Source organism: Zingiber officinale, chromosome 1A, assembly GCF_018446385.1.
Source record: "Zingiber officinale cultivar Zhangliang chromosome 1A, Zo_v1.1, whole genome shotgun sequence".
In the NCBI taxonomy this organism is placed as follows: Eukaryota; Viridiplantae; Streptophyta; class Magnoliopsida; order Zingiberales; family Zingiberaceae; genus Zingiber; species Zingiber officinale.
The window spans coordinates 191,635,862-191,704,879 of NC_055987.1; the positions used below are offsets into that span (position 1 = coordinate 191,635,862).

Below are 69,018 nucleotides of genomic sequence, written 5' to 3' on the forward strand. Positions count from 1 at the left end.
TCTTCATAACCAAATTTCATTATTAAAGAAATACCAGAATCTGAGTTAAGGTATACCTCCATGTTTTGTTTCCAGATGGAAAACTCCCCCTCGAATGCAGGTGGGTAGTCGCTAGCTCCGGCCGTCGTTTTTGTTGCGTCAGACGGCGGTTAGTCCTTCTGAGGCGTACTCGGCTCTGATACCACTTGTTGGACCCGTTGGGCCGGTTAGAAGAGTTGGTAAATAACCTGTCAATTAAAAACAAACAACCCTTCCTCGAACGATTAAGCTAACACTTGTAAAATGAATTAAGCAGATAAATAAGAGCATAAAAGAAAAAACGAGGCACCAGATGTTTACTTGGTTACAACCGATGTGGTTGTTAATCCAAGGAAGATTAAGCTCAAAAACTCCTTCAGGCGGAGAAGCCTCTTACAGCGTTTAGGAACAGAAAATAGAAGCTTAACTACAACTAAAGCATACAAGTGTTTGGAAATAGAATGATCGTGATTATTGAAAAGCTTCTGGACCAAGGCTATATTTATAGCCTTGGTCGGGGCGCCTGGAAGGGTTCCGGGCGCCCTGGGGGGATAAAACTTTATCCCCCAACGTCCAAAACGCAAAAGAAGCGTTCTGGTCAAACTTCAGGTTCCGGGCGCCCCAGGCTGTTCCGGGCGCCCCGGGCTGCTCCGGGCGCCCCGGAGCCAAAAGTCAACCCAGTTGACTTTTGGTCCGTGCTCTCTTCTCCGGTTCAGCTCGCCTCTGGTCCGGGTCTTTCTGCTCCGGCTCCGCTTGCTTGGGTGATCTCTGACATCCGGAATAGGGCTCACCCGAACCCGTCTTCCGGTCTTCTCGAGCGTGCTTCCCTCCGGCTTCTCGTCCCTCGGAATTGCCGCGTGTCCCTTCTCGTCCACCAGCGTACTCATCCGCAGACTTCGTCCCTCGGTCGCACCCCGTGCCGACCTTCGCGCTAGCTGCGTCTCTTGCTCCCCGAGCAATCTTCCGCTCCGGCTTTCGTACCTCGGAACCACCGCACGCACTTCCTTCTCATCCGCCGGTGTACTCTTCCGCAGCACCTCGTCCCTCGGACGCACAGCGTGCCGTCCTTCTCGCTAGCTGCGTCTTCCGCTCGAGTACCTGTGCTCCTAAGCTCCTGCACACCTAGACACAAGGTTAGAAACAACGCAGGACCTAACTTAACTTGTTGATCACACCAAAACAACCTTGGGGTTCCAACAAGTCTATCATGAATAATCATACTTGGGAATTAGTAGACCTTCCTTCTGGTAATAAAACATTAAGTTGTAAGTGGATACTAAAACGTAAGTATAAAGCTGATGGATCAATTGACAAGTATAAGGCCAGACTTGTAGCCAAGGGGTACAAGCAAGAGGAAGACCTTAATTACTTCAATACATACTCACCGGTGACAAGGATTACGTCCATACGAGTGCTAATAGCCATTGCAGCACTGTATGACCTTGAAATACATCAAATGGATGTTAAGACTGCATTCTTAAATGGTGAATTGGAAGAAGAAATTTATATGGAGCAACCCGAAGGGTTCATGGCTCCTGGAAATGAGAAAAAGGTGTGTCGACTTTTTAAGTCGTTGTACGGACTTAAGCAAGCGCCTAAACAATGGCACGAAAAATTTGACAAAGTAATGCTGTCAAACGAATTCAGAATAAATGAATGTGACAAATGCATTTATGTCAAAAACACACCTGAAGGCTATGTAATTGTCTGTCTATACGTAGACGACATGCTAATAATGGGCAGTAATCATGATGTAATCATGACTACAAAGAAAATGTTGACCAGAAATTTTGATATGAAAGATATGGGTCAAGCAGATGTTATATTGGGAATTAAAATTCTCAGGACATCAGAAGGGATAGTTTTAACACAATCCCATTATGTAGAATCTGTATTGAAAAAATTCAATGCGTACGATCTCTCTACAATGAAAACACCTATGGATCTAAGTCAACACTTAGCGAAAAACCATGGTGAGACCATATCGCAGTTGGAATATTCTCGGATAATAGGCAGTTTGATGTATTTCACAAACTGCACACGTCCGGATATTGCTTGTACGGTCAACAAACTGAGTCGTTTTACGAGTAATCCAAACGACACCCATTGGAAAGCATTGATGCGAGTTCTCAGATATTTGAAATATACTATGAACTATGGATTACATTATGGAAAATATCCCGCTGTGTTGGAAGGATATTGTGATGCTAATTGGATATCAGATACAAAAGACTCCAAATCCACTAGTGGATATGCATTCACGATCGGTGGGGGAGCAGTATCTTGGAAATCCACTAAGCAGACTTGCATTGCTCGGTCAACTATGGAATCCGAGTTTATAGCACTAGACAAAGCAGCTGAGGAAGCTGAATGGCTGCGGAATTTCTTGGAAGATATTCCTAGCTGGGTGAAACCTGTGCCTGCCGTACTAATCCATTGTGATAGTCAATCGATTGGAAGGGCACAGAGTAATATGTATAATGGGAAGTCACGACATATACGTCGTAGACATAATACCATTAGGCAGTTGATCTCGAATAGAGTGATTGCAATCGACTATGTTAAGTCCAAAGATAATTTGGTAGATCCTCTAACGAAGGGGTTGAGTCGAGATCAAGTATACTGCTCATCAAGAGGAATGAGATTAAAAATCTACAACTAAAAACGACTGTAGCGGTAACCCAACCTTGTTGACTGGAGATCCCAAGATCTTGGTTCAATGGGACAACGAAGTTACAGAAGTTGTGGTCCAGCACATTAGATAGTTTATCTCTATCCCAATCCTAGGATGAATTTGTGCTGTCCTACCTCATGTAGTGAGGTTAAACTTATGCTTTTAGTGACTTCTATACCTGATAAGGTGGAGTATGGTAGGATACTCTTGATAGAAGTGTCACCTATGTGAGTGTGAAGACAGGCCGCTTCAATGAAACACTCATGAATCCAAGATGGTATCCATGGCCGAAACGGAACCAACCATGAGAACCTAAAGTAGGTGAGATAGATCTCTGTGTGGGTGTTATTGTCTCAGTATACACCAACAGCTGAGCAGTTCAAGACATCACGTTCACTGCGCAGCCTAGTATACTCGATAGCATTTCACTACGGAAGGTTCAAAGCCATAAGCTACCTCTCCCGATGCAGTGATTTATCGATTGGACTCTTGTAAAATGTCATCATGCATACACGCATTGCATTAATTTCCATTCATATGGGGGATTGTTGGATATTGGGACCTTAAATGGACCAAAACGATTTAGAGGAAGGAAGCCATCAATTGTTGAAAGTCGTAATTGACTTTAAAATTGAAATCTACGATTCGCGTAGATAGATTTAAACTATTAATTTGCTCAAAACTGATTAAGGGTGAATGAGAAATTAATGTTTAAAGTCAGCCCAAAATAACATTTATTATTCATTAATAAAGTGCATGGGAGAATATCCCCACATTGGAAATTCTCGATGTGTATTCTCTACTTATTAATGAAGATGTGTTAATGGAGTTAACACAAAAATAAAAGGACAGGTTACCCCTTAGCCCGCCACCCGCCACCCGCCACGTGCGCAATGGGCGCTTTGTAGGCGCACTTTGCACTTTGCACTTTGCACTTTGCACTTCGCGAGGAGCATTGATGAGCTTAAATTTATGCTCCAGGTGACATTGCAGTGCCTACGTGGCACTAGGGTGACGTGTCAGGGTCGTACCTGACGTGGCAGCACCTATGCGGCATCCTCGTGGGCAAAGGGAGATGACTGGACAGTTGACTTAGGGAATGGATGGCTACCATTGATCAACTTTGATCAAATAGGTATGATGGATCGCTTGTGATGCGGTCTAGAGCGTTGGATCTTCAAAGAGTAACGATCTGACGGCCTGAGATGAGACTTGATCTGAAGCATCGAATCAATGGATCCAGATCCGATGGCCGATGACAATAGGCGGGATCTGAGGGTCACAACTCCTCAGATCCGATGGATGAGATTGAAGTGAGCTTGGTGAAGGGTTACAACCCTGCAGAATGGATGATCTAGATCGATCCAGCCCAAGGAACACATCCACTCACCCAAAGGACAATCAACCTCTTCATTCAGTATAAATAGAACCCTCCAGATGATGGAAAACTCACTCAATCCTCTCTTCTCTTCCTCAAGCATTCATCTCATCTTGTGCATTCAAGAGTCCAAGAAGTCTACTAGAAGGTTCGCTGGTCTCGGAAGTCGGAGTGCTACGATTCCGAGACGTTCGTCGTCGTTGTATCTTGGGAACGAATTGCAACAATCCGTTAAGCACCGTAGCGAAGCAATATCGTTTACGGAGATAGTGTCGAACACTAGCCTCGACGATCAGTTTGCATACTCTAGAAGCTACCCGGGAATCAACAGACAAAATAAAAAAAAAAAACAGAGAGAACACCTTAGTGTCGTGTCCATCACTTCCAAAAACGAACAAAAAAAATGTAAATAGAGTTAGAAATAATAAGATGAGGTCTTTACTAAATTTTATTTTTTAAATTACTAAAACAAAAATGTGTGGCCCTACAACAGGTGGGGCCCTGTGCGATGATCCTACCTGCACCACCCTAGGGTCGGCTCTATAATCAGGAGATGTAAATCGACTTATAGACCAAAAGATCTCAGATTCACATAAAACTAGTTTCTATATGTCCGTCTATCTCTCTAAATTATATTCATGCCCTTAAATATTAATTTGACTCTATATTAAGAGCAATAATTTTTTAAACATGAATATTTTTAAAAATTTGAATTCGTGTTTAAAAAATTATTGGTATCAATAGATTGGGTCAAATTGATATTTAAGAGCATAGATATAATCAAGAAAACTAGCCGAATATATAGGATCTAATTTCATATTAATCAAGATCGTTCGATCTATTAATCAATTTTGGACAAAATTTACTGACGGATCAAATGATCTCGAATTGTTATGAATCTAGTTTTTATGTATTCTTCTATCTTTTCTAATTATATTCATAACCTTAAATACCAATTTGATCTACTATATTTAGAGCAATAATTTTTTAAACATATTCGTATTTAAAAAATTATCTCTCTTAATATATCGAGTCAGATTAAAATTTGAGAATAGAAATATAATCAGGAGAGATAATGAAACACATATAAATTAATTTTATATAAATCCGATGCGGTTTAGTTGATCAATCAATTTTATTTAAAATTGATTTTGAATAAAAATGAGAAATTGATTTACTTAAAATTTTAATATTTTTATATAATTCAAAATTAATTCGATTAATAAAAAAATTAATCAATTCATAGAGATAAAAGAAAAATAGTTAGTTGACTACAATATTTAGTAATTTTAAAATTGTACGTACGGCTTGGTCAAAAAGACCGTCGTGACAATTTCATCCGCCGCGTAATTATCTCCACGCGCAAATCGTGCCATGTTATTATTATTATTATTATTATTATTTATTATTATTATTATTATTTATTATTGTTTTAAGACGAAGGGTGTCCATCATTGCTACATCACGTATATAATAAATGCATTCATTGACTGACACCTGACTGGTTCTGAAGCTGCCACGCTTCCGCTTCCACTCTTCACATATTCTTTAATCCTTCCTACGCAAATGGAAAAAAAATATTATTATTATTATTTTTACTTTTGTTTCCATCCAAGTAAACATCTCAATTGCTTTTCCTACTATAAATTAAATTAATTAGGTATTTTTGAAATATAATTTAATTAAAATTATATGAGAATATATTTGTTTCATATTATGTTGTTATTCCGTTATTATGCAAATGGCCTATTAATTATGAGATATGTGTATATTAATATACTTAGGAAGAAAATCTTGTTCGTGTTTAATAAATGTCCGTGTCTTTTTTATTATTTGAATTGACTTCAGCTGACACCCTGTTCCGTTTCTTGTCAATTTTCATATAAAAACATTATTTATTATTTTATTTTATTTTAAAAGGAAAAAAAGAAACTCATTGAGCATGATAAATGTGAATATTAAATATCTCTGTTATTTAAGTTTTTCCTATAGATTGTCGACTGCGAGAGTAATTATAGGGGACCATTTTATGTTCCACTTGTCAAATATTGTTCAAATTTATGAATTTATAAAAATTTAAAATTGATGAATAAATTAAATTATTTCTTGTTTTATATTGAAATTACATTATCATAAAAAAATACACATAAAAATGGTGCATAAACATAAGTGAGGGCACCTCAAACAACAAGCATTTTGAGACCAAAATTGTGCATTCAATTTCATCTATTCAATTGTAGCAAATCGAGTGTGCTCATTTGACCTTGTATCGCGTATCGTATTCAAAGCGAAATCCTTGGATCGGACAAGCTAGTCGTCGGGATTTCGATCGCAATAGGGCAAGAGCAAGAGAAGCCAAGAAAATGACCCAAAGAAAGCTCATTTAGAACCCACATTTACTTGCCAAGATGTCTTTTTAGAAGCACATGACCCTATCCTGAGTTGCCTACTTTCCTTTCCACAAACTTCTTAAGATATCCATTTACCATTGTTCGATTGCTCGATTTGTAATTTTTAAAATCGAAACCAAACCGACACTCAGTCCTTGATGCAATCTCCTTGTTAGTGTGCCAACCATTCTTGTTTATCAGAGACTGGTTAAACAAAGATTGTTCTTGGAGAAATAAGAGACTAACCAACATCATTAATTGGGAGGTCCTCTCAATCCACAAAGTGGAGATCAAGAAGATCAACTTTGGCTTTCTCTTTAATTAATGGCAGACCTTGCTGATTCATGTGACACTGCAATCTGACTTTGCTCAAAGAAAGAAAGAAACAAAGAAAATCAAAAACAAAAACACAAGAGTAAATGAGTCAGAGAGGTAGACGATACTGGTAAATGAGTCCTTGATTATCCACAAGTCTTCTTATATATATGTGCACTTTACACTCTCTGTGATTGATCATACAGCAAGCTTGACAGCCATGGGAAGGTCTCTGTGCTGTGACAAGGTTGGCATCAAGAAGGGCCCTTGGACTCCTGAAGAAGACATCGTTCTGGTGTCCTACATCCAAAAGCATGGCCCTGGCAATTGGAGATCAGTTCCTACTAACACCGGTGCATCTTCGATTTCAATTGTGAATTGAATGCTTTTTGTTTTAGTTATTGTTCATGCACCTTTGTGAATTGTGATCTTGGGGTTTAGGCTTGATGAGATGCAGCAAGAGTTGCAGATTGAGGTGGACGAATTATCTCCGACCGGGAATTAAGCGCGGAAACTTCACCCCTCATGAAGAAGGATTGATCATTCATCTTCAGTCGATGCTTGGCAATAAGTAAGTAAATCCCTTTCTGTTAGTTTGAATTCATGTAGAGGTTCTGATTTATACTTGTTCAATGGCTATCTGTTACTGCAGATGGGCAGCCATAGCTTCGTATCTTCCTCAAAGAACCGACAACGATATCAAGAACTACTGGAACACGCACCTAAAGAAGAAGGTCGAGAAGAACCAAGTCGGAAATGCGTCCATAGCCTACAACATTGATGGAGCTAGAAATTCTCATGTGTCTATGCTCCCCATCTCAAACTGTGGCTCCTCGACTTATGCTTCAAACATGGAGAACATCTCGGGGCTTCTCCAGCGGTGGACGCGGTCCTCCCAAAAGAAGACCGATCCCGCACAAAATCAAGATTTGAAGTGCCATGGCTTCCAGGATGATCAAGGGAATTGCGATACCGTGTCTGATAGAGAAGTTGGAACATCGGTCCCGTTCGAGGTAGAATCCCCCTCAGAGGCCAGACTCTGTGGAGCTCAACACCATTCTCTTACAGTGCTAGAGAATTGGCTACTCGACGAGGCTGTAGGCATTGTAGATGTCACAGGTATATCGACCGGTCTTTGCCCCGATGGAGTGTACTAATTTGCCAATGATACAGAAGAAAGATCAAAGTGCTAGAAATGTCCAAGCTTTGATATTGCCTCAATGTGCTAGATAATCTCAAAACGAGTTGAATTATTCGGCTACTTTATGTAAGAATTAAGGCATGCATGTCATTCTTGAAAATGTTCATTGTCTGTTGAGGACTGAAATGGTGACTGCAAAGCTTACGACAATGTGATTAGATTGAGCAGTGGCATGGACCAATCTGCCCTAAACCAGAAGGGCACCATTAATGACCTTGAGCCCAGAAGGGGAAAACTGAAAGAAACTTTTCTTGAGAAATTTAATAGGACAGCTTGAATCACAGCCAAAAAAAAACTCATCATGTGAAAGCTTGTGGTCTTTTTCAGTAATTTAGGGGTATATTACACTCAGAAACTTGCTCCTTTGTTTTTCTTTCATAAATGCTTCAAATTTATTAAAAAATAATGGAGACAGAAATAAGCAATCAAAAGTCAGGACAGAGCATGTGCAACCAAGTTTCAAAAAGGAAGCTTTCTTAATTAAGTTTCAGCTATCTTATTCATTAAAACTTTTCCATGTTTCATTTTTTTTAAAAAAAAAATTATCAGATTTATAGAAGCTTAAGCTTTTAACCATCCATTTCAATGTCCAGACTTCATTTTCTGGCTGTGGTAATGTTATCAGACAGACCAATTAAAGATCAGTAAGTTCAGTAATATCTAGGAACATAAAAGCCTAGAGTTATTGCTGTTCCTATTGTTACTATACATTTTCTTTTTGTATTTATTTTGTGTACAGACAGTAATGTGGTATTATTCCTCACTCCTTGCTTGTTCCATTCCTAAATTTTGCCATGCTGCAGGGAAAGTTTATCTGCAGTTTTGCAAATGGAGATTCAGTTACAGCTCTGTTTCAAAGCAAAATTCAGGAGAGGATCTCAAATTCAAGGTTTAATTACCAACTGGATAATCTTACAAACATTGAGTTTGGTCTTATGTAAGCTTGCTCAATTCTAGCAAAATGTGAGATATTAAACTTTCTAGAATAAGTTTTGTATCTTCTTGAGCTTGAAATAAGTTGATCATTCTTCCACCAACCTTGTTTTCTGAAAAATCTGACTATTTATTTTAACACCTTCTGAAAACAAGTCTATTAACCATTAGCTGATGAACTAAATGATAACATCAGTTTCCTACAAAGCATGCAAAACACAAAAACACTCAGCAGCTTCGCCATCATCACCTCTGACAAACTAATCCACCAACAGAAGCTAAACAAAACAAACATTTAGGTTGCAGGACCAAGAATCTAAGGACACTTCGGGCCACCTCTCTTGGTTTTCCAGTTATTGTAGCAGGAACAAACCTGCTTGTTGCCATAAAACCCTGGAGGCACACACAGGCACTTCCTGCAACACTTTTGACAGAAGAACATGCATGGCTTGTGGTACTGCGTCTTGGAACACCTCCTTGTGCACTCCCCGGGGCATTCTATTCGATACCAATCATCCCCCACCCCCGAACGAATCAGTAAACAAATAACCGGAAAAACAAAACAAATCAAAGAAAACAACATCATGACGATCTTACGGTAGGTTGTCAAGCTTCCAGGGCCATATTTGCTCTGCAGATTGCTCCGGTACAGCCCATTCTGCAGTTTCTCCGACGTCAAAGGGAATGCACTTTTAGAAGGGTTGGCTCGAGAGGAGGGCGAAGAGATTAGGACAAGGAGCAGGAGGAGAAGTGAGAGCCTCGCCATTGAATTGGAGAAGACTAAAGTGGAAGGAAGGGGGTAGATGTACAACTACAAAAGAGAGGGAGATTGTTTGGAGTGGTCAAAGCGCACACTGCGCGAGGTGGTGTTTGAAGACGACTAGACGAGTGCGTTTTGGCGCGAAGAGGGAGGAGGGCGTGGCGGGCTGCGAGTGGAGGGAGGTCAATCTGACCAAGATTTTTTTCTTGTCGAATATTATGCATTATTTTAAAACATTAATTAAATAAAATATTTCTCCCTTGGGGAAAATGAATTACTAGTTTGTAGAATCCGGGCCGGTTTTTTTTAATGGGCTCCATTCCTGTTGATCTGATTCAGTCGGCCCATTTATGTGTGGTGGTGATTTCGACAGTAGACGAGCCCAACTGAGCGTAAGTTTAAGACTTTAAGATGGCCAAACTTATTCGATAAAATAATCGAATTAAATAAAAAAATACTTAAAATAAATTAAGTCATGATCATTTTAAAATAAATTAACTTAATCGAATATACGTATACATAATCCATTTTTGTTCTTTAAAATTCAAACAATACAAAAATGGCATTTTTAAAAATGATAAATTAGCGGGAAATAAAAAAAATATTCATTAGAAATTTTTAGCATTTGAAAGGTTTTTTAGGAATTAATTTAATAAATTTTAATTAAAAATGAACCAAATAACTTTTTAAATTAGTTATTGGTAAAAAGATAAAAAGAACATATAATTATTCTTATAGTTAAAAACCATCTTATTTTTAAAAATTATTAAAATAATATTATATTTTATAATTTAATATCTCAAATACCCTTGAATATTTTGGGATAAATTCTACGCTCCATTGAATTTAGTAAAATCACTTTATTGTATGTATTTTCAATTGATTTAAACTTTCTAAAAAAGCTAAGTATATAAATTATCTAGATAATTAATTTATTAAAATAACATAAAACAAATGCCAGTTTTAATTTGTTGGATACAAAATTGGTTATTTCATTTCATATTTTAAAATAAAAATATCTATTTATAAAATCAAATAAACACTTGTTTTCTTTTTTCCTTTTTTATAAACCCTTTCAGTTTAGTAACTGTAATTTCAAAAACGGACTTAATTAATTTCACTCAGTCAAACTGTTTAACCTAAACTAAACTAGTTAATTTTTTAAAAATACAATATTAATTCCCTCATAATTAAATGAATATTATATATATATATATATATATTTTTAAAAAAAAGGAAAATTAGAATTATTTAATATCTCAGATGTTCTGCTGTAGATGTTCTTAGTAACCTCGTTTCCAAATCTAATGGCCGTGTGAGGCGTGAGTGGAAACCCGAAGACGCCGCTCCACTCCACAGAGGACGCCTATACTTCCGTGAATCCAGCGAGAGCGAGCGAGCGAGCAATCCGACTTCCTCACCCTCCCCTGCCGATGCAAGCTTCAAATCTCCATCTTGTCGCATTCTCCCTACCCTCCCTTCGCCCCTTTCATGGTTGGTGCAGGATTGTTCTCTTTTTTTCGGCTCCCTTTGCCTTGATTTTTAGATCTGCAGCTGATTCCCTCTTGCTAGGTTTCTTTTGTTCTGATCGGGTCATCAAAATGGCGCCTTTTGGTTGAGAAGCGAAGCTCAGCGGGTGTGGGTTTTGGTACGTGGTTGGTTAACTGCTGGGTTTTTTCCCCTCTGATTTCGACATTTTATATAGGTCGCTTTCGCTTGATGTTCTTGGATTGAAAAAGTTCGACATTTGGAGATTGTATGGTGGTAGTTCTTGTTTGAGAAGCTAATTCTTCATCTCGAGCTTCTTGGTTCCTTGATTGTTGTGGTGGATTCTCTTTTGTCCTTAGGTTGATGCAAAAATTAGGAAATTTCCTGTGAGGTTCATTGAATCATTGGTGTAGGATGGCTAACAAAAACACGCAGCTGTATTGTCCTGGATGCCGGCATCCTTTCTTATTTTGTCTCAGCTTTGCCATAATACTGGTTCTTCCCTACCTATTTTTCTTGGATTATGCCGGTTCAAAAGAGAAGTTCTTTTCAATGATTGAGAATCGGAGAACCCCTTTGAATGACCGTGAGGATGAACCCACATTGTCGACAGAGTCAACTTTTCGAAATCAAAATGGACCAGCAGATGAGGATCTTGAGCGATGTAATCCGAGTAAAGCAATGTTGAAGGTTTTCATGTATGATATGCCTCCAGAGTTTCATTTTGGTCTTTTAGATTGGACAGGAGATGGAAAGAGTGTGTGGCCGAATATCCAGACCAAAATTCCAGAACATCCCGGCGGGTTGAATCTACAACACAGCATTGAGTACTGGCTGACATTAGATCTTCTCTCCTCAAGATTCCCTGACCGGAGTGCTCCCTGCACGGCTGTAAGGGTTGATGATTCTCGTGAAGCTGATGTTGTGTTTGTGCCTTTCTTTTCTTCTTTGAGCTACAACCGCCATTCTAAAGTTAAACCACCTGAAAAAATTAGTAGAAATAAAGTACTGCAGAAGAAGTTGGTGGAGTATTTGACAGATCAAGAAGAGTGGAAACGGTCAGGGGGGCGAGATCACATTATAATGGCACACCATCCCAATAGCATGTTAGATGCTCGAACGAAGTTGTGGCCTTGCATGTTCATTCTTGCAGATTTTGGGCGATATGCTCCCCATGTTGCTAATGTGGAGAAAGATGTAATTGCTCCCTACAAGCATATGATCAGGACATTCTTTAATGACTCATCTGAATTTGATACTCGGCCTACTTTGTTGTACTTTCAAGGAGCTATCTACAGGAAAGATGTAAGTTCTTTTCTATTAATGCTACTTAATAATTGTATTTTTTCTCTCCATATTTTTCATTCATCACTTTAAGTGGCACATTTTGATATACCAATTGGTTAACCAATGGCAAACATCTTCTTGATACTAATTACTACATATTTGTGTATGAATCAACACGAGAGGGACTAAATTCAAATAACATTTTTAATTTGAAAGTCAGAAATGAGTCTGCACTTGAGTCTAGGTAAGGCAGATAACTCTATTAAATAATTAGGAAAAGTAGTGACATATAGCACATTGAGATCATTTTAACTTTCCTAACTCTCTCGCCATTCTCAGTTCCCACTGAATTCAGTTGCTTGTTGAGTGGTCATCGAAGTCTAAGATTTTATTGGTTCATATCTGCACATTTGCAGTTACCATACTTATAAATTGGAATGTCAGACAAAAAGAATGATTACACTAGAGCAGTAACTTCACTTAATGTTATGAAATCCTTTTGCAGATTTGCCATCTCTATATAACTGAAACTCATATCAACTAAAGTGGATCGATCGCAAGTAAAACTCCAACTGATTGGCTAATGAAAATTATAAGGACTATAACTGCAAATTCAGCTACTTGTCAGCCCATGATAAAACATTGACCTTCCTGTGTTGAAATTTACTGACATCATCTTGATTTTTTTCTTGTTTTAAGTCAAGGATCAACTCTTTCCTTTCTAGATTAACATCATATGGATGTGCCTAGTGATCAACTTGTCAATCCTCACCATATGTGCGAATGCATATAATGAATGAGTGAATAACATTCTTACTAACATCGTTTCATGTCATTCCCACCATATTCTCGCTAAGGGTTTCTCTCTTCCCCCAAATGGTCTATTTCTGAGTTGTTTCTTGATCAATAGTTTTTTTTTTTTTTTTTTTTTTTGCATTGCATCTTTAACCCTGATTGTTTAAGTTGACCCAATCACTATAATTTCATTGTGTTCTACTATGTATCATTTTCTATTCATTTTGTGGATACATGTCTTTCTATTTGAAGTGACTCCACAAGAAATATTAGTTCATGGTACCTCTAATGAGCCATTTTACATATAATTATCAGATGTTTAGCTCTATAGTTGGATGATATGGTATTTTTGCATGGTTACTCTTAGTTAAAATCTCTTGCATTGCCTAGTTATTTTGATCATTGGGAAAGTTGTAGTTTTCCTCAAGTTATTATCGAAATGCATTTACCTCTATGCATTATTCATTAGATTTGTTGGCCAATACCACTATAAACTGCATGTTGATGTGGATATGTGTGGGTTCCCTCATGTTCTTATGAGTAAAGTGATACAGAACTTGCCATTACACTGGAATTTTGACCATCTTTATATCTTAGTTAAATGTGCATTAGGGGCAACTATATCAATATTCTTGAAAAGTATCACTCCTTATAATGGCATAGCCAGTATGCCCAAAAGAGAGATGCCCATGAATTATTTTGTTCTAACAGTAGCATGATTTGTTAATTCAAAATGAATTATTTTACTGATAAAAAATTATAGAGAATGAATTATGCGATTCTGGATGAATACCATAGAGAATGGGCTGACTCTTAGAACACTTGTTGTTTACTCGGATGGATGAATATAAGTAAAAAAGGAGAGGACAGAGAGGGAAAGGAATAGGGGAATTACATGAAAACATTCCATCCGTGTGGTTCCTTTTGTTCCTTTCCTACTCCAATCTTCTGTCCTATTCATTCACCCAGGAAAAACGCCCTAGAAGTTTGTTAAAGAGCATTAGCAGCTTCTATTTTACAGACTATGGCATTAAACTTATGTTATATGTATGCTTAATGAACATCTAGTTCTTTTGCATGTTTTTGGTAAATATATATGCACAGAGGTACGACTTGGACATGCTGCTATGGATTTAATGGAAACTATCATCAAACTACTAGCCATAGTTTAAAATCTCATGCCGAAACATTTCATTCACCGGCACCGACACAAGCATGCCTCTAGTGCCTATATGCCTCGAGGCCCTGTGGACGCGTCGTGTGACTCTAGGCAGGATAGCAGTTATTTTGCGGGTTGACGAGAAGAGGAAAGATTGAGGAGGACGAGAAGAGCAACCTCTAAGAAGAAAACTTTTTATTAAAATTCGGGGTTCATCCCTCAACATCTAAACATAACTCTTATATAGACCACAACCTAAGACTCAAATAATGAAAGAAAATACAATTAAAAGATCTTAATTCCAATCTTGTAAAGAAAGAATAAAGACAAATCCTCTCTAAAAAAATACCAAAAATATGAAAATTAACCTAAATACCCAAAAAATAAAAATTATCAAAAAATAGCAAAAAGGCCCTGAAAAGGGTTTAAACGGTGGAATTTAGGGCTGAAAATTTGACGGTTACGGTTTCACCAAAAACAAATGTAGGTTTTCGAATTATGCATGTGTGACGACAAATAGAGCTTGATTCCGAGTACTGAGTCAAAAGTTATGTTTGTTTGAAGTTTGAAGGCTCATATTTGACTTCAACATGAGTTGGGCCTGCATCATTGTGCTGCTGGCGATGCATTCAATGGCATCTGACGACATGTTCGGAGGCGTCGCTCAGGCCTAGTGACGCGTCCGGAGGCATCGCGCAAGCCAGCAATGCATTTGAAGGCGTCGCCTTGGCCTAGCAATGCGTCCGGACGCGTCACGTGGGCTAGAATAGGGCAGGGGAAGGTTTTAATTTAATTAAATAACTTATCTTAATAGTTTATTTTTATTTTTTAAAAATATTTAGATTAATTTTTTTATTTTTAGTTAATATATTTTATATTTACTTAGACGACTAATAAATGCTTCAGTTAGGCGATGTGAAACTATGATAAACATGCATATCAAACGAGGAAGAGGATGACCAAAAAAGACTTGGTTAGCAACAATAAAACAAGATAAAATTTATTTAAATATAGATGATGATATAATAGGAGATAGGGCTCAATGGCGTAAAAGGATTCATACAGCCGACCCCACCTAGTGGGAAAAGACTTGGTTGTTGTTGTTTGTTGTTGTTGATATTTAAAAAATACCGAAATTATGTCGGCACGACATGATACAGTACTGAAATTGTATCGTTCCGGTACAAGATCGAAATCCTAGCACGACTCGAGATTTGAAATCATGCTACTCACCCTACATCAAATTAGCTATGTGATGGTTGGTAGGATAAATTAATACCAATGATGGTTGGTCTATAGTATGGTGTATAGCTTGTGAGAGCGTGCCCAGTTGGCCTAGAGGATGACAGATTTGCTATAATGAAGCAGGGATCAAATCTCGGCAAGTGCGCATACCCTCTAGGAAAAATTCCTTCCACCCCTTAGCCACTTGCCGGTCGACTATAAACTGACCCCGTGATTACTTTCCTTCACATAACTTGGGTCATTCCTACTTACATGGTTTAGTAGGATTAGTATAATGTTATCTTTATCTCTTGTAGTGTATTTAAAGGGTCGATGGTGTAAGTGTTTGGCGTTCAAGAAAAATAAAAACAGTATTTTCAAGTCTCTCCCCTCTTCTAATATGCTTCTTCACGGTTCGATCATCGAGGTCTTCCTTCTGGGTGGCTTCGTTTTTTCGTTACATGGTATCAGAGCCAGGTTGCATTCGTGAAGAAGGTATCGTTTTTTTTTAATATGAAAGGTGGTGGTCGTATTGCGGGACTTGGTATGATGCTCTTGAATCAGTCCAACTATCGGATTTGGAAAACTTGTATGGAATCGTATCTCTAACGAAAAAACGAAGATAACATTATACTAATCCCACTAAACCATGTAAGTAGGAATGACACGTACCACTAACCATGTAAATAGGAATGACTCGTACCACTAACCATGTAAATAGGGATGACTCATACTACTAACTTGATCTTAAGAAATAAAGAAATCTTATCACCACGAATGCAGAGAAGACGTGGCCAACATCACTTTAATTTGTAATACTCCCCCTTAAATTGATGTCTTCCAAATCAGCCCAAGTTTAGAACGTAGGTCTTCGAATGGACCCTTTGAAAGGGGCTTTGTAAAAATGTCAACGATGTTATCTTCACTTCGAACAACAACCATGTCGAAAATCCCGCTAAGCACTTTTTCACGGATGAAGTGATGCTCAAGTTCAATATGTTTCGTCCTTGCGTGGAAGACGGGATTTGATGTAAGCTTGATCGCACTTAAGTTATCTCCATGAATAGGAACCGATCCATCAATGGGTTCTTGGAGATCTTCAAAAAGTCTACGAAGCCAAACACATTCTTGAGCGGCATGGGCCGAAGCTTTATACTCGGCTTCGGTGGTGGACAGTGACACCGAACTTTGCTTTTTGCTGCACCATGAAATACCTGTTTTTCCGCATAAAAAAACGAATCCGGATGTTGATCTTCGATCATCTAAATCTCCACCAAAATCAGCATCCACAAATCCTTCCAAAGAGAATTTTGCACCCTTCTTGTAAAATTAGCTCATGTCAAGAGTGGAATTAACGTACTTCAATATATTCTTTGCCTCCTCGAGGTGTGGCTTCCTCGGTGCTTGCATATATCGGCTAACAACGCCAACACAGAAGGCAATATCCGGTCTTGTTATTGTCAAATAAATCAGGCTTCCCACAAGGGCACGATAGAGATGGAGATCCGATAGTTGTGTTCCTTCGTCACGACGAAGCTTCGTACCTACATCGAGTGGCGTTGACCGCTTCTTCCCGTTTATCATTCCGAACTTCTCAACGAGCTTCTTGGCGTAGCTGGATTGAGACACAAAAACCCCATCATCCAAATTTTCAATTTGTATTCCGAGAAAGTTACTCACCTCGCCTAGCTTCTTCATGTCAAAACGCAAGGATAGTTCTTCTTGAAGTCGAGCAACTTCTGAATGATTGCTGCCCGTTAATATAATATCATCGACGTATAGTAGAACAACCACAAAAAATCCTTGGCTTTTCTTGACGAACATACTTGAATCCGAGTCGGATACCACATAACCACAAAATTGTAAAAATTCTGCAATTTTTCCGAACCAGGCTCGCGGGGCTTGCTTTAATCCATAAAGTGCCTTCTTCAGCTTGCATGCAAAATCCGGATGACTTTCGGATTCAAATCCGATTGGCTGCTCCATATATATATGTCTATCAAGCTCTTCATATAAGAATGCATTTTTGACATCTAGTTGCCATAGTTTCCACCCGAAATTAGCTGCTAAGGCAAGAATGGTGCGTACCGAAGTCATTTTCGCTACTGGACTAAAGGTTTCCTCGTAATCTTCTCCATATTTTTGTGAGAATCCCCGAGCGACCAGCCTTGCTTTGAACAGATCTATGCTCCCGTCAGCCTTCCTTTTAATGCGAAAGACCCATTTACATGAAACCGGCTGCACTCCGGGAGGCTTCGGAACTAAGTCCCATGTTTCATTTTTCAGCAATGCATCCATTTCTTCCTTCATGACAACCTTCCACTCCTTTACTCCTTTGGCTTCTTCATATGAAGAGGGTTCTTCGTCATCAATTTGATTAGCAAGAAAGCATGAAAAGGTAGTGACGAAATTTTCATCTCTATAACGAGGAGGTCGATCAACATTTCTTCTTGGCCGTTGATTTTTTTGAACATTCTCGCCTTGGTCCACACTCCCCCTTTCTTCTTGAGTTTCTAGAGAAGAATTTTCTGGAAAGCGAGACAGCGGCAAGGTAACCATGTCATTCTCTTCTCTAGGTGGCTCTTCAAAGTGATAGGAGGAAATCTCGTCGAAGATGACGTTGCGAGACACAACACATTTATTTGTTGTAGGATCCAAACATCTCCAACCCTTTCTTCGTTCATCGTAGCCGACGAAAACGCATTTAACTGCTTTTGCATCCAACTTACTCCTTTGAGAATCCTGCAAATGAACATAGCAAAGAGATCCAAATACTCGAAAATGCTTCACGTTTGGTTTAACACCATACAACAATTTGTATGGTGCCTTGTTATTTGTCGAACTAAGGGGCGTCCGATTGATCACATGGGCTGCACAATTCATTCCCTCCGCCCACAGCTCATTGGGCAATTTCTTCGCGTGCAACCAACTCTTACAAGTCTCCACAAGATGTCTGATTTTTCTCTCCGCAACTCCGTTTTGTTGTGGTGTATTCGGACATGACAACTCCCTTTTAATACCATTATCTCGGCAGAAGGAGAGAAATTCATTTGAACCAAACTTGCCTCCATTGTCTGTCCGCAACGTCTTAATTTTTCTGCCTAATTCCCCTTCGACGATTTTCTCGAAGTCAAGAAAAATAGAGAATGTCTCTGACTTATGCTTCACAAAATAAACCCACGTGAACCGAGAATAATCATCTACGAACAACAACATATAATTACCTTCAGAGTAGGATGTAGTTTTTGTTGGACCCATCAAGTCACTATGGATCCGTTCTAAAGGAGTCGTGCATCGAGAGGTTGAGTTCTCAAAAGGAAGTCGATGTGACTTTCCGAATTGGCACCCTTCACAAACTCCTTCATTGTCAATCTTCATGGAATCAGGCAACCCTTCCACCACCTTCTTTTGGATAATGACCCTCATTTTTGTCATATTTATATGACCAAGTCTCGCATGCCACAAGGAAGACGTATCATTGCTCCTCATCTTCTCGATATAAGAATTTGACGCCGACAAGACAAATAAATATTTCACCCTCGTACCTGTATGAACAACATCGGCCTTGATTTCCTTGACGTTCCGAAGAAACTTCACATCTCGCGGCCCGAAGAGCACGAAATTTCCAGCATCCACCGCGTTTGCGACGGAGAAGAGGTTCTTTTGTATCTCTGGTACATGATACACACTATTGAGAGTGATTGATTCCCCATGGTCATTATCGACGACAACAGGGCCTTCCTTTCGAAATTTATGAAGATTATTATCTGCGGTCAGGATCCCACTCCTGCCGTCGTGTGTCCAAGAACGCGAGAGGATGGACTCATCTCCGGTAATGTGGTGACCGCATCCGGAATCCACGATCCACTCTTTGTTGGTAGAAATTTTCTCGTTTAAACTTCCTTCAGCCATCAAGCAAGGCACCCACTGTGAGTCTTCGATGATTGAGTCAGCGAGAAAACAATGAATCCAATCTTCTTCCTTTTGTTCTTCTCGTTTCTCCGCAACGTCCGCATAATTCCCTGACTTCAACTTAACTCGACAATTCCTCTTGATATGGCCGAGTTTGCCGCAACGATAATACTTGAAACTTTTCTTCAGTAACTTCGAAGATTCTCTTTCCGGTTTACTTTCATCTTTCATCGAGTCACCTTTCTTTGTGAACAAGGCATTGCTTGATTCTTCCTTGATGCGCGTTCCGGCCATTTGTCTAGCCAACAACTCTTGCAAGGAGAGAAGGTTCTCAAACTCTTTAAGCGATGATTGTTGAGCCCACCCTTGAATTGAGGTGACAAATGGAGTGTACTCCGGCCGAAGTCCACAAATGATATACCGCTTCAACCGAGCATTCGAGATCTTTTCTTCGGGATTTAGAAGAGAGATTTCCGAACACAAGTTCTTCACTTTCAGAAAAAATTCTGAACATGACATTCCATCTTGCTTTGCAACCGCCAACTCATTCTCGAGTAATTATAGTCGAGCTTCATTCTTCTTGTTGAACAAACGATTAAGCGTATCCCAAATCTCTCGAGCCGACGCACATCCCATTATATGCTCGAAGATCTCATGTGAAATAGACCTCTTTAAAACAAACTCTGCCTTCGCATCACGTTGCTTCCAATTCTTGAGCGCTTCCGCATTAGCCTTAAGAAATAAAGAAATCTTATCACCACGAATGCAGAGAAGACGTGGCCAACATCACTTTAATTTGTAACAGGGACGGGGTGTGAAGGATACCTAGGGTGAGCGTAATTACTTTTTTTACTACAATGGCTTGTGGGAGGCATGGGGCCTCAGGGTATGCCATGACTGTCGTCACTCTTCCTGTTGTTGCTTTCATCCATATGTGCCAACTTCTTGAAATTAGGTTTTTCGTCTTTTTTTTTTTTTGGTTTGAGAAGTTCAGGTTTTTCTTTGAAATAACGGGTTTTACTTTCTTGAGGTACATTCGAACTGAGTAACTACTATTGCCACAGTTAACATTAGATCTGGTTCCAGAGTGATGCATTAATAATGAGATACTTGTATTCTATTAAGAATGGACCGAACCTTGTTTATCAACCGATGACTAAAATCATCATCCTGCCCATATATTTCTGTTCTGTTTCTTTCCAGATCTATCAATGAAATTTTCTCTTAGTTTTTTTTACATTGACATTCTCTGATTCCTCATATACCCCTTTGTACCGTCGTCGGATACCATGCTCAAGCACCACCGTCTCTGTTGATTATATGTAAAAACCTCTATAAATACCCACATTGGACACTTGGATGCACACCCCTATCTAATACTTAATTACACTTTGAACACTTTGATCCATGCCCATATCCAATACTACTAAGTTATTCACGAGTTCGAATAACATAGATGACACTCAACCAAGACCTGTTTGTTTCAATCACCTCTTGGTCATGTTGAACAGAAAATTTACTACTATACATTTTAAGTTTGGCAGTAGAACCATGAAATTATAAAATCGTACTGCATTCAAGTTGATTCTTTTATTGAACATAGTTTCTGAAATTATTTGATAATTTCTCTTTGCGGTTTGATTTAAAGGGAGGCTCAGTTCGACAAGAGCTATTCTATCTTTTAAGAGATGAGGAAGATGTGCATTTTTCATTTGGAAGCATCAGTAAGAATGGGATCAGTGAAGCTAGTCGAGGAATGCACGCATCGAAGTTCTGTCTGAATGTCGCCGGAGACACTCCATCTTCCAACAGACTATTTGATGCCATAGCAAGCCACTGCGTCCCCGTCATCATCAGCGATGAGATTGAGCTTCCGTATGAAGACGTCCTCGACTATTCCAGTTTCTGCATATTTGTGCGCACTTCTGATGCCGTCAAGAAAGGGTTTCTCATCAAGTTGATCAGAGGAATAAGCCGAGAGGTCTGGACCCAAATGTGGCAAAGGTTGAAGGCAGTCGAAGGCTATTTCGAGTTCCAGTACCCTTCTAAGAAAGATGATGCAGTTCAAATGATATGGCAGGCAGTGGCCAGAAAAGTGCCAGCAATTCGGCTCAAGCTGCACAGAGCAAGGCGGTTCGCGCGGTTCAACACAGAAGATCAAATTAGAAGCTTTAAAAGCTTTAAAAGTGTGTCATTGAGGAGCCATCACCCCCGAATTCATTAAACAGTTTCGTGAAGATTTTTACAGCAACTTCTTTGTTTTCTTTGTGGAGTGTCAAGGAATTGGAGGATGAAATGATGGGATTCTACATTTTGGTATTGAGAATAAGTGTTGTTTTAGTAATGAACGCTAGTGGAGTAATACGATCCAGTATCGTTGGTCCTACGATAAACGATAAAGTATAAGTAAATCATCGAGCATATTTCACATAGCTTCTTCTTGATGGTATAAAAAGGAAAAAATTATATATATAAAAAATAATATTTCATTAGTTTGATAAAATAAATCTAGCAAAAACATTTTTAATAAAATAAAATATATTCTTATTCATAACTTTTGGCAATCTATTTTGCTCCCCTTAGAATTTAAAATGTTATAATTTACCTTCCTAATTTATGGACACTTTTAATTTTCAACACTAAATTTATATATTATCATTTAAATAAATATTATATTTAATCTCAAAATTAAAAGAAGGATTTTTTTAAGGCCATAAAAAAAGAGCAACCCCCAGAAGGACTATTAAAAGATTACAGCATTGTTGCTTTTCTGTTGGCCGTCCAAATCACGTTACCAGATCGAGATGTCGCTGTTGGACGGCTGAGATTGATCTCCTATCCGTCGTCTTTAGTCGTCGTTGCTTCCTCGATCGATAGATCGAACTCCTCTAACCTCTTCCTGGTCTCGCGTTCTGGCAAGGCGATCAATCGCGATCGGTTCTTTCTTCAGGTGAGATCTCTACCGAATCCTCTCTCTCTCTCTCTCTCGTCTCTGGTCTTGTTTCAGCTCCTTGATTGCTGGATTGATCTCCTTCCGGTGGCCTCCTTAACCTGTTTTCGAACCCTAACCTGTTGTTTTCCTATTTCTGAATTGAATTCTCCTGATGTAACATATAATTGTTGGATTTGCTTTTTATAATCCCTTTCCGATTCAATCTATTGGTCTCAGTAGGTTTTAGTCTATGGTTTCTATGGATTCATCTTCTGATATTTCTCGTATGGTGCTTTGCAGTGGGAAATGGGGATAATTAAGGACGTCCTGCTGCTGCTGATGTTGCTCGTAACTCCGATTCCAGATGTGTTCGGGATCCCTGTCACGGCGCCTGCCTTTATGTGGTCGCCTCAACATTACGGGTATCTAATTCACTCATTGAACAAATATCTTGCTAATTGTGCTTGTTTTTCCAATTACGCTCATGATTGCTAACTGAATAGTTTCTGTTTGAATCATGCTTCGATTTAAGCTAAGTCATGAAAGTTTTCATTTTATTTTGTTCTGTTCTTGTTCATAAAGGAGTTGATTTCAATGTCGATAGCGATTGTTCTCACAACTGACAGAATTTTAACATTAAGATCTCAATATCAGAAAAACACGCATCTCTTGATGGCTACTACATTTTCACAGTTCATGGCACCTTTTTGTCTCAACCTTAGTCGTATTGATATCACTAAAAACTTACTGTTTGAAAGTAACATAGAAGTTCAGGTGAAAAGAAAGTATACTTATTCAAATTTAGATTGTGTCATTTGATTAATTTTTTTATAATATTCTCACTAAACCAGAAAAGGCTAAGTGATCATTTATAGAACTACCGGTATGAGAGCATACAGTTTCTCAGTAGTCAGTATAAGACTTATGAACAGTGTGGATAGAGTTAATATAGAGAATCTTATCTATATATCGATGACTTAAGGCAGTGCAATTCAACTACTTGTGTCACTACTACAATTTGTACTGCAAGGTGTCTTTCTTTTCATGTTTTGAAGGAAAATTATTTCTTCTGTTTTCCTTGTTGTGATGCAACTTTTTGAATTTGGAACTCCTCGCCTACTTATTATGCAGATCATCAAATGTTGACAAGAAAGAACTTGTTGTCTACCAAACAATCACCCCTAGGGATTTAGCTAGTTTGGTTTTGTCTGAAGGAGGTTGGTCAGACTTGGTGGTGAGCTATCCACTTAATTATAAACTATATATTCTAATGCACTTTTGTTATTCGAACCATTTACCATTTAAGCCAATATTGACTCAGGAATATCTCTCTGTAGTGCTCTAGGGAAGACGCTGACGAGAATATTGATGTAGCTATCCTTTTTATTGGAAGAAAGGTAATAAAGTTGGAAAGTTTTGCACTTGCCAGTTTATCGATAAGCACAGTTTTGTTGAGATGTGGACCATCCTTTGAAATTGATACTCTTTGAAATTGATACTAAGTATTTAATTGAAATCTATTGGCTTCTCTATAGCAAGTGGAGAATGAGGTATGCAACTTATTTATTTGATCGAAGGATTTGTCTATCATTCTGGGTGGAACATGTTATCTTTATATGGAAGTTGAAGCATTAGATAATGTTTTCTGTAATAAATTTCAAATCACTGTATTTTGGTTTTGTTTCCCCACTTGATATGTTTATGATACATCTGAGTATTTCAAATTTCAAAATCTTGATCATGCATCTCTATTTTGGCTAATGTCCATGTACCTACCGCCTTGTTCTTTAGTTGCAATCATCAGATGTCTCTAGTGCTAAAGTGCAAGACCCTTCTTTGATTGAGATGCTCAAGGTAGGTTTTTTTTGTGTGTGTGTGTTCTTTGTCTGTGCACTCTGATCAATGTTTTTGTTAGATTATGCTATATGAATTTATTTTTCTGCGTTGTTGCACAGTTCACATTCACAACGTCAAATGTCTCCATGGCATTCCCATATGTTACCATTGATGAACTGGAGACATTGGAAGACTCTTTGGTAAAAGGTTTTACAGAAAATTGTGGACAAGGATCAGGAATGAATCGTATTGCTTACTTGAACACTTGTTCCATTAATGGAGAAAATGGTAGGAAACTTGAAGGCTTGCATTCACTTGAGGTAAACTAGTTTGATTGTTTCTAACTTGTTGCTTATGCATAACTCTTTGACCTAATATGATTAAAGTATTAAATGTGGTAGGGCTTTTTGGATTCAAGGACGAGTGGGAAGACTGATTTGATTGTTTTGTGCCATGGAAGTTCTGAAGAGTCAGATAGCACTCACTCAGAAGGTTTATATGTTTCTAAAAGATGTAGTTTGGTCATTTCCCACAGTAAATCTTATGGTTCCTGGGTGGATCAGTAATTTGATTTTGTTTTGTTGATATCTGCAGGGGAGGTTCTGTCGGACGTAGTTGATTTACTAAAGGAGTCTGGTGCCAAGTACACATTTCTTTATGCTTCTAGACCTCACGGGATTCAGTATCCGACTCGTTTGGCAGTGAGGTATCTTGCAGAAGGCACCGGCAATGCCTCTGCAAACTCAACTTGTGATGGAATCTGCCAATTGAAGTCATCACTCCTTGAAGGAGTTTTTGTTGTAAGCTTTTCATCTCTGTGCTTCTCAACCTGCATAAATCCTTATTTTCATGCTTTTGGTCAAAATCTTCATTTTGTAATTCAAAATGCATTGCAGTTTACTTTATTTTAAATACTTACAGTTGCATAATTATATGCAATTTAATGGCAATAATGGGATTATTGTGGATTCCTGTCATATTCAGAATTTGCATATGATAACTTACTTTAATGCTTCTTCGCTACAACCTGCATCAGCAAGGCACTAATTAGGTCATAGTATTTATTTAGTCCAAAAAATTCCTAATTACATTTCTTTTGTTGTTTTGTTTTTCTCTTTTTTCAGGCAATCGTTCTACTCATAATATTGATATCGGGTCTATGTTGCATGGCTGGAATTGACACACCCACAAGATTTGAGACTCCCCAAGAATCTTGAGATGGTATATTAAAGAATTTTGTGTGAACCTAATCCACTAAGTTCTCATCTTTGCCAGATTTTATGGGTATATTTGTTTTATTTGTTTTGCCCATCAATAATACACTACGAGTAGTTTGTGTACATGACCAAGGAATTTGTTCTTAAAAACTTTGACCTCTCACAGGCCAAAGTTACACCTTTCATTCATGTTGTATTATCAGTTTGTATTGCTTCAAGAATTTTTCCTCTCTTCTTGAGTTGGAATGTATTTACTTAAATGGATAATAAACAAGGAGAGACAGCAAACAGAAATTGAACAAAACAAATTTGCAGCCGAGTAACTGTAATTCATTGTAATTTTATCATCTTTTTTCTCTTTTCGCCTCTTGTATATATCTGTCTACCCTATTAGACTAAGTCTTAGGTTTCTCGAACTTTGAGACTTATGAACGGAATGTTTAAGTTGCATTGTTAAAAGTTTCTAGTTTTCATTTGTTCACTAATAGATCAATGGGTTTTAGCTACTTTTATTAGATGTGTATAAACTTTAGAAAGAAATTAAGGTTACATAGAGTATTTAAACTACAACAAGAGTGAACCTGGACATGAAGATTAGCATTTTAGGGTGAATTGATTAGTAGAAATAAGAATTAAATGTGACGAATCCAAATATATAAATGAGTGAAGAAATGAATTGATCTAGTAAATTAACTTTAAAAGTAATTTTAAATTCTTAATATGTTTGAATTTTCCAAATCCCTTTTTTTCTGATTAGGACTTGGATGCTTTCTTTGTCCTATTATTACTCATCTGTCTGCAGAACTCGTCCATGTTCAAACATTTCAGCTTTGATCTCTCGACATTTTGTTTGTTTTTTTCTGTGCGTCAAACTGACAGCAAAAAGATTTGATCACTTATCCATTCGGAGAAATTTATCCATTTCATCAGATAAGCATCCTTTTCAGGATGGCAGTGACACAGCATTTGATCGACTAAATTACGTTGAGATAGATGCCAATCAAGCAGAAGTAGGTGAGTTGATAACCTCAAACCCTTGTCACCATGACATAATCAACTCATTATCATTTTAGCAACACGTATATCTGAATCTGAAGTAATTAAAATAACCTGTGTTGCCCACCAACACCAATGTCATTATGTCAAGTCCAGTTAAGCTCCTTGATTCCTTCCTGTCTGCTGTTCACTGCTTTGTATGATGCTACTAATTCAATGCCATTATTCTGAATGATTTCACAGTTTGGTTAGATAATCTTCAACAGAGAACCAGACATTCAACTCATTATACTGGATTGTGTAATCTACAAAGCCAAGTCCTAGTTTTTTGAACAAATTCTTGGAAGGTTTTGTGGTGTCTACTTCGGTTTTTTTCATTATTAAGATATCTATAGGTTTTCAACTTTTTGGAACAGGAGAGAGAATCGAGTTACAGGCACGAGTTTTTAAGTTGGATATTGATAGTTCATCAAGTGAGGACTCGATAGTAGTGACTGGGGATTGAAGAAGGTTTGGTTCGTGAAGCTGGAAATTTTGGGTGCAAAGTTGACTCTTTTTGCCGGCGATGCTTCGCCCCCGCCGCCGCCGCCGCCGCCGCTGCCGCAGCCGAATTCGAAACATCCATGGCGCTTCAGGCTGTGCTCTGTTTTGAAACCCGGGGAAGGCGGTTGAGGGAGATGCTGCGGAACCAGGTAGCTGCTGCTGCCGCCGCCATGAAGGAAGGACTGGTTGGGATTCGAGTTGTTGTCCAAGGAGGAAGATGCGTGATCGAGCAGGCGCGAGAGGGCGGAGTAGTCGGCGGCCTCTAGTAGCTCCGAGAAGGAGTAGGATTTCGGAAGACTGAGGAAGGTTTCGTCCTCCACGCCGGAGTCTTCCTTGTCGGCGTCCGTGGCGGATTGGTGGTGGCCTCCCTTCTTGTAAATCCGGCAGAGGACCCAATCGTCCAGCTGAGATAAGAATCGACGCCGTCAAAAAAAAGATGCAATTATTAACCAAAGAAAATCGATCTGCACGCAGATCGAAATTAGATGGATCGGTACCCTCATGGAGGAATCCCTGGTGAGTTTCTTGGGCGTGTAGTCGTGGCTGTTCCTGGCGTGCTCCGCCTCGGTGAGGCGGTACTCGTGCATGATCCACTCGGTCTTGACGCCTCGAGGCGGCCGACCGCGGTAGAACACGAGCGCCTTCTTCACGCCAATGCTTCCGCCTTCCTCGCCGCGAAGCCTCCCCTTGCCGGAAAATATGGGCTTGTCGGTGCCGGTGGCCTTCCAGTACCCCGACGCCGCCGATCGGTTGGGGCGGAAGCCGTTGGGGTACTTCCGGTCGCGGGGGCTGAAGAAGTACCACTCTCGATCGCCGAACGCTGCCATGGCTGCACCAAGAGAGAGAAACACACAAAAAAGGAGGCGATATGTGATCTAGAGTATCGATTTAAGGTTTACGGACGGCGTTTGAAGGATATAGAGAGAGAGAGACGAACCGGGGAGGTTCCAGGGATCGAACTTGTATATGTCGACGTCAGCGATGATTGAGGCAGGGCAGGGGATGGAGGCGGCGCGGTTCTTGAGGTAGTGGAGGATGAGCTCCTCATCGGTTGGGTGGAAACGGAAGCCCGGCGGCAGCGACATTGGACCGGCGGCAGTCGACATGCTTCGACGCCGACTACGATCGAATCCGATCGATCGGCAATTGCAGGAGCGACTCCCTCGTTATCGGTACCGTGGGAACTCGAAGAAGAGGAACTGAAATTTTTGGAATGCGTGGAAGTGGGCGTGGTTATAACAACGCGAGGGTGTTTGGACGTTTTTGTCGTCTAGCGATCGGATTATCGCCCGAAATACTTAATATCAATATTTTAATTTGAAATGCTTTAGAATTATCAAAATATGTTAATATTTAACAAGAAAATTATGTGATAGTTAGCAATTTTATTTTAATGAGCTTGCATGCCAAGTCAACGTTATTGCTTGTGAGCTAAAATGACTAAAATTTTCAAATTTAGTATTTTGAAAATCTTAAATAAAAGCTTTTAGGTTGAACTCAAATTTCTCTTGATTGAACTTTAATTATTATTATTATTTTAAAAAGTCATATATACAAATTTGAGAGGTTATAAGTGAAAGAAACTCAAGTTACATACAATCGTCTAATAAATAAAAAAAAAAAAGAATATTTATTCACTCAATTCATTGTCAATTTACCATTGAAAATCTTACCCTCGTTGTGACATTGCGTAAAAGAAAGAATTACATGATGTTCCAAGACCAATGGGCGATGTTTGCCAACCAATGAGAGCACGATACATGTACCACTCGATGCCTTTGAGGGAAACCATAATTAGAGAGAACAAAGGTCTATTAATCATCCACCATTAAGCTAAACTCTTTCCTTAATTTGGTGGGATTAATGGACAGCACATAGGTTGATAGAACGGATTTTGGATTAGTGGTTGTCACTAGTTCTAAACAGGGAAACGAAAAAGATGGAGAAAGGAGATGTGGAAAGCCACCATTTTTGCTTTTAGGTTAAAAAATAAACAGAAGAAAAAAGAACAAGAGCGGTATAACATGCTTATACCATGCCATGTCAATGCATGAGAGAGCTGTATAAGTTGATTAAAGATTGATTTAACCATGTATTTAAATAGCAAAAAAAAGACAAAAAATAACATCGTACTAAATAGCAAAAAAAAGACAAAAAAAATAACATCGTACACGCATGGATTAGAAGTTATTAAAATGGATCCATTTTTATTAATAAAATTTAAGAGACTAATTATATTGCATATATATTTCTCTGGGTATGTGGATTGAAACGAAGGCACTTGTCACGTATGGATTCGATCTGACCTTCATGTTGTTTAAGTGGGATTGGATTGGAGGAACTGATGAAAGTACAACATGTTAAGGAAGCTTAAAGCGCGACAATGACCCTTAAAAAGCAAAAAAGAAAGATGAAGACGAAAATTCAAAAAGATTGAGGAAAATTTCTCACTTTCGAATTTTGTGTTGTTAATTAAGAAGAAAAAAATAGATGGAATGGAGATTATACATAAAAGGTAATTAATTGATAACTTGATATAGATAAAAAAAGAAATTATTTCTCACCAATTTATATTTTACCTCGTCTAATATCAAACTTCAAACATACCTCTAATATATATGTTTAAGAAAAAAATAAATAGATAATGATATAGAAAACAACACTACAAAAGAACACGTTTATAAAATGTTTGTAATAGTCAAACTCTAGCTAAGAATTGATAAAAAGTTTGATATTTGATATTTATGATGATAATACAATTAGTATCCACACTTTTCAATGTCTATCCTCGTTAAGTGTTGCTTTCAAATACTCATGGCCAGAATGCGTCCACACATGGAAATTAAAGTTTCTTGAATTATTGCAATCTACATCTGCAACTTTTTGACTTAGAATTTGCGTCGTAATCCAATTATTATTATTATTATTATTATTATTATTATTATTATATATATATATATATATGCAAAAAAATCAAAAACTACAAAATGCTTGATGAATATTAAGTAAGCAAAACCTACAAGTAACGTTTTCTATGAAAGTCATGGTCAAATAGGATGAACCAACTTTGTGGTTTAAAAGACACAAGTTGGAAAATAAACATGCAAAAAAACCTAAAGCATAAGTGAAGAAAAGTCCAACACTACACAAGTACAAAAGTCGACGAAGGTACAAAGTTCCTTTTACGTGGCGTAATTACTTTGACTTTTCCTTATGATTTCATTTTAGATTGAGTACAAAGTCAAAGCAAGTAGCTTTCCTCGTGTGGTGTGTTACGTTATGAGACTCATAATTCCTAGTCGCACTATTCACATCTTGGAAGAATTTATACTTGAGAGAGTAAAATAGTTGGGTGTAGGCAATGCAAAAGTCAAGAGGAGAAGCGTTGACTAAGAATAGAACGAAAGTGAAGTTACTTTCAAACATCGGAATAACAAATATACACTGGGAAAAGTTAATCACATCTTTACTATTTCTCCTTTTCATCTGTCTTAAAGTTCTAAATTTACATATAATAAATGGTGAAAATGAAATTTTTAAATATTTCAGTTCAACTTTATCCTTTCAGATCTATCATAATAATAAGAACTTAGATTGACTAAATCGGATGAAACTAAAACTGATGTTAATCAAATTGGGCTGATCAATAAAATAGTGGAAATGGGCCAACGGCCCAAACTAAGCCCAATTGCAAGCTATTTTCTAAAGAAGGAAACAACTAGCAAAGCAAAAAAAAAAAAAAATCAAATAGTTTTATGATTTTTTTTTTTGACAGAAGAAAAGAGAGGAAAATTTCTTAAAAATCAGTTTCCTATAAAAAAAATGATTGTAAACCAATTAAATCACTTAATTCTGGGGTGAAAAAAAAAATGAAAAACACAATTCGTGACAGCTATTGTTGATTTGTTTTTAGGTAGGTAAAATCGATGAAATCTAACAATAAAGTCAGATAAAGGCAGCAAATAATTGATCTCAAAAATTGTGATAAATGTGTGAAGCTCAATAGTTGAAAATGAGTGTGCTATTGGTTTCTACCCTAAATTGTCCTCTACTTTACCTTTGTCAAAGCCATCATAATATTTTTTGGAGCATAAAAATAAATTCTTCAAACAAATTTTAAGATCGCTACACACTATCAAACACGCAATGCATCTGACATTTAAAGGCTGAAAATCTTTCCAATCCAAGTAAAAATTATTATAAACTCAACTAAAAACACAATACTTGAGATAAAAGGACATAATTGCAGTAGGTATGCTGTTTAAGAAAGTGGACCATGAATTACAAAAAAAAAACAATAGCCCATAAATGAGAGTGAACTAAAAGTATAATATTATATCAAAATCGAAGAACCATATATGACTTAGATAAAAATAAAGCAAATTAAAATTGTGAAATGAGTGATTTTTCAATAATCAATGTAAAATATTGACTTATTTTTGCACCAAACAGTGTATGGTCACTAAAAAATGTGAACAATCATTTCCGAATAAAGAATGCTTCGCATGGCACAAAATGTAATTTTAATGGTCAGAAAACGAGGAAAGTGAAATTTACTCATCGTTTTTCCGTATCGCATTGAAATCGATCTCGATCCCTTCAAGGACAAGAAAGATTCGCACTGTTTTAAACGAGCAACGCAAAGCGAAGAGGACCACATGCATTGCACGGCGTGGAGTGTTCTTATTGCATCAGCGTGATCCTCAGCCCTCGTCGCATTCAGGTTCAATGCACGATTCGCATTACTTGTCGTCCCGTGGTCTCCCAAATATAATTAATGCTGATACCCCATTAATTATAATTATTGTAGAAGCATGTAATAATCCAGCAAATATAAATGCATTAAAGAAAAATAAGGGCGATAATCAAAATGTCAAAAATGCAAGAGGCAATGAATCGTAAAAAACAGAATTAATTACCTCAACATACAGGCGCATAGGCATCTCTCTGCGAAGACCACGCTTTCTCGGATATGAAACGCGTAAAGAAAGCTTCCTTGAATGAAGGGTGGGCCCCGCCTTTGTGTATATATAGGAGGAAAGAATCTTCGATTTGTGATTTGGACGGGGTGGGACTAAAAATGGCGGTGGAGCAGAGACGAAAAAGACGGGACGCCGAAGCGGAGCTTAACCTGCCGCCGGGCTTCAGATTCCACCCCACCGACGACGAGCTCATCCTCCACTACCTATGCCTCAAGGTCGCCTCGAAGCGCCTGCCAGTCCCCATCATCGCCGAGGTCGACCTCTACAAGTTCGACCCCTGGGAACTACCAGGTGCTCATCAAATGCATCTGATCAAGATTCGATTTTTAGTTCGTTCCAACTTACCAATTACTCGGCATTTTGCGTTGCAGAAATGGCGTTGTTCGGGGAGAAGGAGTGGTACTTCTTCACTCCACGCGATCGGAAGTACCCAAACGGCTCGCGGCCGAACCGGGCCGCCGGGAAGGGATACTGGAAGGCCACCGGCGCTGACAAGCCGATCTCCAAGAAGGGGTGCTGCCGGACTGTGGGGATCAAGAAAGCTCTCGTCTTTTACTCCGGCAAGGCGCCGCGCGGCGTCAAAACTGACTGGATCATGCACGAGTACAGACTGGCCGACGCGGATCGCAGCCCCAAAAACGGAAGCCTCAAGGTATAGAAATTCACACCTTGCTTCAAAGAAAAAAGTGTTTTTTACATGTTAAATTCACGCTTTTGTTAAAAAAAAAGTGATTTTTTTTGTCATGTTTCTGTCGATGAACGCAGTTGGATGCCTGGGTTCTTTGCCGGTTGTACAACAAGAAGAATACCCGGGGGAAGATGCTGCAGCCGCCGGAGGAGACGTCGGCCGTGGACTCTGTGGACAGGACGCCGGAATCCGAAGTGGATAACGACGCCCTGTTGCCGGATGTTAATGGCCTGGCGTTTCCATCCGTTGCTTCGCAAGCTTTTGCTCCCCCTGTGATCGAGAAGAGTTTGGTGAAGGAAGAAGACAGTCGATGGTTCATGGACTTGGAGCTGGACGATTTGCAGTGTTCCTGCATGCGTTTTGGAGCATCGCCTGTTTTAGATTTAACCAGCCAAGATTACTACTTCCAATTCAATGCAACAACTCCAGTTCCGATCGCAGCCAAAACATTGCAATTCTGATTTGTGAAGAACAGGATAGTGCAGAGAATTATAGATCAAAGATCTAAACAGGGTTTTCTTCTTCAGTCACTTTTTCTTTGTTTTTTTTCCCCCCGCCTATTTAACGCATCATATAAAAACATTTGTCAAAATTAGTATTGAAGCCTTGTTTTCTCTCGAATAAAATTAATCTAATCGTATTTATCTTTCTTGCAAAGCCAATCCAATTTATCAATTTGCTCGTTGCGCTGAGCTATTTCATTTAATAAAAAAAGTAAAACTTTTATTAACAAAACTGATTTTTTTTTAAAAAAATATGACAGGCAACCATCGTTTCAAATAACTTTGTATTATTTAAAAATTATTTAATTTTTCAAACCAACGTTGGGCTTCCCAAGGCATATATTATCATTTATCCAAGCCCAACGTTGGTTTGACAAAGATCAGAGTTGGCCTCTTTTATTTGATGTTGGCAGCTACGACATGACCGATCGCACGAGGACGGATCTCCTGACCAATAAATTATAGATATGAGGATGGTTTACTCTATAGGTGATTAATTTTGATAACTTCTATAGAGTCATCAAAATTAATTAATTATAATAAATAGATCATTGACGCATATCTTATTTGAGTTATGAGAAATAAGATAAATCATGGTCAATTTATATAGCCAACCACATATAATTAGATGGTAGGAGTAATTTTTACGGCTATGTCTTGTTATAATAAATGTATTATTTCTTAATCAATTAGATACTCAAAAAGGAGCCATATAAAAGATAGGTTAAAGCAGGAAAGAACGGCTGACATGGAGGTCAAAATAAAAATAGTTAAAGCTTAGGTCCCTCGGTCGGGCATAGTGGGTCGAACAGGCTACACGGTCGGTCGGACATGGCTGTTTGGACTGCCGACCGCGGAGAGCCTGTGACAATGATCAGAGACAAGGCGTAAATCCCTCAGACCCTCATCACGGTCGGACGCTATGACTGGTCGTATGAAAGGTAGTTCCGGCAATAGAAAAAGTCGAATAAAGGAAGATAGTTATGTTAAGTATGACTAAGCGGAGACATCCTTGCCGAGCGGTCTTCGGTCGTTCTATAGTGGGACCCACCTATGTATCACATCATACTCTTTTAGAGGCTTGTGCCACTAACAACGGAGCATGTCCAATAGCCAGACTGTCCTTTAGAAGCTTCCAGCTAATCACATAAGAGATTTATGTACTCACTTAAGAAACGGTGTTAGGGACACTTTTTAACTTGTCTTTTCTTACGATGCTTTGGAAAATATACATATGCTTTGAAATCCGCGTGCATAAACATTACAGTGATACTATAAAAAGGGGGTTCCCATCTATAGGAGGAGGTATGTACAACTTTGTTATTCTACATTCTCTAGCTATAATTTTTTACTATTCTCCATTAAGCGAAGGACTGACTTGAGCATCTAAGGGCCAACTCCGGAAACCCCTTCCTGGCCCAGCACTAACGCACTTTGTCTTGCAGGACCATGTGAAGTCTTCATCCAGTCAACCGCAGAGCCACATCTCCAACTAACCATTTTCTCCGCTTTTGGGCAAGATTATTTTTGGCGTCGTCTGTGAGAACTTGACCTGTAGCCAAAATGTTACAATGGAAGACGCTGAATGACTCACTACTGTGACATTAACTCAAGAAGATTTGGAGATGCTAACAAACATCTGAGCTACAAAGATGATGCAGCAACAGCAAGAAGCGGCAGATGACTACTGCGTATCGAACGACCCGGCAATATCAGCGATGGATCAAAAAGTTTACCCAAGAGCTCGAGCGGAAGACCCCGCGCGGTCGAAATTCAAACAACAGGCTAACGGTGTTCCTCCAGCACTTTGCAAGTAACCGTCGCTATCAGAAGATGAACGTCAACTTGTTTGCAGCCAAACAAAGGTCCAAGGAAGCATTGCGGGCCTATATTAAGAGATTCGACTAAGTGGTCATGGAAGTCTCGTCAGCTACTCCAAAAATCTTGGTAAGTTCTTTTTCCCAAGGACTTACAGATGACGACTTTATTCGCTCGCCCATCCGGAAGCCCTCGAGAGATTTCAACCACCTGCTCGGATGGGCTACTAAATGCATCAACGTCGAGGAGAACCAAGTAGCTCAGCTCAGAAGAAGGATGTGATCCCCGAGCTAGTTGTTGTCCCAGAGCGCCGACTGACCTACACCCACTAGCTGCCAAAGGGACCCCGAGCAGACCCAATGCAGCAACACCAAGAGCCCCAAACCCATGCAACCTAGCATGTGGAGGCCGAGCGGATGAAATTCACTGAGTCCCGACCGTGGACACCGCTATTCTGCAGCTACCACCGCTCGACGACTCATAACACTAGAGATTGTTATCATCTCAAGTTAAAGCCATGCTGACCGATTCCTCCAAGATTCCGCTGCCGATCCCCATATCCTAATCGGCACCATAACCGCCAAGCGGGAGGACAACAAAGGAGGGTAGGCCAGAGATTGAACAACACCGACAGCAACCCCAGCGAGGAGAATATAAAAGGCCAGCTCGGGCATCTGTCGAGTGGTCACTCCCGTCAACTCGGGAGGAAGAGAACTGTAGCAATGTTGCTCGTAGCAACATTAGCATAATCGCAGGAGGCCCAACTGGCGACGATTCTAACCGAGCTCAAAAGTCGCATGCTCGGCGATTGAAAATACACGATGTTGGATACAATAAAGAAAGGGTAGAAGGGCCGGAAATTAGTTTGGTCCACAAGATCAAGAGGGAGTAAAAGCCCCTCATGATGATGCCTTGATCATCCGAACGGTAATAGCTAACTATAATATGTTGGTGCAGCGGGGTCGGCAAGAGGGGAGTGAATTGCCTGCAATCAAAGAGTATACCCTCCTCAAAGAACTTTAACTCAAAATTAAAGCAACAAGAGTATTATAAATTAAATAACAGAAACAAAAAGAGAGACGACTCAGCTATTTGACTTGGTTACAACCGAGACGGTTGGAAAGCGCACTAGAAACGTCTCCTTCTTTGAAGGCGAAAAAAACTTTTACACTTTGAGAGCACATAAGTTGCTAAGAATGAAAGTACAGAGTTTCTTTTCGTTGTTTCTGAATAGCTGTTTGAGACCCCTTTATATAGGGGTTCCAAGACTTATCCAGTTCATCTGATCTTCGGGATCAGGATTTGACTCGAGAGGGATCGGTCGACCAATCCCCGGGTTCGGTCGACCGAACCTGGTGAACTTTCTCAGCTTTTCGTCTGGATGCAGGCTCTGTGGATCGAGCTTAGGTTCGGTCAACCGATCCTTGTGTTCGGTCGACCGATCAGCCAACGGTCACTACTCGATCTGACCCGATCAAATCGCTCGACCAAGTCTCTGATTATCTTTGGTTCGGTCGACCGATCAAAAGGTTCGGTCGACCGATCACTTCACCAACGGCTGGCTGCTTGTCGTGGCTTATGACGTGTCACCAACAGTTGGCTTTCTAATGATAGGGGTTCGATCGACCGATAAGGGCATTCGGTCGACCGAACACTTGTCAAGTTAACGTCCCGGTTGACTTGTTCTGGTTCTGCTTACTTGGTTGATTTCGACCATCCGGAATAGGGCTCATCCAAACCCAGTTCCCGGCCTTTTCCTCGAGTAATCTTCCATCCCGGCTTTACGTCCCTCGAACGTCGCATATGTTCTTCTCACCCACCGGTGTACTCTTCTGCAGCTCTCTCGTCCTTCGGACGCACCGAGCCCGTCGGCTCCCTTCCGGTGTCGTCCTTCTCGCTAGTCACGTCTTCCGCTCGACTTCCTGCGCTCCTAAGCTCCTGCACACTTAGACACAGGGATCATACAAACAGGACCTAACCTAAACATAGTTGATCACATCAAAACAATCACGGGGTCCAACATAATATTCATCGCACTTTTGTAAATACAGGCAGCTTGGTAAATATTATATTTAAAGTTTGATCAACTACAAATCGATAGAAGCGAGTTGCGGCTTATCACAACGTCCTTATATGGATTCATTAGCAATGAAGTGTTGTCGATCGACTAGGCTCGATTGACCATATCGCTCGGAGTGGAGCCGCTCAAGAGGACGAGCACGATGAATTTCATTATAGTGGATGCTCCATCCGCTTATAATATTATTTTGGGACGACCGACACTAAACAAGTTTTGAGCGGTCGTCTCAATATTTTTCCAGAAGATTAAGTTTCCTGTAGATAACTTGGTCGGTGAAGTTAAGGGCGACCAGCTAGCAGCTCGCTGGTTCTATGTAGAGATGGTAAAAATTGAGTTGCAAACCGCTCGGAAGGCTCAACAATTGAAGGTAAATATGATTCTGAAAGAGCCTCCTACGCTAGTCTATGAAGAAAAAAGAAGTTTGAGTGCATCCCACCCGATCGGAGGTCATGCAACTGATTTAATATGGAGAAAAAGGTAGGCCTGGTTGTCCGTCTCGGGAAAAATCATGATGAATTTACATGGGCAACTCACGAGTTCCTGGATATCACACTGGCCATAGCGTAGCATGAATTGCATGTTCGACCAAAAGTCAAGCTATTGAAGCAAAAGAAAAGAAATTTTAGCTCGAAGTAGAATCAGATCATCCGAGCAGAGATGGAGAAGCTACTGGAGGCTGAGTGCATTCGCAAAGTACAATTTCTGAACTGGCTAGCCAATGTGGTGTTGGTCTCCAAATCGGGTAATAAATAGTGCGGTTGCATCAAATTCTGAGATCTGAACAAAACCTGCCAAAGGACTACTACTCGTTGCCACACATCGATCAGATGGTGAACTCCACATAGCTGCGAGCTGATTTGTATGTTGGATGCATACCAGGACTACCATCAAGTTTCGCTCGCTAAGGAAGATCAAAAAAATGTTAGCTTCATCAGGATCGATGGAACCTTCTGCTACAACGTGATGTTGTTCGGGCTGAAAAATGTTGTAGCCACTTATCAGAGGTTAATGAATAAAGTGGTCCGGTGTCCGATTAGTCGAAATATGGAGGTATACATCGACGACATATTGATAAAATCCCTCTAAGATACTAACTTATGTGCAGATATAGAAGAGACCTGTCAAACCCATAGGAAGTATGGAGTCAAGTTCAACCCCAACAAATGTCTGTTCGGAGCAAAGAGTGGACGATTCCTTGATTACATCGTTATCGAGTAGGGAATCAAAGCAAATCTAAGCAAAGTGAAGGCACTCCAAGACATGCCCCCTCTGCGAAATTTAAAGGAAGTTCTGTGGCTGACCGGACGGATAAGCCTTATCAAGATTCATCTTCAAGTCGTCTGATTTGAGCCACCCATTCTATAATGTTCTTCATTGAGCTACCAAATTTCAGTATGACGCAGAATACGATAAGGGTCTGGAAGTGCTCAAAAGTTATTTAACCTTTTTACCTGTACTCATAAAATCCATCACCGACGAGCCGCTCTGGATGTACATGTCATCCATAGAGTAAGTAGTTGGATCGACGTTGATGCGGCAAAACGACGCTGAACAACAGCTAGTGTACTTTTTGAGTCACTTATTGAAAGACGCTAAATGATGTTACACCTATCTTGAGAAACTGGTGTACGAGCTGGTCCTCACCGCTCGGAGGTTATGCCCATATTTTTTATCGCATCCTATAATTGCGTTAACTAACACCATATTAGGGAGAGTCCTCCTCGACCCAGAGGTGTCCGGACGGCTAATCAACTAGACCACGAAATTGAGCGAGTTTGATATATAGTATCAGCTCATATCGGCATTCAAGGCACAAGCCTTAGCTGATTTTATGATTGAAGTATAGAATGTTGAGCTAGAGACAACTTGGAGGATATATATGGATGGGTCATCCACGGATAACAGAGTGGGCGTACTTTTGATATCACCATGTAAAGACAGAATGTAGTTGTCCGTTCGGACTCCCGAGCTACAAACAATGAGGGAAAGTACGAAGCATTGATCATCGGTTTATAAGCAACTAAGTATGTGGGAGCCACTCGGGTCCTTATCCATTCAAATTCTCAATTGGCAGCCCTATAACTCTCTAGCACTTTCGAGATAAATAATGTCAGATTCAAATTATATGTTGAGACTTTCGAGAAGCTAAAGGCGGAATTCCAATAGGTGATTATGCAAAATATCCCCCGAGTAGACAATCAATATGCGGACAAGCTGGCCAAGTTAGCAGTGGTGCCGGTTGAGAAAAGAAATGAGTCTGATCCGGTGCATCTCTATGACGAGGAAAATCCTGAGTGGCGCCATATGAAATTAGACTGAATAGACGAAATCATAGATAAAGCAGTTGTTTGGCTAATTACATATCGATAGAGGATGAAGTAGAACTACAATAGAAGGATAATCTCGAGATCCTTCTAGGTCGACGATTTAGTCTAAAAAAGAATAAAGTCGGTCGGCGCCATTAGCAAGTTAGAATCCCCAGAAGCTCAATTCGGGATCTTATTATTTACAAGATAAAAATGGGAGGAACTCGAAATGGCCTTGGAGTGTAAACCATTTACATCCCTACCGGGTCAGGTAGTAAGTTTATGATTGAATTCATGTAAATTATAAAAATATTTGCTACATGAATGCAGAAAATTTTGAAGGAAAAATTAATGTGTGAGACTCTTGAGCCGTTCGACCAAATTATAAACGAGCAAAGTCCTCGCGCTAAGTGTTAAAGACTCTCAACCTGTTCTGACGAATTATAAGTGAGTTGAGCTCTTACATCTCTGGACTCTTGGGTCGTTCAACCAAGTTATAAGTGAGCAAAGCTCTTGCGCTAAGTGTCAAAGACTCTCGACCCGTTCGGGTGAGTTATAAGTGAGCCGAGCTCTCACGCCTCCCGACTCTTGTGAAGTTCAGCCAAGTTATAAGCAAGCAAAGCCCTCACGCTAAGTGCCAAAGACTCTCGACCCATTTGGACGAATTGTAAGTGAGCCGAGCTTTCACGCTTCCATACTTTTGAGCCGTTCGACCAAGTTATAAGCAAGCAAAGCCCTCGCTCTAAGTGCCAAAGATTCTTGACCCGTTTGGGAGAGTTATAAGTGAGCTGAGCTCTCACACCTCAAGACTAAGTCATTCGACCAAATTATAAGCAAACAAATCCCCCGCGCTAAGTGTCAAAGAATCTTAACCCATTCGGGTGAGTTATAAGTGAGCTGAGCTCTCACGCCTCCAGACTCTTAAGCCGTTTGGCCAAGTTATAAGTGAATCAAACCCTCGCGCTATGTGTCAAAGACTCTCGACCCATTTTGGCGAGTTATAAGTGAGCTGAGCTCTCATGCCTCCAGATTCTTGAGTCGTTTAGTCAAGTTATATGTGAGCAAAGCCTCGCGCTAAGTGTTAAAGACTCTCGACCATTCAGGTGAGTTATAAGTGAATTGAGCTCTCACACCTCTAGACTCTTGAGACATTCGACCAAGTTATAAGCGAGCAAAGCCCTTACGCTTAGTGTTAAAGACTCGACTATTCAGGCAAGTTATAAGTGAGTTTAGCTCTCATGCCTCCAGACTCTTGAGCCGTTTGAACAAAGCCCTCGCGTCTAAGTATCCTGGAGTGTTGATCTGTTAGGCAAAGTTTCGAGCAAGCTTAGCTCTCGCGCTCTGCGTGACACTCATGTTAAGAAAGTTTTGAGGACGAACCCTAGCATCGTCGGTCAGAGAAAAGGCATTTTCTTGACAAACGACAGGATCATTGAACGTCATAGTCGAGCGACAACTTTAAACCCTAAAACACCTGATCGGGACAAAAGAATTGCAGAACATACTAACCTCCAGTTAGTCGGACATGCAGCCTCCTTCGACTAGACTTAAAGGGGAGGCTTGTGATACGGTGATGAAAAGGGGTCCCACAGAAGATGGGTCAAAGTAGGAAAGAACAATTGACGTGGAGATCAAAGTAAAAATAGTCAAAACTCAGGTCCCCCCGCTAGGTGTAGTGGGTCGAACGGGCTACACTGTCGGTCGGACATGGCTGTTTGGATGACCGACCGCGGGAAGCTTGTGACGGTGGTCAGAGACAAGGCGTAAATTTCTCGGACCCTCATATCGATCGGACACCATGTCAGGTCGGATGAATGACAACCCTCCAACAACAGAAAGATCGAATAAAGGAAGATAGTTTAGTTCAGTATGATCGAGCGGGGACGTCCTTGCTGAGCGGCCTCTGGTCGGCGTCCGATTGGCCTACAGTGGGATCCACCTGCGTATCTCATCATACCCTTTTGGAGGCTTGTGTCACTGATAATGAAGCATGTCTAGTAGTTAAACTGTCCTTTAGAAGTTTCCAGTCTGTCACATCAGGGATTTGTGTGCTCGTTTAAGGAAATGTGTCAGAGACACTTTTTGAATTATCTTCTCCTATGATGCTTTGAAAAATATGCATATACTTTGAAATACGTGCATAAACACTACAGTGATGCTATCAAAGAGGGTTCCCATCTATAGATGGATGTATGTGCAACTTTGTTATTCTATATGTTTAGCTGTAGCTTTCTACTATTCTCCATTAAGCGAAGGACTAACTTGAGCGTCGGATGACCAACACCGAGAATCTTTTCCCAGTCCGGCACTAATGCTCTTTGTCTTATAAAATCTTCATCTAGTCAATCACAGATATATCTCCAGCCAATCATCTTTTCTATTTTCAGATAGAATCATACCCCATAAAGATACATTCAGGCCTATCTTAACAGGTGAATTCGATTGTATTGGCCGCCTATGTTTGGCTCAAACAGGATTAGTTTAATAACTAGCTAGAGCAAAGATGATCTAGCTCATTCTAAATAGTTTATTATTATCGATCCTACTATCATAAATCACAACTCACAAGGTATTTATCATAGTACAATAATCATTCATACGAAGGAAGTCATTTATTTAATAAGATATTTTACACCATTAAAAATTAACCCTGACCTATTTAATAGGGATACAGTTCGCTTACTGTTTTTTTACGAGTGATTTTAAATTTTATTAATCACTAAGCATTGATATGCATGGCTTGAAATGTATAATTTTCTAGATGTAATATTATAACAATTTATTCGAAGGACTAGATGAGTTTATCGAGTTGAAAGAGTCCTGTGGGCCACTCCAGTTGAATAGGTTTGATGATTTGATCAGTCTAAAAGTGCAACACAGTTTGAATCTTCAAATGAGCTAATTAGTAGGTTGGTAAATGGATTAATCTTTATGGTATTCAAATTTATTTAATAAAATAATTGAGTTAAGTCAAATTTAAAATAAATTAAGTTGTTAAAATAGTTATTTAAACTTGATTTGATTTTTCTACTTAATTTAAACTTAACTTAAATTTAATTTGTTTAGATATAAAATTTATTTGATTATTTAAAATTTTTTAAGATTATTTAATTTTTTTTAGATTATTTGACTAATTATTAAATTTGATAATATAAATTTATATTTTTATTTTAAAAATTATTTTATTTATTTATCATGTCGATATAGATTTTTTTATTTATGAATATTAACGAATATATACATACGAATATAAATAAATTCTTACAAAATCAAATATTAAATTTATTGATGAATATTAGATTCAACTATAACCCTGCTAACTAGTCAAAAAGGGTCTAAATCATCCCAGATTTGATTAGACAGAACAGGTATTGAACTAATCAAGATGAACAAGCGACACGGTTAGGAATGATCAGGTTAGTTGATCGAGCTAGATTAGCCAATAGTTCTTTCTCAGATAAAATATACACTACATACTGAAGCAAAACAGCAAAACTTATGCCATCTATTCTGCAAGCAAAAACAGTTCATTGATATGAAATCAATCAGAAACAGTTTTTTTTTTCCTTTTTCTGAAAATTATGTCCTGCATAATCTCTAGAAAGCTCAAGCAACTAGATGACCATCAAACATGTTTATCGCCCATCAATTAATCGATTGTAGAACTAGTTGGTTTCAGTAGTCTTGTGGTCAATGACGCTTCCCTTTGGGTTTTGTGAGCGCCATACTGAGCACCATACCCGAAAGCTTGTCTACTTCATACAAAAGACCAGCCGAGAACAAGAAGCTGCAAGACATGGAAACACAATTAAGCAAAGTAATAAAAACATGCCTCAAAAGAGAGTGTTCGACAACAGAAAAGGGTGGCTCAATGGAAAAGTCTAATCGATAAATGTTCAAACTGCACTTCACTGACACGCATATACCAATCTTCATAAGGCAACAAACTGGCACTGAAATACCTGAGAACTAATGTCTACATTGATTATGTTACGCCTTCCATTGTGGATGGACTCAATCAAGAGGTATGTATATATGCTTCCTCTCTTGACTATGCACAATCTAAAAGATAGTGACCACCGTCCTATCACCTATGGTAATTATAACATATGGATTTCAACCAACTAGAGTGCATGCATCGACCTTTAGACAACAACAGACGTCCATCATAATCTGCATATGACTGCCATAAGACTCGTATACATTATGCTACTAGAACAATCCTTGGGAACAACATTACACATATCTGGCCATCTAGCAGAAGGAAATTTGCTACCAACAAGGAGTAAAAATAGCAGTTTCTGTCCATATATAATAGATGACAACTGTAGTTTTTTCACAAAAATGTATCATTAGTCTTAAATAAGTACCATGTGGTGATGCAAACACGATGAACTGTAGCAGCAGCGACAAGAGCAACAATTTCCGCCAATATGACTGCAAATATAAATGTGTCATTAAACCCAAAAAAGGAAGTTCAGGTAAAAGAACAGAAAACAGTTATTGAGCTCACCAGCACCCCATCCTGTCCTTGTTCCGGTTGATTCTTGATAGTTGCCAATGACCTGCGAAAACACAATTAAAGTCTTACTCCAAAAAGATGCTAGTTTTTTATTATAGCATACATGATACCACCCAATCTACAGAATTTTACCAATGAACATTATGCTAGAAGCTTAGCGACGGAAAGTAAAGCATACCATGTTAAATCTAGTGACATTCTTCATCATATAATTGTGACTTCTCTTATATGTATGAACCTACAACACTAATCATTAAACCAAAAATTTTACTAAGATTTTTTAGTTGAGAGTAATTGATGCATCTTCTTCGCAATGACATAGGCAAAATTAAGTTCCTAAAATACTCATTTAAACATATAATGGCTGTCAGTGCTTAGCAGATGATTTAATCTATCAATTCCTATAATAATTAATAAACACTGGATTAGTCAGAAAATTCAATCGGGTACTATTCTATGAGGTATAATATCAGAAATGGAATAGCTAGAAATAGTTTTAGGAACATGGAACAGATATTTTTCAATGTAAATTGGTTTGCCCTACAACAAAGTACTAAAAAACCTACAATGTCGACTAACAGGTATCAATAATCTCCAAGCCTATTATGAATTAATCTGCCACATGATTGAGAAATCAGCATGATCATGAACACCATTACCATTGATTTATATAGTATAAAACAAAGCCAAATTTTTTTTAAAGCAAAATAGCAACTCACCGTTAACATTAAAAGAAACAAAAGGGAACAAACAAAACCCCCAAGAATCGTCAACAACTCAGAAGATGCCAATTTCTCTCTGTACATTTCAAGAAGCGAGAGAATGATGGCAAATGAAAGCAACGAGTAGATCATAGATCTTCCAGTGGTGGCCATGGAGTCAATCTATCAAGAACAAGTTAAATGAGAACGGCACATAACAAACATATTACGTATAAAAAAAAATGCATGAAGAACGCTAATAACATCTAAAAGAGAATATCAGAATTATCTGTGTCAATATGATATCCAGGGGCAGGAAACATGTCAAGTTGTCAACAATGTTTAATTTTGAAGAAAGAAGAAAGGTCAGCATTCCAAGATCGTTTTTTTTTGCAAATCATAATCTTTCTGATCTCTCAAGGACTTTATGGCATTAAAGAGTTTAACTTCAAAACGAAACATGTCAAGTTCGTCTTTTTGTTACTGAGATCAGTAAACGCAAGCCCCTTAGACGTTAATTTAGCATTGAACATCCTATTAGTTAATCCAATCCAAAAATTTCGTAGTGGCTTAGAAGAAAAAAAGCGGATAGATAAAGCGATCCAACAACTAGGTGGACACACCAAACGCATCAAAAATGGATTTTCACAGGAAACTCTGATCTACTAGCAGAAAACGACAACGGGATCAGATCCGAAGCTGAGGAACAAACACGAGGAAAAGAAGCGCCGGAAGAACGCAGGACAAAAACTCACCGAACCTTTGCTATTTTCGCTTGTCGCGATGGACGCCGAAGGAACCAAAGAAGCAGCAGCCGTGAAGCTTGATGAAGGACGGAGTTAGGGATTTTACATGAAAATCAAAATCAGATCGGATCGGGTTCTTATCCAATGAGGCCCGTTGGCTGCACCTGACACTGGATCGTAGGCAGATCATAATTGGGCCGAAACAGCCCAACAGGGCCATTGCTTTTTCACCAGAGAAATTATCATTTATTTAACATATATATATATATATATATATATATATATATATATATATATAATTTTATTATTTTAAAGTTCTAAAAATCTTATGCAACATACAAATAATATATTATTTTTAACAATTAAGCTATTATCTTATTATTAATATTATTTAAATCAAATAACTAATATAGTAATATTTTATTATTTTAAAATTGGAAGGAAATATTTGTGTGATGATGTTATATAACATGTTAATTAATAATTCATTCATTATAAAACTTAAAAGTGTGTGAATATATTTACTAAGCTTTCAAATTCGTGCTCGATTTATTATATTAAAAGTTCACAATTATCCCTAATCCTGTCTGGATGATGAAAGTAGGATCCTTGGCGTTAGTTCTCCCAGACTCAAAGTTTGAATCAGGAAAAGAGAATAAGTAATTAATAAATAGATAAATCTTATATTTTCTTATACCTGACGTACCCTTTTATATATTTTTTTTATCGTTCAGCTGTTATTATTTAATGATATTAATTACTAGAGGGAAATTTCTTTGTCTTGACTTTCATACATTAATGATAGATGAAATACTCTTTTTTATATTGACTTCTTCATCTTACTATCTTACTATTTTATTAAAAATCTTCCCCCTTTACTGATTAACTTTGGTGAAGCCTAAAATGAATTTACGTTAATATACTTTTCTCTATTCACACTAAAAATAATTCCAAGTTTATTAGTAATTCCACAAGCGAAACAATCAGTAATCTAGAGTTCGAGACTCAGCTGCGGTGTATTATTATGAATGTTTCTCATCATTAATTTTCTCTGGTTGTTTTATATAAAAAAATATAGTTTTCTTTAGTCTCACATCTTAGAATTGGTAACATTATGATCAAAGAATATTCTATAAATATTTTAGACTGACAATGTTAAAAAATATGCTTTTCTTAGTTTTTTTACTAAGATAAGTATAATATTAAATTAAATTAATTTTTTTCATAGAGAAACTCTGGGTCTAGCGTCACCCTTGCATTATTGCACTATTACATGGTTCTGACAAATCTTACCCAAATAATTAATTCTTGATTCTGAATGTAAGGGTAACACTCAAAAATCTAAACAATTCGGATTTTCAAAGACCCAAATAATTCAGATTTTCAAAAGTTAGGTACTTTACCCCAATGACTCTACTTTAGTATTATAATGCTAAAATACTTTAATTAATATAATTTCATTATAAAGGGTCAGTGTGATTTCAATGTATTATATTACACACGCGACGCGTGTGCACAATCACTAGTATTTAATAATAGACGGAGTGTTCTCTTTTATTTTCTCGTCCACTCCTGTGTAATTAATGTCATTCTTTGCGTCGGATGGACGGTCCGAGCGGCTCATTTTCCTATCGACTGAAACAATCCGCTACGGGTTTGTCCATTCATCCGACTGCCCCATGATGTTCATCCGTCTGACCGACCGGGTGATCTGCTCGGCCACTCCTTTACCGATCGGGATAACCAGACAACCATCTTTAACCAAGGCTCTTTCCGTAAGTTCCAGCATTGACCATCTTGACTTTGACCGACACCGTGTTAACTGACCCATGACATATGGGCTCTCTCTTATCGCCGCTTCAATGCCAAACCAAAAATCAAACATGATTCAACCATCAAATCTTTTTCAAGCAATTAAATTGAGAAATCAATTTTTTTTCCATCTTAATTACTAGATGTTTTCTGAAAATATCATTTAAAATTTAATAATTTTGAAAATATTAGTTCAAAATGGACTATTTCATTATGGTAAAAAGGCGAAACGCTCGCCCCCAACACCCCGTTGTACCCCGACTCAAGACCATCACGAGGGAGGTAAATCGTAGCATCCGAACGAGCATATGACATACAGGGTGTAATACAAGGATAAGAGATTTATTCCTCAATTGCCACTCGGATTGACCCTGCGATTTTATTATGACAACACCTACCATATACCAACTCGAATGACCCGTAGGATCCAAAATGGATTATTTCATTGTGGCAACACAGAGACAATTTGAGAGAGAGAGAGAGAGAGAGAGAGAGAGAGAAGGATTTTAAGTTTCACACAGAGAACCTTTGTTACTCAATGAAATTCATAGTTTGATAGTAAATAAATAATCTATTAAATAAACTAAATAACTTTGAATATATCTGTTTAATTCATAAGTCCTAATATTTATAAATAGACATTATAAACCATTTTAAATAATATTCATAAATGAAATTTATATGATATTTAACAAAAGCTCAGGGGTATTAAAACATAAAATAAAATAAATTACGGGGTGTAATTTGGCAATTTCCTTCCTAATTAATAAAAAGCAAGCGTTGGTGAAGTGTAGAGATCAACGTCCACGTTTGGTGGTTGTGGAAAGCAACATCCTAACCGAATCTCCCTTCTATAAAATCTTCTTTATGTGTGTTGTCAGAAAAAGAAGAAATCTTTGCACATGCTCATGCCATTAATTTTCATGTCATAATCTTCAAAAATAGCCAAGTCAAATTTCATCAAATTAATGAAAAGAATACATTGAATCAAAGATTATTCTCAATAATATCAATGCAAACATATTAAATTATATGCGTACCAAAGAAGGAGGGGATCCTTTTATTTATTCTTTTAAAGTTTTTTTTACAACAGCATTATATTAAAATTATCATATTAATAGTATTTATAAAGACCTTAAAATTATGTAAAATAAGTTACTATTTATTTTATTTTATTTTATTTTAAGGGATGATCAAATTTATCGGATTGTCAATAAGTATTATTTGTTCGAATAAGTGGGCTCGCTAACCCGGCCCAAGTACAGTTGTTGGCCCTTTTAATAGACGTTAGTTGTTATTGACTAGATCACAAACTAGTTTAGAATTGATATTATTATTTATTGGAAGTTATTAAATTAATAGATTGAATTTAATTCAATAAATAAATTAATCAATAACACACCATCATTTTATGATTTTTGTCTTTTATGATCGTATTTGAATAAGATCGGACTAGATCTTGTTAACGCTGCGGAATCTTTGGGAGCCGGTGGAGCGGAGCTAGTGATTCCTACGGAAAGAAGAAACGCAGGAAGAGAGCGAAAGAAAAACCTCACCTTTCTCGCAATCCTGTGTGTTGTGCAGCTGCATGAAGCTTAAGATCGCCTGGGCGGAGCGGGATTTGAGCGCCGGCGGAGAATGAGAGACGGGGCCAAAGATGGGCAACTGCGGAACCCGGGAGGAGAACGCCGTAGCCGCCGCTCACGCGCAAGGTGACACGCGTTTTGCTTTCCCTTTCCCACAAATTCCCTCCCTCCCTCCTTCCTTCCCTCCCTCCCTGTGTTTCCTTTCCGAGGGATTCGAGGCATTGCTGTTTTTTTTTTCCTGCTTATCGGCTGGTTTTAGGGCTTTCCCGTTTTCTCGCGGACGGATGCTTATTCGCATTGTTGCGTGAATCTGATGGATGAAATTACTTGATCTGGAGGCTGAACTGAGTTTCCAGAGATTTCAGTTTTCCTTTTCCGTTAATTAGAAGCAAATTTACAGGATTCGAGTTTTCCCCACTTCCACTCTCTGCTTTCTTGTTCATTATTGATTGATGGATGTTCGATAATTTTTGGGATCTCATTTTTCTCGCATTGTGTCCGTTGATTCTTGTTTTTGCTCTGGATCTACCTAAGCAATGCAAATTACTATATTTCAAGAGGGGATATTTAGGGATCTTGCTTCGTCGTGTGTCTTTGTTTTCGTCTCCTACTTTGGTCGTCTGGTTTGCTGAAATTTTACTGTAATTGACTGAAAACCGTTAGAGTGTAAGTGCCGCATTTTCTTTTTTATATGTTCTCAATCTTCAATACATCAACTTTATTTATTAATATTTCGAGTTGTTTGTTTTAGCATTTGGGAACCTTGTTCTTGCAGTTCAGCAAATGCAAATCTTCCAACTACCAGTTAAGAATGATCTTATGGAGAAAAAACATGCTCGAACTTTCTCGGATGTTAGTAACCCCTCGACCCCGCGACGCTTTGAGGATTCAAGAAATATTGCAATATACACTGATGTAATTGCCTTCACATTGTTTGAGCTTGAGACGATTACTAAGAGCTTCCGAACAGACTATGTGCTTGGCGCAGGAGGGTTTGGCACTGTGTACAAGGGTTATATAGATGAGAATGTGAGAGTTGGTCTCAAATCTCTTCCAGTTGCTGTCAAGGTCCTCAACAAGGATGGCCACCAGGGACATAGAGAATGGCTTGTAAGTTGGTTTTCTTTTCTAGTTTTTTTTTTTTCTTTTTTGCATAATACTTTGTCTCGGTTTTTATCTGATATGCTGCAACAAAAGAGAATTGGAAAATGAATCTTTGTTTGGACCCAGTGAACAACAAATTCAGAATATATGTTCCTCCAAAATTAATTAATTGGCGAACATGTGCCACTTGTAGCAAAATGTTTAAATGAAACAAAGTTGTTTTGTTTTCTTTGTGGACAACTCTTGACAGCTCACCTATAACATGGGTTCTATATCTCCATTACTCAAAGGTATAACAAATATATACATGCATGACTTGAACTTAGAAAAGTTCAACATGTGCATCACCCACCTATGCATCTTTCCACTTGCATGATTTTCCATGTTGAGTCTGCACTTTTAAATGAAAAACTATTGCAAAACTTTTATCTTGCCATTTCATCCACTCTTTGAGGCGCAGCAAAAGAATTTGGATCATTTACGACAATGGGCGTTCATCATTGTGCTACTCTTTGGCAAGCATACCATATTTCTCAGCATCTAATGCATAATTAGTATTCTTTACGATACACACACATTTGATTTACTCGTATGTTTCAGGTGTCATTTTATAAAATTACTGGTAGCAAATAGTTTTTTCCCCCCTTTTTCTTTTCTGGCTACTAGTATGTATGTTTGACTTCTGCCGGTTTTGTTTTTCAGACAGAAGTTAATTTTCTAGGACAACTAAGACATCCTAATCTAGTGAAGTTGATTGGCTACTGCTGTGAAGATGATCATAGGTTGCTTGTCTACGAGTTCATGTTTCGCGGAAGCCTGGAGAATCACTTGTTTCGAAGTATGATTACTTGGCATTTTCTCAATATAATCGGATTTTTTTTTTGTTGGCATGTCCTAGTGGACTTAAGTAGGAAATGTTTAACCTAGTGCACCAAGTTTCCTGAAATCTCCAAGTAAGCTTATCTAACATTTTCTTACCATAATCAGGATATAATATTTTGCTTAATATATCTGAATGTACTTAGAGTTTGAAATATTTAACCTATTGTGCAAGTTTTTCAGTTTCCTAGTGTGCTTATCTGATATAGTCTTAATATAATCAGTATCATACATTTTGTTGCTTGATATATTCTTATTAACTTAAATTGGAAGTGCTTACCCAAGTTGTTTCAATTACCTTGAATGCATATCTGACATTTTCTTATTATAGTATGATGGCTACTGTATAATTGTAGACTGATGGCAGGATTGCTGTAAGACTCGTCAACCTTTTGCAAAATCCCTGCCATCTGACATTAGCTATTTCATTGTAAGTACAAGTTACAACTGAAACTATCCTGTGGCTCACTCGTAGGTTTGTTTAACTAGCTGCCTGACAATTTGTGTTCGTGATCATTTGCCATTTACTGAAAGCCCACCTTTCACCATTTTGTTTCTTTTGTTTGTCATTTTAGTTGATCAATGCATTCTGTTCTGGTTTGGCAGAACCCATAGGGAGTACAAATGGTCATAGACAGTATGAATTTTCTTTATTTTCTTGCTGTTTTAGTTATTTGTTGGTGCTTTGATCAGTTGCACTTTGCTCAGTTTCTTGTTTGATCTAACTTCACCAATTAAAACTTAGGACAAGAACTTCTTAATATTGTATATCGATGAACTTTTATCTGAACCTAGCTCCTCTTGCATGAGGTTTTCAGATACAACTGCACCACTATCTTGGGCGACAAGAATGTCTATCGCACTCGGTGCTGCTAAAGGACTAGCTTTCCTTCACAATGCTGAAAGACCTATCATCTATCGAGATTTTAAGACCTCAAACATTTTGTTGGACTCCGTTAAGTATCAATCCTTTTCAGTTCCTTGAAGATTGTTTTCCTACGATGTTTCATCTTTTAAATCTAAAATCTATGTTTCCCCATCGCAGGACTACACAGCCAAGCTCTCTGATTTTGGTCTTGCAAAAGCTGGACCTGAGGGCGACGAGACCCATGTATCAACGAGGGTGATGGGAACCTATGGCTATGCAGCCCCTGAATATGTGATGACAGGTGCGGAGTTTGGATGCTTTGACGTAGTAATTGCCAAATACTGACAACCGATGGCTCATTCCTTTCACTTTGTATCTGCTAAATTTGTCATCTGCGAAATGAGCAGGACACTTGACAGCCAGGAGCGACGTTTACAGCTTTGGAGTCGTCCTTCTTGAGCTCTTGACAGGCCGCCGGTCCATGGACAAAACTCGCCCAAGCAAAGAACAAAGCTTGGTCGATTGGGCTCTTCCCAATCTCAACGACAAGAGAAAGCTGTTGCAAATAATCGATCCCAAGCTGGAAGATCAATACTCGGTTAGATCTGCTCAGAAGGCTTGTAGTCTGGCATACTACTGCTTGAGCCAAAATCCAAAAGCAAGGCCTCTAATGAGCGACGTCGTGGAGACTCTCGAGCCTCTGCAATCAAGAAAAGGAAGTGAGGTCTCATTACAAACACTAAGCAGCATTGGGCTTGCGGTGAACAAGACCAACGGTCGAATCGCCAGCAACAGTATCATCTGTAGAGCGATTCCAAGCGCGAAATGTGATCCAAATGCTCTTCCATCCTTCAGGGTCAAGTGATTCAATTAAATCTTTTGCTCTGAAGTTCAAGGTATATAGGGTGAGTCATTGTACATCTGCTATCCTATTGCTTGTCGACTCTTGTATGGGTTTTGCTTCGACTATCATATCGTGTAAAGCTTACGTCTGAGATCGCTGTTTCAGATCTGTGTTCCTGTATTTTAACTGATCGAAAGCCTAGAAGTGATGCTTATTTCTAGATCATCTGCACCCGAATTTTAATTTTGGAGAAAGAAAGATATATCCGATCTTTTTTCTTATCAAAATCCTTACATATATAACGATTGAGAAGCTACGGATCTATCCTCTATTTTTGAATACAAATGATCAGTAATCATCTGAAACAGAATTAATCCAGTTTGAACCAAACAGGAGGCGGCCAGTTCAATCGAAGATCGCCCGGAAAGATACGCGTGTACGTGTGATCGGTCATGCTGTAGATGCCGACGTCAGGACCTATCCGTTCTTTGATGCTCATGCTCATTCGACGACGGTCAACGAGTCTCAGATCGTCGGTAAAATATATGGAATTGGGCGTCAAGTGTGGGAAATCGGATGCAGAGAGGCAAAGCGGGTGGTTGCTGCCCAAGAAGATGATCAACTCTCCCAAGTCCTTCATTTGTTCTGTTCTTCTACTTATTCTCTTCTCCTCCAGTAGTAACCTGTAAACCTCGGCGAAGGCGGTGCCGCGATATCTGTCCCTCTTCCTCCGAATGTTCAAGAGATCTCCTCGGGGAGTCTCGGCCAGGTAGTGAAAGTGGTAAGAACCATCATTCCTCGGAACCACCGATTTAAATCTGGGAATATTGCCACGTCGAAGTTGGGCGTCGTCGAATACGCAAACTCGCACGGATCCGGTGATCGTGGTCGCGTACAGTTTGCCGTCGTGGAAGAGAATGTCCTGAATCTCAACGGAGTCGGTTAGCCAGAACCAGCTCTGGTAGCCGGATAAGGTGAAAGAGATGCCGGGGAGAAGATGGTGGACGAGCGCGACGATGTAGTCACCTCCCAGCGAGGGATCGGCAGATAGGGTTGCTTTGAGGTGAATATACCCCAGCAGCGATTTAGTCACTGCAATGCGTTGACGTGTTCGGATAATGCAGTCCTCGCCGTCGCTGTCGATGAGGTCGATGTGATTGTAGGAGAGGATGGAGGGGAGGTCGATCTGCGCGCCGGTGATCGGGTTCAGTAGTTGGAGCAACCCCGAGCAGGTGTCGGCTGTGATGACCCAACCGTGAGCGGAGCCGATAAGGAGCCGGCGGCTTATGGGAGGGTCCGGGAGGGCGATGGTGTATTCCCTTCGCTCGTAGAAGCTGTAGAAGGTGGCGGCGGACGGGTCGCCGCGGCGGCCGCCGCCGAACATGAGCCAGGGGCTCTGCCCCTGGAACACGAGGCGTCCGCTGCGCGTGCGCACCTCGTGGGCGGCGGCCGACCACGAGACGCAGACGGCGGCGGAGCGAAACAAATGAGGAAGGGAGAGTTTGGAGAAGATGAGGGAGAAGAGATCCACAGGGAGATCAGCCCATCCGCCGTCGCCGGCCATGATCGGAGGATCTAAGAGATCTACCGGAGGATTTACAACATGCCGCGTACCCTGATTTTATACTCTTTTTCCAAATCTTTTCTCAACATATTTATTTTTTCTTTTCTATTTTTGAATAAATTAAAATAGTAAAAAATATCAATTATGCCTTTTTTATTTTAAGGAAACGAAAAATTAAATAAATTTAACGCAATCTTTTTTTGTTTAAAGATGACATTTTTAAAAATTATGTCTTTTTTATTATTTAAGGAAATAAATTATTTCACTTCCAACTTTATACCCCCTTAACAAATTGGTTTTACTTTTCCAAATTATTTTATTAAATAAAATAGTTTTTTTACGATTAGTCTAATCATTTTATTTTTCTAAATTATTTCAATTTACGGTGCAATAATTAAATTGAGAAAGTATACAACTGATGGTAAAATATCAACCTAGAGTATCATATCAATTTCCTTAAATTTAAATTTTACTTTAAATATTATATTTTATATAAAAAATTTCTACATCTATCATATATATTCCCTAAATATATATTTATAAACAGTAATTCTCTAAATTTATTTTTTTAAATATTCAAATATTATTTCTCTTTCCTCTCTCCTCCCTTGAATAATAAAAGAAAAAAAAATTCTATCCCCTTGTTTAATAATAAAAAAAATAGGGAAAAAGAGTAAAAATAAAAAAAAAAAATGATAAATTATAGAAAATTTCTGGATTGTATAATAAAAAATAGATATTCAAAATTAATATAGTAATTTTTTTACCTTACATTTTGGTTTTTGGAGTAGGATTTTTAAATGGATCCTCTTACTGACCACAATTTAAAAGTTCTTACTGTCCTTAATCATTTAATCAAAATTAAATAAATTAAATTTTTATAAATATAACTGAATTTTATCATAAAAATCAGATAAATTAAAGCAATAATTAATCAATTAATTTAATCGATTATCGAATTAACCCATCTTTTCCTATCATCGAATGATATGTAGCAGTAATCGATTGTTATTGAACGATGGAGCCGTGAAGTGATATTTTAGAGGTTTTTTTTTTAAAATACTGATTTAGCAACATTGGTCAATTGATTATATATTGTTTAATTTAATTAGTTTAATTAATTTTTAAATTTAAAATCTATAGAGAATTGAATAAACCTAAATAATAATAATAAAAAAATCTATTTACCCACCCATCCACAAATAAATGTGGAACAACAAGTGCTTTATTTATTTATATGTTTTTTTTTTTTTGTTCTTTTTTCCCTTGAATGTGGTTAATAGATCTGATCATGATTCAGAGCCATCGGTTCATATTGACTCTTAAGTTTAATTGTCTAAGGTGATTATGCCGCTGATTTATAATTTGGTTCACTTTGATTAAAAATTAATATTATTAAAAATAATTATAAATTATAAATTTATAAAAATAAAATAAAATAAAGAAGCGCTTGTGGAAAGGGGTGTAGAGGTCGAGGGGGAGCAGGAGAGGAGCAAGGGGAGGAGCGCGAGGTCACGCAGGACGTGGTCGAAGAAGACATTGTAACTGAGGTCGAGGAAGTGAAGCGCGAGGAGAAGTGAGAGCTCGAGCGAAATGGGGTTTGAGAGGTTATTGTTAGAGATAGGGACAGATTAGGTGAAGGATCCAAGTATTAGACTATGATCTTTACAATGAGAAAACTCAAATGTAGCAACTAGATCAGATGCAATAGTAGTTACATTTGACAGTAGTTGTTGCACATTATAATTGTCTTGGATCCTGTCGATAAACGTCAATGAGTGAATCACCGATGAGTTGACTCTGTTACCAACTTAATCGTCAGTCGCTGAACGACAATGAAGATGATGATATGATTGGGAGTCTAGACGAAGATAAATAAGAAGAATAAGAGGGTTAGAATGATGGTCAGGGGTTCTCCGATATATATGCGTCGGTATTCCATCGGTAATAGGCCTTACCGACAGATTACCGACGGATATTAATCTGTCGAAAGAATATGCGTCGGGACCTATTTTTCCGACGGAGGCAATATTTTCGTCAGTAAACACGCGGACACTTGGCGCCAAATTTTTCCGACGGAAATATAATTTCTGTGGGGGCCTGATTAAAATCTTCATATCGCAATATACCGACGGAATTGGCTTTTCCGTCGGTAATTTCCGACGGATAATCCAATTCCGTCAGTGATTTCCGACGGAATTGGATTATCCGTCGGAAATTACCACCGGAAAAGCCAATTCCGTCAGTATATTGCGATATGGAATACCGACGGAAGACATATTCCGTCGATATTCCGTCAGTAAAATAAAAAAAAAATTACCAGGTTCTTTTTGTTTCCCATTCACCCCATGTATACAAATTATAATCACAAATACAATCACAGCTATAATTGTTGGGACCGACAAGTAGCTAGAGAGAGAGGGGGTGAATAGCTCGGCGCGTGCTCGGTGCTTGACGTTGCTTGTTTCTTCGAAGATGTGCAGCGGAAATATAAGAAATAAAAACATACAACGCTAACACTTGGAATTTTACTTGGTATCCACCTCACAAGAGGTGACTAGTCCAAGGATCCACGCACACATACACACACCTCCACTAATAAACACTCCTTTTCGGTAACTACCGAAGGCAGAAAAGCCCTACAAATTCACACTACAAGAAGAAAGGGAAAGGATACACAAATACAAGCAAAAGCTTACAATGAGTATAGAAACCCTAACCCTAGCTTTCTTCTTCAGCTGTAGATCCGCCTCTTGACTTGGAAAACCTCCAAGAACCTTCAAGAACTGGCGATCTGATCTTTGTGGAGAAGCTGTGGAAGCGCTGAAGTGATCTGAGATGAAACGGTGAAGTAATACCGAAGGGAATGAACGCCTGCGGCTTAAATCGATGCCAACGGTTGGATCCCGATCGATTGGATTGCTCCCAATCGATCCGGAAGGCTTTGGATCGATCCACTGATCGATCCAGAGCGCCTCTGTGCTCTTGAAATTTGCCTGAATCGATCGGTTGATCGATCCAGGGCTTATCGCGCGAAGTCGCAGCTCCCAATCGATCCACTGATCGATTGAGACCTCTGGATCGATCCACTGATCGATCCAGCAGGCTTCTGTGGACTCGCGGCTGCCTCCCAATCGATCCACCGATCGATTGGGACGAAGGCTTCTCGCAGGGACTCTCCAATCGATTGGCTAATCGATTGGGCTCCAGCCAATCGATCGACTGATCGATCCAGCTGCTGGTTTTTGCCCAAAACCAAGTCCCAAGCCCCCAAACCAACATCCGGTCAATCCATGACCTGTTGGTTCATCATGCCTAGCATCCGGTCACCCTTGACCTGCTAGGACTCCCTCACCAAGTGTCCGATCAATCTCTTTGACCCACTTGGACTTTTCTTCATCTTGCCAAGTATCTGGTCACTCCCTTGACCTACTTGGACTTGTTTTCATCTTGCCAAGTATCCGGTCACTCCCTTGACCTACTTGGACTTTCACCAAATGTCTGGTCAACCTTGACCCATCTGGATTTCTCCCGTGCCTGGCTTCACTCACCAGGACTTTCACCTAGCTTCACTCACTAAGATTTTTCTTCTTCCTGGCTTCACTCACTAGGTCTTTCACCTAGCTTCACTCACTAGGATTTTCTCCTGCCTAGCTTCACTCACTAGGTCTTTCACCTGGCTTCACTCACCAGGATTTTCTCCTGCCCAGCTTCACTCACTAGGTCTTTCAACTTGGCTTCACTCACCAGGATTTTCTCCCGCCTAGCTTCACTCACTAGGTCTTTCACCTGGCTTCACTCACCAGGATTTTCTCCTGCCTAGCTTCACTCACTAGGTCTTTCACCTGGCTTCACTCACCAGGATTTTCTCCTGCCTAGCTTCCCAGTTAGGACTTCCCAGTCAAGTATCCGGTCAACCTTGACCTACTTGACTCTTCTTCAACCAACCTGATCAGAGGGGAATTGCACCAGACAATCTCCCCAAATGCACAACTGCATTGTCAAACATCGAAACCCAAACCAAGACTCAAGCTTGGTCAACCAGGTCAACCTTGACCTGAGGGATATTGCACCAACAATCTCCCCCTTTTTGATGTTTGACAATACCACCTTTAAGTTAGGCTAATCCCATAGCCTCAACCTCCTTCATGCCACTAGGTAATGAAAGCATAAGTTAAACTTTTCATTCTCCTCCTAAGAGGGCAAACTCCCTATAGGTAATGAAGTCCTAACTTAAATCCTTCATTCTCCCCCTATTGGCACATATCAACACCACCTTTGGGCACACATCAACAAATTCACTTGTTGAAAATTCTCCCCCTGAAGAGTTGCTCATCGTTGTTCACAACTTCACTCGTTGTGATCAACACGATAATGAAAGTCCCATACCCTTTATTATCCTTAACCCTACATTCTCCCATCAATGTAGTCAAATGTCCATCCTTGAGCATTTTTTAACTTAAACCACTTGAACAATGAGGATATCCACTCCCCATTAAAGTTCAACCGCTCAACCTTGAGCATAGTCTGAAAAGAAGGTTAACCACCTTCCAAGGTTCATGAAAAAATAGTTTTCATGTCTTTAAAGAGTCTCTCCCCTTAAAGACATAGTGGTAACTTCTGTCATTACACCAACAATGACATAGAATCCCTAAACCTTTAGGAAACCAAAATTTAGAAGTTTTGAGGTTCAAATGTTCAATATTTGAAGCAAACCTCAACCTCAACTTCTACTTAGTCTCCCTTAACCAATCCATGTTTTCAACATGAAAACACTCTTTTTATGTATACAAATGTATTTTGAGGGTTTGGAGTGGTTTCCTAGACTAAAATAGATTCAAAGTGCTGAAATCAGCCTTTACCAGCCAAAATCAGTAACTTTGATCGATTGGAGTTGGGTTCCAATCAATTGAACCAGCTTGAATCGATCCACTGATCGATTCAGGAGAGTTGGATCGATCGGTGGATCGATCCAGAAGGCTTCTGTTCGCGAGAAGCCTGCTCTCAATCGATCGCCCGATCGATTGAGGCACTCCAATCGATCCACTGATCGATTGGAGCTCTGAAACGGCTGAAATACAATTTCAGTCAATTTCAAAAACTCCCCAAAAATTCTACAAAATTCGAAAAATTATGAAAATCGTTGTAGACATTATTTTGGGCATACTTTATCATGGAAAAAATAGTTTTCTATGAAAATACATCATATTTTCAAAGATTGACACAAACTTGAAAACTTGTAAAAACTTTAGTGTTTTCTTCAAGTTTTGTGTCTAACTATTCAATGGTGATTACTATCAAAAGATAGCTTTCACCAAAGTTTTCCAAAAGCATTTTAAAAACATTTTCAAAACCAATATCCCACCATGTTCCTTGGGCTTAATGCACATGACTTGTACATTAGCTTTCCCAATGATGGGAACACATAACTATGTGTTCTGATGAATTGAAAACTCAAAAGAATGCACTAAATCAGCATGTTGAGTTTTGTTCATCATCATAACATCTCACTTGTCTCTAATGTGCACAAAACACATACAAGTCATCTTATATGTCTTTGTGAGATGTAAAAGTTGGTTTTGCCCTAATCTAGGGATCATGCACATCTATCTAGGCATTTTCGTGAATATTGAACATCCACCTAGGATGTCACTTGTTGATACACTTGTACCACTTGTTACAAATACCACTTGTTGGTACAAGTTGATAAATGTCATTTGTCCTTAATTTTAAAGAAAAATAATGTATGATATGTTATGGCATACATAAAAAAAAAATAGCTTTCAAAAGAAAGATTCCTATAACTACATGATGTATGAATACATGACATGGTATTTTTGTATTTTCATAGTAAGTCATGAATGCAAGATACAAATAAATAAGTATGATGTCATGGCATATCATGAGCAAACAATCATGACAAGATTTAGCATAAATAAAATACCTAGATTACCTATCTAAGTGTCCTTAAACCTTAGCTAAATTAAAGATTTAACCTAAATTGCCCTCTAAACGCTCCAAAAAAATGTCAAACCCTAGATTGACATTTCTAGTTCTCTTGATTAACTTATGCCAATTGAAATTAATCTTATTTCTCAAATGTTGACATATTTCGTTCTTTCACAAGAGCAACACTAAGAAAATATCAAAATCCCAACTTGGTATTTCTTAGATTTTCCCAAATTGTGCCATTTTAAAATAAAATCAATACTTCTCAAATTTGGCACACTTTACTCTACCAAAGAGTAAATGATAAATCTTTTTCATTTTCAAAGGTTAATAATAACCTTGAAAATGCTCCTTGAGTGTCAATTTCTTCAAAGTTGGATTAACTACCCTTCTTCTTAGAGTTGACACTCTCTAACCCATCTATGGGGTAGAGAAGATGCTCCTAGGGACCCAAAACCTATTGGTGCTCCTTGGATGCTCTAGGTATTCACTAGGGATAACTTCCCTAGATACCTTCCTAGTGACCTTGTTTGGCTTCTTACAAGCCTTGGTCACATTTTCTAGGTCAACTCTAGGGATTTCTTTCCTTGTGACATTTTTAGTGACTTTGTTAGACTTCTTAGAAGTCTTAGTTACTTTAGTTGCAAAAATACTCCTAGGGATAACTTCCCTTATACTTTTGACTTGACCCTTAGACCTAGGGTTGGTTCCATAGCTATATGAAACCCTATGGTAAGATATTTCATCTTTCTTAGCCTTAGGTTTGTATGCCAAAGCTTTATGGCCATTGGATGACCCTTGTTGTACTCCTAGACCTAGGTTTTGCTCATTTTGCCCTTTAAGGATATTTTCCATCCTTTTTAGGGTCTTTTCTAGTTTGTCAAGTCTTGACTTCAAGACTTGATTCTCCATCACTAAGTCCTTAGTTTTTGGTTCTCCATTAAATCCATGAGCATTTTTGTTTCTAGGCTTGTAGCTAAAATCTTTAGAGTTCTTGCCTAGACTTTTACTTACCTTCCTAACCCTAGGTGTGGTAGTCTTAGCATGGTAAGCTACATGATTTTCCTTAATCTTATCATGTCTTCTATTTTCATGGTAAATAGCATTAAAATTGTTAGGACCAAAAGTAGCTAGAGGGGGGGAGGGGGGGTGAATAGCTCGTCGCGTTCGCTCGGTGCTCGGCGTTGCTTGTTCCTTCAAAGATGTGCAGCGGAAATACAAAGAAACAAATCACACAACGCTAACAAGGTTGGTTTACTTGGTATCCACCTCACAAGAGGTGACTAGTCCAAGGATCCACACCTACGCACGCACCCTCCACTAATAAACACTCCTTTTCGGTAACTACCGAGGGCGGAGAAGCCCTACAAGACTCTCGGTACAAGAAGAAGGAAAGGGAAACAAAATACAAGCACAAAACTTACAATGAATGCAGAAAACCCTAACCCTAGCTTCTCTTCTTGCCTTTGATCCGCCTCTTGACTCGGAGAGCTTCCAAGAACCTTCAAGAACTGGCGATCACGAGCTTTGAGAGTGCTGTGGAGGAGCTGGCGAAGATCTGAGATGAAACGGTGAAGTTCTGCCGAAGGAATCGCACGCCAACAGCTATAAACGACGCCAACGGTCAAATCCCAATCGATTGGATTGCTCCCAATCGATCGGGGAGGCTTTGGATCGATCCACGGATCGATCCGAGCGCATGCTCGAAACATGCATGGATCGATCCACGGATCGATCCGGCGCTTAGCAGTGGCGTCCCAATCGATCCACTAATCGATTGGGACCTGATCGATCCACGGATCGATCCGGAGGTTCGCGAGGACTCACCGGATCGATCGGCGGATCGATCCAATCTTGTTCAGTGCAGATCAGAATCTCTGATCGATCCACGGATCAATCAAACTTCTCGGATCAATCCACGGATCAATCCAAACCTGCTGGATCAATCCACGGATCAATCCAAACCTTGGTTTTTGCCCAAAACCAAGTCCAAAGCCCCCTAAACCAACATCTAGTCAACCATGACTTGTTGATACATAAGACCTAGCATTCGGTCACCCTTGACCAGCTAGGACTCTCTCACCAAGTGTCTGGTCAATCCCTTTGACTCACTTGGACTTTTCTCTTCTTGCCAAGTATCCAGTCAGTCCCTCTGACCTACTTGGACTTTTCTTTCTCGTGCCAAGTATCCGGTCAATCCCTTTGACCTACTTGGACTCTCACCAGATGTCTGGTCAACCTTGATCCATCTGGATTTCTCTTGCCTGGCTTCACTCACCAGGACTTTTCCAATTGCCTAACTTCACTCACTAGGTCTTTCACCTGGCTTCACTCACCAGGATTTTTCTCCTGCCTAGCTTCACTCACTAGGTCTTTCACCTGGCTTCACTCACCAGGATTTTCCTCCTGCCTAACATCCCAGTTAGGACTTCCCAGTCAAGTATCCGGTCATCCTTGACCTACTTGACTCTTCTTCAATCAACCTTGCATTGTCAAACATCGAAACCCAAACCAAGACTCAAGCTTGGTCAACCAGGTCAACCTTGACCTGAGGGATGTTGCACCAACAATCTCCCCCTTTTTGATGTTTGACAATACCAACACTATCACTTACAATACCACATGTAAGTTAGGCTAATCCCATAGCCTAAACCTTCTTCATGCCACTAGGTAATGAATACATAAGTTAAGCCCTTCATTCTCCCCCTAAGAGGGCAAACTCCCTCTAGGTGATAAAAGCCTAACTTACTCCCTTTCATTCTCCCCCTATTGGCACACATCAAACCATGCCCCATTTTTGGGCACACATCAACAAATTCACTTGTTGAAAACTCTCCCCCTGAAGAGTTGCTCATCGTTGTTCACAACTTCACTCGTTGTGATCAACACGATAATGAAGGTCCCATACCCTTCATTATCCTTAACCCTACATTCTCCCCCAATGTAGGCAAATGCCCATCCTTGAGCATTATCCACTTGAAGCCACTTGAACAATGAGGATATCCACTCCCCATTAAAGTTCAAACGCTCAACCTTGAGCATGTTCTTAACGGAAGGTTGACCACCTTCCAAGGTTCATGAAAAATAATTTTCATGTCTTTAAAGAGTCCCTCCCCCTAAAGACATGGTGGTAACTTCTGTCATTACACCAACAATGACTTGGAATCCCCAAAACTTTAGAAAACCCAATTTTAGAAGTTTTGAGGTTCAAATATTCAAAATTTGAAACAAACCTCAACCTAAACTTCAACTTAGCCTTCCTTAACCAATCCATCCTTGTTTTCACATGAAAACACCCTTTCTATGTATACACATGTATTTTTAGGGGTTTGGAAAGGTTATCTAGACTAAATTAGGTTTAAAGATGCTGAAATCAGGCTTTCCCAGCCAAAATCAGCAACTTGGATCGATTGGAGTTGGGTTCCAATCGATTGAACCTTTTTGAATCGATCCACTGATCGATTCAGACTTCCTGGATCGATCGGCTGATCGATCCAGCTCGTGGGAGACTTGCCTTCTGAATCGATCCACGGATCGATTCAGGCACTCCAATCGATCCATGGATTGATCGGAGCTCTGATAGTAGCTGAATTTCAAAATCAGCCAACTTCAGAAACCCCTAGAAAATTCTACAAAAATCCAAAGATCATGAAATTTCGTGTAGACATTATTTAGGGCATATACTATCAAAGAAAAATAGTTTTCTATGAAAATACTTCATATTTTCAAAGATTGACACAAACTTGAAAACTTGCAAAAACCTTAGTGTTTTCTTCAAGTTTGTGTCTAACTATTCAATGGTGATTACTATCAAAAGATAGCCTTCACCAAGGTTTTTCAAAAATATTTTAAAAACCTTTTAAAAACCAATATCCCATCATGTTCCTTGGGCTTAATGCACATGACTTGTACATTAGCTTTCCCAATGATGGGAAAACACATAACTATGTGTTTTGATGAACCTAAAAACTCAAAAGAATGCACTAAATCAACATCTTGAGCTTTGTTCATCATCCTAACATCTCACTTGTATCTAATGTGTACTAATCACATACAAGTCACCTTATAGTCTTTGTGAGATGTAGATTTTGGTTTTTGCCCTAATCTAAGGATCATGCATATCTATCTAGGCATTTTAGAAATATTAGACATCCACCTAGGATGTCACTTGTCAATAAGTGTTGTTAAATGCCATTTGTCCTTAATTACAAGGAATTAAATTTAACGCATGATTATGTTATGGCATACATCAAAAGGAAATAATTTTCAAAAGAAAATATCCTATAACTATATGATGTATGTATGACATGACATGGTATTTTTGTATTTTCATAATAAGGTATGAGTGCAAGAATAAACATGATGTCATGGCATATGATGGGCAAGCAATCATGGCAAGTTTTAACATAAATAAAAATATACCTAGATTCCCTATCTAAGTATCCTTAACCACTTAGCTACCTTAAAAGGTTAAACCTAGATTGCCCTAAATGCTTCAAGAAAATGTCAAAACCTAAATTGACATTTATATTTCTCTTGATTTGTTTATGCCAACTAAAAAATTAAGCATATCCTCAAATGTTGGCATATTCCATTTTTCCTCAAGAATAATCACATAAATCAAGGCCCGGATTGCCTTAAATTTCTAAGAGAATACCAAAATCCCAACTTGGTATTTCTCTAGGTTTTCCCAATTTATGCCATTTTAAGATAAAATCAATTTTTTACCATTAGGCACATTTTACTCTTTCAAGGAGTAAATAATAGGTCCATTTCATTTTCAAAGGTTAACTAAAACCTTGAAAATGCTCATTGAGTGTCAATTTCCTCAAAGTTGGGTTAACTACCCTTCTAATCGGAGTTGACACTCTCTAACCCATCTATGGGGTAGAGAAGATGCTCCTAGGAACCCAACACCTATTGGTGCTCCTTGGATGCTCTAGGTACTCACTAGGGATAACTTCCCTAGATACCTTCCTAGTGACCTTGTTGGGCTTCTTAGAAGCCTTGGTCACATTTTCTAGGTCAACTCTAGGGATAGCCTCCCTTGTGACCTTGTTAGTGACTTTCTTAGGCTTCTTAGAAGTCTTAGTCACTTTGGTTGCAAAGATACTTCTAGGGATATCTTCCCTTGTATCTTTGACTTGACCTCTAGACTTAGGGTTTGTTCCATAGCTATATGGAACCCTATGATAACTAGGCACATCCTTTTTAGCTTTGGGTTTGTATCCCAAACCTCTATAGCCATTGGATGACCTTTGTGCTCCTAGCCCTAGGTATTGCTCATTTTGCCCTTTAAGGATATTCTCCATCCTTTTTAGGGTCTTTTCTAGTTTGTCAAGTCTTGACCTCAAGACTTGATTTTCTATCATTAAATCCTTAGGTTTTGGTCCATGAGCATTTTTGATCTTGGGCATGTGTCTATTTTCCTTAGTGTTCCCGCCCAAGTGTCTATCTACCTTCCTAACCTTAGGATGGGTAGTTTTGGCATGTAGGGCCACATGTTTTTCCTTAAAGCCCTCATGCTTTCTATTCTTATGGTAAATTGCATTAAAATGATAAAAGTTAGAACTATCATGCTTTTCACCATAATGTAAGGGGGTAGGCTCAATAAAAGATACCTTCTTCTTTACCTTGGAGGCTCCCCCTTGACTAGTGCCTCCTCCATGAGCCTTGACCACCTTCTTCCTCTTAGGGCATTGACTTCGGTAATGCCCCTTTTGATTGCAAGAGAAGCACTCGATGTGCTCCTTGCTCTTCTTTGTTCCGGGGATGGTATCCTTAGGCTTCTCCTTGCCCTTTTGTGCCACTTGGCCCTTCTTCTTGGCCAATTTAAGGCATTTGCTCTTGTAGTGCCCACTTTCCCTACACTCAAAACATATTATATGATTTTTATTTTTAATTGAAATATTTATACCTTTGCTTGTAGGGGTGGCATCTTTTCCTTTGGATCCGGAGGTAGAAGCTTCCTCTTGATCCGATCTTGATTCTCCTCCATTTGATTTTTCTTGACTCGTGGAGGTAGAAGCTTCTTCAATCTCTTCATCTCTTGACCCGGATGTAGAAGCTTCTCCTTCTTCTTGATCCGGCGTCACCAAGGATTGCTCCCCCTCAATCCTAGAGGTGGATGCTTCATCATCTTGAATATGAAACAAGGAGTATGCTCCCTCCTTGTTCCCTTCGTTGCATTCCCTTGAGGATGAAGCTTCTTGGATTTCCTCTTCTTCGGAGGTTGAGCATCTCTCAACCTCGGAGCCCTCCTCTTGGTCTTGCTCCAAAGAGTCACCCTCTCTGGATACTTCTTGCTCTTGTACAGTGGAGGGGATCTCTTCATGAAGCTTGGCCAATTTGCTCCATAATTCCTTTGCATCTTCAAATTCTCCAATTTTGCAAAGGATGGTGTTTGACAATAAATTTACTAAGAGCTTGGTCACTTTATCATTGTCCTCGCACCTTTGGACTTGCTCTTGGCTCCACTTGCTCCTCTTGAGAACTTTGCCCTTTGAATTTCTTGGAACCTCGAAGCCTTCCATTAGAGCAAACCATTGCTCTATCTCCATCATAAGAAAATTTTCAATTCTTGATTTCCAAGAATCAAAACTCGTGGAAGTGTATGGTGGAGCCACCCTTGTGTCAAATCCAAGTCCATCTTGGAATTGCATCTTGAAGTTGAGCTTTTTTAAGTCTTGAACTTGAAGAATTTGCTCCAACTTCTTCACCCTCTAGCTTTTCTTGTTATACTTGACCCTTCCGGCGATGATTCCGGTGAAGAGCAACCTGGCTCTGATACCACTTGTTAGGACCAAAAGTAGCTAGAGGGGGGGGTGAATAGCTCGTCACGTTCGCTCGGTGCTCGGCGTTGCTTGTTCCTTCAAAGATGTGCAGCGGAAATACAAAGAAACAAATCACACAACGCTAACAAGGTTGGTTTACTTGGTATCCACCTCACAAGAGGTGACTAGTCCAAGGATCCACACCTACGCACGCACCCTCCACTAATAAACACTCCTTTTCGGTAACTACCGAGGGCGGAGAAGCCCTACAAGACTCTCGGTACAAGAAGAAGGAAAGGGAAACAAAATACAAGCACAAAGCTTACAATGAATGCAGAAAACCCTAACCCTAGCTTCTCTTCTTGCCTTTGATCCGCCTCTTGACTCGGAGAGCTTCCAAGAACCTTCAAGAACTGGCGATCACGAGCTTTGAGAGTGCTGTGGAGGAGGCGAAGATCGAGATGAAGCGGTGAAGTTCGCGAAGAATCGCCGCCAACGGCTATAAACGCAGCGCCGAATCCCAATCGATTGGATTGCTCCCAATCGATCGGGAGGCTTTGGATCGATCACGGATCGATCCAGCGCTTGTCTCGGCGGATCGATCCACGGATCGATCCGGCGCTTATCGCGCAGCGGCGTCCCAATCGATCCATCGATCGATTGGGACCTCTGAATCGATCCACGGATCGATCGGAGGGTTCGCGAGGACTCACCGGATCGATCGGCGGATCGATCCAATCTTCTGGATCGATCCACCGATCGATCCAGAGGATCGATTCCACGGACTCACCGGATCAATCCACCGATCAATCCAAACCTGCTGGATCAATCCACGGATCAATCCAAACCTTGGTTTTTGCCCAAAACCAAGTCCAAAGCCCCCTAAACCAACATCTAGTCAACCATGACTTGTTGGTACATAAGACCTAGCATCCGGTCACCCTTGACTAGCTAGGACTCTCTCACCAAGTGTCTGGTCAATCCCTTTGACTCACTTGGACTTTTCTCTTCTTGCCAAGTATCCAGTCAGTCCCTCTGACCTACTTGGACTTTTCTTTCTCGTGCCAAGTATCCGGTCAATCCCTTTGACCTACTTGGACTCTCACCAGATGTCTGGTCAACCTTGACCCATCTGGATTTCTCTTGCCTGGCTTCACTCACCAGGACTTTTCCAATTGCCTAGCTTCACTCACTAGGTCTTTCACCTGGCTTCACTCACCAGGATTTTTCTCCTGCCTAGCTTCACTCACTAGGACTTCCCAATTGCCTAGCTTCACTCACTAGGTCTTTCACCTGGCTTCACTCACCAGGATTTTCCTCCTGCCTAACATCCCAGTTAGGACTTCCCAGTCAAGTATCCGGTCATCCTTGACCTACTTGACTCTTCTTCAATCAACCTTGCATTGTCAAACATCGAAACCCAAACCAAGACTCAAGCTTGGTCAACCAGGTCAACCTTGACCTGAGGGATATTGCACCAACAAAAATGATATAGATTAGAACTATCATGCTTTTTACCATTATTAAAGGGGGTAGGTTCAATAAACGATACCTTCCTGTTTACCTTGGAGGCTCCCCCTTGAATTGTGCTTCCTCCTTGAGCCTTGACCACCTTCTTCCTCTTAGGGCATTGACTTCGGTAATGCCCCTTTTGATTGCAAGAGAAACCACACAATGTGCTCCTTGCTCTTCTTTGTGTTGGAGATGGTCTCCTTGGGCTTCTCCTTGCCTTTTTGTGCCACTTGGCCCTTCTTCTTAACTAATTTAGGGCATTTACTTTTGTAATGCCCTTTTCCCTACATTCAAAGCATATAATATGATTTTTATTTTTAATTGAAATTTTTATACCTTCTTGTGTAGGGGTGGCACTTGCTCCTCCATGTGATGTGGATGTAGAGGCTTCCTCTTGATCCGATAGTGATGCTCCTCCATTAGATTTTTCTTGACTTGTGGAGGTGGAAGCTTCTTCCTCCACTTCTTCTCTTGACTCGGATGTAGAAGCTTCTCCTTCTTCTTGATCCGGTGTCAATGAAGATTGCTCCCCCTAAATCCTAGAGGTGGAGGCTTCTTCATCTTCATCTTGTACATGGAACAAAGAGTATGCTCCTTCCTTGTTCCCTTCATTGCATTCCCTCGAAAATGAAGCTTCTTCTTGGACTTCTTCTTCGTAAGTTGAGCATCTCTCAACTTCGGAGTCCTCTTCCTCTTCCTCTTGATTTTGCTCCAATGAGTCAC

At 39.3% G+C, this 69,018-nt stretch overlaps 9 protein-coding genes across 13 annotated transcripts; 5 read left to right on the top strand and 4 right to left on the bottom strand.

Annotated features, from left to right (window-relative positions):
* Window positions 1-6,735: 6,735 nt before the first annotated feature.
* LOC122013825 (transcription factor MYB60-like) lies at window positions 6,736-8,220 on the top strand. 2 transcript variants are annotated; one of them, XM_042570055.1, is made up of 4 exons: window positions 6,736-6,905; window positions 6,982-7,128; window positions 7,217-7,346; window positions 7,428-8,220. In XM_042570055.1, the coding sequence occupies exons 2-4, from the start codon at window positions 6,996-6,998 to the stop codon at window positions 7,930-7,932; spliced, it is 768 nt and encodes a 255-aa protein (XP_042425989.1). In that variant the 5' UTR covers window positions 6,736-6,905; window positions 6,982-6,995; the 3' UTR covers window positions 7,933-8,220. The 2 variants fall into 2 exon arrangements, with proteins under 2 accessions (XP_042425989.1, XP_042425985.1); XM_042570051.1 differs by lacking the exon at window positions 6,736-6,905 and having other exon boundaries at window positions 6,945-7,128.
* An 835-nt stretch (window positions 8,221-9,055) lies between these two features.
* LOC122013840 (gibberellin-regulated protein 6-like) lies at window positions 9,056-9,747 on the bottom strand. Its single transcript, XM_042570063.1, has 2 exons — window positions 9,507-9,747; window positions 9,056-9,407 (listed from the first exon to the last, which is right to left on the bottom strand). The coding sequence occupies exons 1-2, from the start codon at window positions 9,673-9,675 to the stop codon at window positions 9,226-9,228; spliced, it is 351 nt and encodes a 116-aa protein (XP_042425997.1). The 5' UTR covers window positions 9,676-9,747; the 3' UTR covers window positions 9,056-9,225.
* A 1,207-nt stretch (window positions 9,748-10,954) lies between these two features.
* On the top strand, window positions 10,955-21,960 carry LOC122038898 (probable arabinosyltransferase ARAD1). 3 transcript variants are annotated; one of them, XM_042598866.1, is made up of 4 exons: window positions 10,955-11,163; window positions 11,242-11,317; window positions 11,375-12,462; window positions 21,183-21,960. In XM_042598866.1, exons 3-4 carry the CDS (start codon window positions 11,572-11,574, stop codon window positions 21,756-21,758), a joined length of 1,467 nt encoding a protein of 488 aa, XP_042454800.1. In that variant the 5' UTR covers window positions 10,955-11,163; window positions 11,242-11,317; window positions 11,375-11,571; the 3' UTR covers window positions 21,759-21,960. The 3 variants fall into 3 exon arrangements, with proteins under 3 accessions (XP_042454800.1, XP_042454802.1, XP_042454801.1); XM_042598868.1 differs by having other exon boundaries at window positions 11,517-12,462; XM_042598867.1 differs by having other exon boundaries at window positions 11,242-11,305.
* A 364-nt stretch (window positions 21,961-22,324) lies between these two features.
* Window positions 22,325-25,779, top strand: LOC122038900. The gene is made up of 9 exons (XM_042598869.1): window positions 22,325-22,484; window positions 22,767-22,888; window positions 23,598-23,700; window positions 23,804-23,863; window positions 24,258-24,320; window positions 24,422-24,622; window positions 24,704-24,794; window positions 24,897-25,102; window positions 25,427-25,779. Exons 2-9 carry the CDS (start codon window positions 22,773-22,775, stop codon window positions 25,517-25,519), a joined length of 933 nt encoding a protein of 310 aa, XP_042454803.1. The 5' UTR covers window positions 22,325-22,484; window positions 22,767-22,772; the 3' UTR covers window positions 25,520-25,779.
* Window positions 25,780-26,522: 743 nt separating this feature from the next.
* Window positions 26,523-28,268, bottom strand: LOC122038901 (NAC transcription factor 29-like). Its single transcript, XM_042598870.1, has 3 exons — window positions 27,996-28,268; window positions 27,556-27,887; window positions 26,523-27,462 (listed from the first exon to the last, which is right to left on the bottom strand). The coding sequence occupies exons 1-3, from the start codon at window positions 28,162-28,164 to the stop codon at window positions 26,962-26,964; spliced, it is 1,002 nt and encodes a 333-aa protein (XP_042454804.1). The 5' UTR covers window positions 28,165-28,268; the 3' UTR covers window positions 26,523-26,961.
* Window positions 28,269-32,120: 3,852 nt separating this feature from the next.
* Window positions 32,121-33,372, top strand: LOC122013849 (NAC domain-containing protein 68-like). Its single transcript, XM_042570069.1, has 3 exons — window positions 32,121-32,331; window positions 32,412-32,692; window positions 32,806-33,372. The coding sequence occupies exons 1-3, from the start codon at window positions 32,139-32,141 to the stop codon at window positions 33,187-33,189; spliced, it is 858 nt and encodes a 285-aa protein (XP_042426003.1). The 5' UTR covers window positions 32,121-32,138; the 3' UTR covers window positions 33,190-33,372.
* Window positions 33,373-42,837: 9,465 nt separating this feature from the next.
* LOC122038904 (protein KRTCAP2 homolog) lies at window positions 42,838-45,543 on the bottom strand. Of its 2 annotated transcripts, none has more exons than XM_042598875.1 (5): window positions 45,419-45,543; window positions 44,677-44,841; window positions 43,949-44,000; window positions 43,806-43,872; window positions 42,838-43,222 (listed from the first exon to the last, which is right to left on the bottom strand). In XM_042598875.1, the coding sequence occupies exons 2-5, from the start codon at window positions 44,830-44,832 to the stop codon at window positions 43,126-43,128; spliced, it is 372 nt and encodes a 123-aa protein (XP_042454809.1). In that variant the 5' UTR covers window positions 44,833-44,841; window positions 45,419-45,543; the 3' UTR covers window positions 42,838-43,125. The 2 variants fall into 2 exon arrangements, with proteins under 2 accessions (XP_042454809.1, XP_042454808.1); XM_042598874.1 differs by having other exon boundaries at window positions 45,414-45,516.
* A 3,114-nt stretch (window positions 45,544-48,657) lies between these two features.
* LOC122038902 (probable serine/threonine-protein kinase PBL8) lies at window positions 48,658-52,722 on the top strand. Its single transcript, XM_042598872.1, has 6 exons — window positions 48,658-48,928; window positions 49,578-49,912; window positions 50,609-50,744; window positions 51,604-51,740; window positions 51,831-51,954; window positions 52,061-52,722. Exons 1-6 carry the CDS (start codon window positions 48,874-48,876, stop codon window positions 52,516-52,518), a joined length of 1,245 nt encoding a protein of 414 aa, XP_042454806.1. The 5' UTR covers window positions 48,658-48,873; the 3' UTR covers window positions 52,519-52,722.
* Window positions 52,590-54,071, bottom strand: LOC122038903 (F-box/kelch-repeat protein At1g57790-like). The gene has a single exon (XM_042598873.1). The coding sequence runs from the start codon at window positions 54,059-54,061 to the stop codon at window positions 52,868-52,870; it is 1,194 nt and encodes a 397-aa protein (XP_042454807.1). The 5' UTR covers window positions 54,062-54,071; the 3' UTR covers window positions 52,590-52,867.
* Window positions 54,072-69,018: the final 14,947 nt, after the last annotated feature.

Coding starts and splice junctions, on each gene's coding strand:
- LOC122013825 (XM_042570055.1), top strand. CDS start 6,996: ATGGGAAGGTCTCTGTGCTGTGACAAGGTTGGCATCAAGAAGGGCCCT. Junction 7,129..7,216: donor ATCAGTTCCTACTAACACCG/GTGCATCTTCGA, acceptor CTTGGGGTTTAG/GCTTGATGAGATGCAGCAAG. Junction 7,347..7,427: donor CAGTCGATGCTTGGCAATAA/GTAAGTAAATCC, acceptor CTGTTACTGCAG/ATGGGCAGCCATAGCTTCGT.
- LOC122038898 (XM_042598866.1), top strand. CDS start 11,572: ATGGCTAACAAAAACACGCAGCTGTATTGTCCTGGATGCCGGCATCCT. Junction 12,463..21,182: donor GAGCTATCTACAGGAAAGAT/GTAAGTTCTTTT, acceptor TTTGATTTAAAG/GGAGGCTCAGTTCGACAAGA.
- LOC122038902 (XM_042598872.1), top strand. CDS start 48,874: ATGGGCAACTGCGGAACCCGGGAGGAGAACGCCGTAGCCGCCGCTCAC. Junction 50,745..51,603: donor GGAGAATCACTTGTTTCGAA/GTATGATTACTT, acceptor TGAGGTTTTCAG/ATACAACTGCACCACTATCT. Junction 51,741..51,830: donor CAAACATTTTGTTGGACTCC/GTTAAGTATCAA, acceptor TCCCCATCGCAG/GACTACACAGCCAAGCTCTC.
- LOC122013840 (XM_042570063.1), bottom strand. CDS start 9,675: ATGGCGAGGCTCTCACTTCTCCTCCTGCTCCTTGTCCTAATCTCTTCG. Junction 9,408..9,506: donor TGGAAGCTTGACAACCTACC/GTAAGATCGTCA, acceptor GGTATCGAATAG/AATGCCCCGGGGAGTGCACA.
- LOC122013849 (XM_042570069.1), top strand. CDS start 32,139: ATGGCGGTGGAGCAGAGACGAAAAAGACGGGACGCCGAAGCGGAGCTT. Junction 32,332..32,411: donor CGACCCCTGGGAACTACCAG/GTGCTCATCAAA, acceptor TTTGCGTTGCAG/AAATGGCGTTGTTCGGGGAG. Junction 32,693..32,805: donor CCAAAAACGGAAGCCTCAAG/GTATAGAAATTC, acceptor CGATGAACGCAG/TTGGATGCCTGGGTTCTTTG.
- LOC122038904 (XM_042598875.1), bottom strand. CDS start 44,832: ATGGCCACCACTGGAAGATCTATGATCTACTCGTTGCTTTCATTTGCC. Junction 43,873..43,948: donor AAGGACAGGATGGGGTGCTG/GTGAGCTCAATA, acceptor TTATATTTGCAG/TCATATTGGCGGAAATTGTT. Junction 43,223..43,805: donor CGTGTTTGCATCACCACATG/GTACTTATTTAA, acceptor CATGTCTTGCAG/CTTCTTGTTCTCGGCTGGTC.
- LOC122038901 (XM_042598870.1), bottom strand. CDS start 28,164: ATGTCGACTGCCGCCGGTCCAATGTCGCTGCCGCCGGGCTTCCGTTTC. Junction 27,888..27,995: donor CGATCCCTGGAACCTCCCCG/GTTCGTCTCTCT, acceptor CTCTTGGTGCAG/CCATGGCAGCGTTCGGCGAT. Junction 27,463..27,555: donor CCAGGGATTCCTCCATGAGG/GTACCGATCCAT, acceptor TTCTTATCTCAG/CTGGACGATTGGGTCCTCTG.
- LOC122038903 (XM_042598873.1), bottom strand. CDS start 54,061: ATGGCCGGCGACGGCGGATGGGCTGATCTCCCTGTGGATCTCTTCTCC.
- LOC122038900 (XM_042598869.1), top strand. CDS start 22,773: ATGGGGATAATTAAGGACGTCCTGCTGCTGCTGATGTTGCTCGTAACT. Junction 23,701..23,803: donor GAGGTTGGTCAGACTTGGTG/GTGAGCTATCCA, acceptor ATCTCTCTGTAG/TGCTCTAGGGAAGACGCTGA. Junction 24,795..24,896: donor AGATAGCACTCACTCAGAAG/GTTTATATGTTT, acceptor TGATATCTGCAG/GGGAGGTTCTGTCGGACGTA.